The 71,089-nt window shown below is 49.6% G+C and overlaps 3 protein-coding genes and 3 long non-coding RNA genes across 7 annotated transcripts; 1 reads left to right on the top strand and 5 right to left on the bottom strand.

Annotated features, from left to right (window-relative positions):
• Positions 1–17,921: 17,921 nt before the first annotated feature.
• On the bottom strand, positions 17,922–18,318 carry LOC148217757 (uncharacterized). Its single transcript, XR_015800782.1, has 3 exons — positions 18,228–18,318; positions 18,108–18,149; positions 17,922–18,020 (listed from the first exon to the last, which is right to left on the bottom strand). It is a non-coding gene; the product is annotated as an uncharacterized LOC148217757 (long non-coding RNA).
• A 3,507-nt stretch (positions 18,319–21,825) lies between these two features.
• Positions 21,826–22,988, bottom strand: LOC148217756 (uncharacterized). The gene is made up of 2 exons (XR_015800781.1): positions 22,904–22,988; positions 21,826–22,243 (listed from the first exon to the last, which is right to left on the bottom strand). It is a non-coding gene; the product is annotated as an uncharacterized LOC148217756 (long non-coding RNA).
• A 3,535-nt stretch (positions 22,989–26,523) lies between these two features.
• LOC148217754 (islet amyloid polypeptide-like) lies at positions 26,524–33,270 on the bottom strand. Its single transcript, XM_088158501.1, has 6 exons — positions 32,869–33,270; positions 32,108–32,206; positions 29,715–29,924; positions 29,210–29,306; positions 28,937–29,071; positions 26,524–26,959 (listed from the first exon to the last, which is right to left on the bottom strand). The coding sequence occupies exons 4-6, from the start codon at positions 29,287–29,289 to the stop codon at positions 26,788–26,790; spliced, it is 387 nt and encodes a 128-aa protein (XP_088014627.1). The 5' UTR covers positions 29,290–29,306; positions 29,715–29,924; positions 32,108–32,206; positions 32,869–33,270; the 3' UTR covers positions 26,524–26,787.
• Positions 26,849–29,208, top strand: LOC148217755 (uncharacterized). Of its 2 annotated transcripts, none has more exons than XR_015800784.1 (3): positions 26,849–26,988; positions 28,562–28,625; positions 28,840–29,208. It is a non-coding gene; the product is annotated as an uncharacterized LOC148217755 (long non-coding RNA). The 2 variants fall into 2 exon arrangements; XR_015800783.1 differs by having other exon boundaries at positions 28,831–29,208.
• Positions 33,271–37,810: 4,540 nt separating the features above from the next.
• LOC148217753 (nucleolar pre-ribosomal-associated protein 1-like) lies at positions 37,811–40,893 on the bottom strand. The gene is made up of 4 exons (XM_088158500.1): positions 40,546–40,893; positions 39,769–39,907; positions 38,870–39,063; positions 37,811–38,641 (listed from the first exon to the last, which is right to left on the bottom strand). The coding sequence occupies exons 1-3, from the start codon at positions 40,759–40,761 to the stop codon at positions 38,930–38,932; spliced, it is 489 nt and encodes a 162-aa protein (XP_088014626.1). The 5' UTR covers positions 40,762–40,893; the 3' UTR covers positions 37,811–38,641; positions 38,870–38,929.
• A 24,726-nt stretch (positions 40,894–65,619) lies between these two features.
• Positions 65,620–69,236, bottom strand: LOC148217752 (membrane-bound acylglycerophosphatidylinositol O-acyltransferase MBOAT7-like; the record flags this gene model as incomplete). The annotated part of the gene is made up of 5 exons (XM_088158499.1): positions 65,620–66,643; positions 67,169–67,345; positions 67,538–67,892; positions 68,514–68,670; positions 69,069–69,236. Coding segments are annotated over 5 exons (1,530 nt in total), but the record flags the coding sequence as incomplete, so codon positions are not given.
• Between the last annotated feature and the right edge of the window lie 1,853 nt (positions 69,237–71,089).

The following is a 71,089-nucleotide window of genomic DNA, read 5'->3' as shown; positions in this document are numbered from 1 at the left end:
CCTAGGAAAACCATCCAGAATCCAAATATACTCTGCATTACAAATTTCAAGTCCCCAGCATTTATGCTTTTACCCCCACTCTCACACTGCGCAGCAGGGCAGAACGATCCCAGGCCAGACACGCAAACGCCTCTGACACAGGGGATGACAAACAAGGGGACGCAACAGCAAGAGAAAACTCATTCAGAAGAGCGACTGCAAGCACGGAGAGAACGAGGAAGGACACGGTCGAGATGAGAGCGACGCTGACCTGATGAGGCTCAGAGAAGCCGGCAGGAACAAGACGCTAACAGGACGATTCATTCCAAGAACCGCAAAGATGGATGCACGAGAACCCTACGCTCAGAATCCTCTACCTATCTTCACACTCCTGCAAGTCCTACTCCACTGAAAATCGATCTCTGCAGCGCAGAGAACAAGACCTTAAAAAAGACATCTCATCTCTCTTGAGACGCATCCAATCAGATAACGATGCCTGTCCAAGCTCCTGAATCAAAGGTTTGAGGGTACCGGTGCCAGGCTGAGGAAGGAAGCAATCAGAGATGGCAAGAATGACGCCAGAGTTTCCAGAAAGAACCTTGAAGGGCAAAGGGAAAAGACATGCCACACGAGACACACTAAAGATACACAGAGCACGATAGACAAGTGACACAACAAACACCAGGACCGCTCTGCCCTGTGCACCTCGGCATCCTCAAACCGACACCTGAAATGGTCCAAGGGGACACAGCCTGGACGTCCTCGGCTCCAAACATGACTCAAAAATCCCTCCCGCAGGGTCTTGACCCCATATCCAACTTCCATCCTCCCAGTGCGTGGAAGCCCTTCACTTATCTCTCGGACGTGTGGGGATGCGAACCCACAGCAGGTGCGAAGGTAGGCTGCCTCGTCCTCTGGCAATTCTGCGCTCTCAAAGCGCTGCTGTCATGGATGGCAGTTGCAATAAAGGAAATCAATGCATGATCTCAGCAGCACCATCGGCCTAAACACGACAATTTTGATGCTCACCATCTCCTGACAATGCCCGCACCCTCGGGCCACACGCTTCGGCCACACGCAGAGCCTGACGCCGTCATCACAGGGTATGCGTGGCTGAGGGGGGGACAAGGTGATGCGACATTGCTCAAACTTGAGTGCGCCCACACTACTCCACCCTACCTCCCCAACTCACCACAGCTCCTTACCTATTCCTGAAGGTTACCTGGATGGCATCTCCAAACAGGAAAAGGTCAAGGCTTCATCACAGGCTCCTGGAATACTTCCCGAGTTCTCAGGACAGTGCAAAACCACTTTTCTTAGCGAGGAGGGGTCTCACCTTAATAAAAGTGCAATGCCTAAAACACACCAACAGTAACGGACGCTTAGACTTGCACCAGAAATTGAGACCTTTACCACAAATAACTGCTTCTGTCACTGCTCACCTTGCCCACTTCCACCTGACAGCTGATATCCAGCATCACTTCCTAAAAATAAAGAGAAAGAACAGTGCTGTAACACAGCCACCACTTATGCTTCCCCGGCGAGGACAAACAGTCACCGACCTGCTTGGGTCAACCCCCTCACCCACAATGGGGCGCTCTGCTTCTGATTTAAACCATCTGCATCTGAAAGGAAGTTATGACAAAGGTTAAAGCCCTGCACAGCTCCAGAGGCCTTGTTTCTACCTAGGAAAACCATCCAGAATCCAAATATACTCTGCATTACAAATTTCAAGTCCCCAGCATTTATGCTTTTACCCCCACTCTCACACTGCGCAGCAGGGCAGAACGATCCCAGGCCAGACACGCAAACGCCTCTGACACAGGGGATGACAAACAAGGGGACGCAACAGCAAGAGAAAACTCATTCAGAAGAGCGACTGCAAGCACGGAGAGAACGAGGAAGGACACGGTCGAGATGAGAGCGACGCTGACCTGATGAGGCTCAGAGAAGCCGGCAGGAACAAGACGCTAACAGGACGATTCATTCCAAGAACGGCAAAGATGGATGCACGAGAACCCTACGCTCAGAATCCTCTACCTATCTTCACACTCCTGCTAGTCCTACTCCACTGAAAATCGATCTCTGCAGTGCACAGCTGTCAATGGCAGCTCAGAATAAGACAGTAAAACACTTCTGATTGGATGCTTCTAAAGAGAGATGAGATTCTGATGCCTGTCCTAGCTCCCGACTCAAAGGTTTGATGGCACCGGCGCAGGGACAGGAAAGGTGGGAATACAGATGCTAAGAATGATGCTAGAGGTCCCAATAAGCCCCTCGAAGGACAAAGGCAAAAGACATGCCACACAAGACACACTAAAGACACACACTGCACGATAGACAAATGACACGACAGACACCAGGGCCGCTCTGCCCTGCGCACGTCAGCATTACAGGACTTACCCTTTATATGGCCAAAGGGCACACATCTTGGACACCCCCATCTCCAAAGCTGGCTCAAAAATCCCTCCCGCAGAGTCCCGAATCCACATCCCGCTTTCATCCTCCCTGTGGGCGGAAGCCCTTGACTTATCTCTCCGACGCCGAAGAGGCGAACCCACGGCAGTTGTAAAGGGAGGCCACCTCATCCTCTGCAATTTCATGTTCTCACCAGGCTGCTGTCACTCATGTCAGCCGCTATAAATGAAATCAACCATCAGTGTATGATCTGAGCAGCACCATCGGCCAAAACATGACAATTCTGCCGCTCACCATCTCCTGACAACACTGGAGGGCCGCACGCTTCGGCCACACGCAGAGCCTGACGCCGTCATCACAGGGTATGCGTGGCTGAGGGGGGGACAAGGTGATGCGACATTGCTCAAACTTGAGTGCGCCCACACTACTCCACCCTACCTCCCCAACTCACCACAGCTCCTTACCTATTCCTGAAGGTTACCTGGATGGCATCTCCAAACAGGAAAAGGTCAAGGCTTCATCACAGGCTCCTGGAATACTTCCCGAGTTCTCAGGACAGTGCAAAACCACTTTTCTTAGCGAGGAGGGGTCTCACCTTAATAAAAGTGCAATGCCTAAAACACACCAACAGTAACGGACGCTTAGACTTGCACCAGAAATTGAGACCTTTACCACAAATAACTGCTTCTGTCACTGCTCACCTTGCCCACTTCCACCTGACACCTGATATCCAGCATCACTTCCTAAAAATAAAGAGAAAGAACAGTGCTGTAACACAGCCACCACTTATGCTTCCCCGGCGAGGACAAACAGTCACCGACCTGCTTGGGTCAACCCCCTCACCCACAATGGGGCGCTCTGCTTCCGATTTAAACCATCTGCATCTGAAAGGAAGTTATGACAAAGGTTAAAGCCCTGCACAGCTCCAGAGGCCTTGTTTCTACCTAGGAAAACCATCCAGAATCCAAATATACTCTGCATTACAAATTTCAAGTCCCCAGCATTTATGCTTTTACCCCCACTCTCACACTGCGCAGCAGGGCAGAACGATCCCAGGCCAGACACGCAAACGCCTCTGACACAGGGGATGACAAACAAGGGGACGCAACAGCAAGAGAAAACTCATTCAGAAGAGCGACTGCAAGCACGGAGAGAACGAGGAAGGACACGGTCGAGATGAGAGCGACGCTGACCTGATGAGGCTCAGAGAAGCCGGCAGGAACAAGACGCTAACAGGACGATTCATTCCAAGAACCGCAAAGATGGATGCACGAGAACCCTACGCTCAGAATCCACTACCTATCTTCACACTCCTGCAAGTCCGACTCCACTGAAAATCGATCTCTGCAGCGCAGAGAACAAGACCTTAAAAAAGACATCTCATCTCTCTTGAGACGCATCCAATCAGATAACGATGCCTGTCCAAGCTCCTGAATCAAAGGTTTGAGGGTACCGGTGCCAGGCTGAGGAAGGAAGCAATCAGAGATGGCAAGAATGACGCCAGAGTTTCCAGAAAGAACCTTGAAGGGCAAAGGGAAAAGACATGCCACACGAGACACACTAAAGATACACAGAGCACGATAGACAAGTGACACAACAAACACCAGGACCGCTCTGCCCTGTGCACCTCGGCATCCTCAAACCGACACCTGAAATGGTCCAAGGGGACACAGCCTGGACGTCCTCGGCTCCAAACATGACTCAAAAATCCCTCCCGCAGGGTCTTGACCCCATATCCAACTTCCATCCTCCCAGTGCGTGGAAGCCCTTCACTTATCTCTCGGACGTGTGGGGATGCGAACCCACAGCAGGTGCGAAGGTAGGCTGCCTCGTCCTCTGGCAATTCTGCGCTCTCAAAGCGCTGCTGTCATGGATGGCAGTTGCAATAAAGGAAATCAATGCATGATCTCAGCAGCACCATCGGCCTAAACACGACAATTTTGATGCTCACCATCTCCTGACAATGCCCGCACCCTCGGGCCACACGCTTCGGCCACACGCAGAGCCTGACGCCGTCATCACAGGGTATGCGTGGCTGAGGGGGGGACAAGGTGATGCGACATTGCTCAAACTTGAGTGCGCCCACACTACTCCACCCTACCTCCCCAACTCACCACAGCTCCTTACCTATTCCTGAAGGTTACCTGGATGGCATCTCCAAACAGGAAAAGGTCAAGGCTTCATCACAGGCTCCTGGAATACTTCCCGAGTTCTCAGGACAGTGCAAAACCACTTTTCTTAGCGAGGAGGGGTCTCACCTTAATAAAAGTGCAATGCCTAAAACACACCAACAGTAACGGACGCTTAGACTTGCACCAGAAATTGAGACCTTTACCACAAATAACTGCTTCTGTCACTGCTCACCTTGCCCACTTCCACCTGACACCTGATATCCAGCATCACTTCCTAAAAATAAAGAGAAAGAACAGTGCTGTAACACAGCCACCACTTATGCTTCCCCGGCGAGGACAAACAGTCACCGACCTGCTTGGGGCAACCCCCTCACCCACAATGGGGCGCTCTGCTTCCGATTTAAACCATCTGCATCTGAAAGGAAGTTATGACAAAGGTTAAAGCCCTGCACAGCTCCAGAGGCCTTGTTTCTACCTAGGAAAACCATCCAGAATCCAAATATACTCTGCATTACAAATTTCAAGTCCCCAGCATTTATGCTTTTACCCCCACTCTCACACTGCGCAGCAGGGCAGAACGATCCCAGGCCAGACACGCAAACGCCTCTGACACAGGGGATGACAAACAAGGGGACGCAACAGCAAGAGAAAACTCATTCAGAAGAGCGACTGCAAGCACGGAGAGAACGAGGAAGGACACGGTCGAGATGAGAGCGACGCTGACCTGATGAGGCTCAGAGAAGCCGGCAGGAACAAGACGCTAACAGGACGATTCATTCCAAGAACCGCAAAGATGGATGCACGAGAACCCTACGCTCAGAATCCTCTACCTATCTTCACACTCCTGCAAGTCCTACTCCACTGACAATCGATCTCTGCAGCGCAGAGAACAAGACCTTAAAAAAGACATCTCATCTCTCTTGAGACGCATCCAATCAGATAACGATGCCTGTCCAAGCTCCTGAATCAAAGGTTTGAGGGTACCGGTGCCAGGCTGAGGAAGGAAGCAATCAGAGATGGCAAGAATGACGCCAGAGTTTCCAGAAAGAACCTTGAAGGGCAAAGGGAAAAGACATGCCACACGAGACACACTAAAGATACACAGAGCACGATAGACAAGTGACACAACAAACACCAGGACCGCTCTGCCCTGTGCACCTCGGCATCCTCAAACCGACACCTGAAATGGTCCAAGGGGACACAGCCTGGACGTCCTCGGCTCCAAACATGACTCAAAAATCCCTCCCGCAGGGTCTTGACCCCATATCCAACTTCCATCCTCCCAGTGCGTGGAAGCCCTTCACTTATCTCTCGGACGTGTGGGGATGCGAACCCACAGCAGGTGCGAAGGTAGGCTGCCTCGTCCTCTGGCAATTCTGCGCTCTCAAAGCGCTGCTGTCATGGATGGCAGTTGCAATAAAGGAAATCAATGCATGATCTCAGCAGCACCATCGGCCTAAACACGACAATTTTGATGCTCACCATCTCCTGACAATGCCCGCACCCTCGGGCCACACGCTTCGGCCACACGCAGAGCCTGACGCCGTCATCACAGGGTATGCGTGGCTGAGGGGGGGACAAGGTGATGCGACATTGCTCAAACTTGAGTGCGCCCACACTACTCCACCCTACCTCCCCAACTCACCACAGCTCCTTACCTATTCCTGAAGGTTACCTGGATGGCATCTCCAAACAGGAAAAGGTCAAGGCTTCATCACAGGCTCCTGGAATACTTCCCGAGTTCTCAGGACAGTGCAAAACCACTTTTCTTAGCGAGGAGGGGTCTCACCTTAATAAAAGTGCAATGCCTAAAACACACCAACAGTAACGGACGCTTAGACTTGCACCAGAAATTGAGACCTTTACCACAAATAACTGCTTCTGTCACTGCTCACCTTGCCCACTTCCACCTGACACCTGATATCCAGCATCACTTCCTAAAAATAAAGAGAAAGAACAGTGCTGTAACACAGCCACCACTTATGCTTCCCCGGCGAGGACAAACAGTCACCGACCTGCTTGGGGCAACCCCCTCACCCACAATGGGGCGCTCTGCTTCCGATTTAAACCATCTGCATCTGAAAGGAAGTTATGACAAAGGTTAAAGCCCTGCACAGCTCCAGAGGCCTTGTTTCTACCTAGGAAAACCATCCAGAATCCAAATATACTCTGCATTACAAATTTCAAGTCCCCAGCATTTATGCTTTTACCCCCACTCTCACACTGCGCAGCAGGGCAGAACGATCCCAGGCCAGACACGCAAACGCCTCTGACACAGGGGATGACAAACAAGGGGACGCAACAGCAAGAGAAAACTCATTCAGAAGAGCGACTGCAAGCACGGAGAGAACGAGGAAGGACACGGTCGAGATGAGAGCGACGCTGACCTGATGAGGCTCAGAGAAGCCGGCAGGAACAAGACGCTAACAGGACGATTCATTCCAAGAACCGCAAAGATGGATGCACGAGAACCCTACGCTCAGAATCCACTACCTATCTTCACACTCCTGCAAGTCCTACTCCACTAAAAATGGATCTCAGCAGTGCACAGCTGTCAATGGCAGCTCAGAATAAGACAGTAAAACACTTCTGATTGGATGCTTCTAAAGAGAGATGAGATTCTGATGCCTGTCCTAGCTCCCGACTCAAAGGTTTGATGGCACCGGCGCAGGGACAGGAAAGGTGGGAATACAGATGCTAAGAATGATGCTAGAGGTCCCAATAAGCCCCTCGAAGGACAAAGGCAAAAGACATGCCACACAAGACACACTAAAGACACACACTGCACGATAGACAAATGACACGACAGACACCAGGGCCGCTCTGCCCTGCGCACGTCAGCATTACAGGACTTACCCTTTATATGGCCAAAGGGCACACATCTTGGACACCCCCATCTCCAAAGCTGGCTCAAAAATCCCTCCCGCAGAGTCCCGAATCCACATCCCGCTTTCATCCTCCCTGTGGGCGGAAGCCCTTGACTTATCTCTCCGACGCCGAAGAGGCGAACCCACGGCAGTTGTAAAGGGAGGCCACCTCATCCTCTGCAATTTCATGTTCTCACCAGGCTGCTGTCACTCATGTCAGCCGCTATAAATGAAATCAACCATCAGTGTATGATCTGAGCAGCACCATCGGCCAAAACATGACAATTCTGCCGCTCACCATCTCCTGACAACACTGGAGGGCCGCACGCTTCGGCCACACGCAGAGCCTGACGCCGTCATCACAGGGTATGCGTGGCTGAGGGGGGGACAAGGTGATGCGACATTGCTCAAACTTGAGTGCGCCCACACTACTCCACCCTACCTCCCCAACTCACCACAGCTCCTTACCTATTCCTGAAGGTTACCTGGATGGCATCTCCAAACAGGAAAAGGTCAAGGCTTCATCACAGGCTCCTGGAATACTTCCCGAGTTCTCAGGACAGTGCAAAACCACTTTTCTTAGCGAGGAGGGGTCTCACCTTAATAAAAGTGCAATGCCTAAAACACACCAACAGTAACGGACGCTTAGACTTGCACCAGAAATTGAGACCTTTACCACAAATAACTGCTTCTGTCACTGCTCACCTTGCCCACTTCCACCTGACACCTGATATCCAGCATCACTTCCTAAAAATAAAGAGAAAGAACAGTGCTGTAACACAGCCACCACTTATGCTTCCCCGGCGAGGACAAACAGTCACCGACCTGCTTGGGGCAACCCCCTCACCCACAATGGGGCGCTCTGCTTCCGATTTAAACCATCTGCATCTGAAAGGAAGTTATGACAAAGGTTAAAGCCCTGCACAGCTCCAGAGGCCTTGTTTCTACCTAGGAAAACCATCCAGAATCCAAATATACTCTGCATTACAAATTTCAAGTCCCCAGCATTTATGCTTTTACCCCCACTCTCACACTGCGCAGCAGGGCAGAACGATCCCAGGCCAGACACGCAAACGCCTCTGACACAGGGGATGACAAACAAGGGGACGCAACAGCAAGAGAAAACTCATTCAGAAGAGCGACTGCAAGCACGGAGAGAACGAGGAAGGACACGGTCGAGATGAGAGCGACGCTGACCTGATGAGGCTCAGAGAAGCCGGCAGGAACAAGACGCTAACAGGACGATTCATTCCAAGAACCGCAAAGATGGATGCACGAGAACCCTACGCTCAGAATCCTCTACCTATCTTCACACTCCTGCAAGTCCTACTCCACTGACAATCGATCTCTGCAGCGCAGAGAACAAGACCTTAAAAAAGACATCTCATCTCTCTTGAGACGCATCCAATCAGATAACGATGCCTGTCCAAGCTCCTGAATCAAAGGTTTGAGGGTACCGGTGCCAGGCTGAGGAAGGAAGCAATCAGAGATGGCAAGAATGACGCCAGAGTTTCCAGAAAGAACCTTGAAGGGCAAAGGGAAAAGACATGCCACACGAGACACACTAAAGATACACAGAGCACGATAGACAAGTGACACAACAAACACCAGGACCGCTCTGCCCTGTGCACCTCGGCATCCTCAAACCGACACCTGAAATGGTCCAAGGGGACACAGCCTGGACGTCCTCGGCTCCAAACATGACTCAAAAATCCCTCCCGCAGGGTCTTGACCCCATATCCAACTTCCATCCTCCCAGTGCGTGGAAGCCCTTCACTTATCTCTCGGACGTGTGGGGATGCGAACCCACAGCAGGTGCGAAGGTAGGCTGCCTCGTCCTCTGGCAATTCTGCGCTCTCAAAGCGCTGCTGTCATGGATGGCAGTTGCAATAAAGGAAATCAATGCATGATCTCAGCAGCACCATCGGCCTAAACACGACAATTTTGATGCTCACCATCTCCTGACAATGCCCGCACCCTCGGGCCACACGCTTCGGCCACACGCAGAGCCTGACGCCGTCATCACAGGGTATGCGTGGCTGAGGGGGGGACAAGGTGATGCGACATTGCTCAAACTTGAGTGCGCCCACACTACTCCACCCTACCTCCCCAACTCACCACAGCTCCTTACCTATTCCTGAAGGTTACCTGGATGGCATCTCCAAACAGGAAAAGGTCAAGGCTTCATCACAGGCTCCTGGAATACTTCCCGAGTTCTCAGGACAGTGCAAAACCACTTTTCTTAGCGAGGAGGGGTCTCACCTTAATAAAAGTGCAATGCCTAAAACACACCAACAGTAACGGACGCTTAGACTTGCACCAGAAATTGAGACCTTTACCACAAATAACTGCTTCTGTCACTGCTCACCTTGCCCACTTCCACCTGACACCTGATATCCAGCATCACTTCCTAAAAATAAAGAGAAAGAACAGTGCTGTAACACAGCCACCACTTATGCTTCCCCGGCGAGGACAAACAGTCACCGACCTGCTTGGGGCAACCCCCTCACCCACAATGGGGCGCTCTGCTTCCGATTTAAACCATCTGCATCTGAAAGGAAGTTATGACAAAGGTTAAAGCCCTGCACAGCTCCAGAGGCCTTGTTTCTACCTAGGAAAACCATCCAGAATCCAAATATACTCTGCATTACAAATTTCAAGTCCCCAGCATTTATGCTTTTACCCCCACTCTCACACTGCGCAGCAGGGCAGAACGATCCCAGGCCAGACACGCAAACGCCTCTGACACAGGGGATGACAAACAAGGGGACGCAACAGCAAGAGAAAACTCATTCAGAAGAGCGACTGCAAGCACGGAGAGAACGAGGAAGGACACGGTCGAGATGAGAGCGACGCTGACCTGATGAGGCTCAGAGAAGCCGGCAGGAACAAGACGCTAACAGGACGATTCATTCCAAGAACCGCAAAGATGGATGCACGAGAACCCTACGCTCAGAATCCACTACCTATCTTCACACTCCTGCAAGTCCGACTCCACTGAAAATCGATCTCTGCAGCGCAGAGAACAAGACCTTAAAAAAGACATCTCATCTCTCTTGAGACGCATCCAATCAGATAACGATGCCTGTCCAAGCTCCTGAATCAAAGGTTTGAGGGTACCGGTGCCAGGCTGAGGAAGGAAGCAATCAGAGATGGCAAGAATGACGCCAGAGTTTCCAGAAAGAACCTTGAAGGGCAAAGGGAAAAGACATGCCACACGAGACACACTAAAGATACACAGAGCACGATAGACAAGTGACACAACAAACACCAGGACCGCTCTGCCCTGTGCACCTCGGCATCCTCAAACCGACACCTGAAATGGTCCAAGGGGACACAGCCTGGACGTCCTCGGCTCCAAACATGACTCAAAAATCCCTCCCGCAGGGTCTTGACCCCATATCCAACTTCCATCCTCCCAGTGCGTGGAAGCCCTTCACTTATCTCTCGGACGTGTGGGGATGCGAACCCACAGCAGGTGCGAAGGTAGGCTGCCTCGTCCTCTGGCAATTCTGCGCTCTCAAAGCGCTGCTGTCATGGATGGCAGTTGCAATAAAGGAAATCAATGCATGATCTCAGCAGCACCATCGGCCTAAACACGACAATTTTGATGCTCACCATCTCCTGACAATGCCCGCACCCTCGGGCCACACGCTTCGGCCACACGCAGAGCCTGACGCCGTCATCACAGGGTATGCGTGGCTGAGGGGGGGACAAGGTGATGCGACATTGCTCAAACTTGAGTGCGCCCACACTACTCCACCCTACCTCCCCAACTCACCACAGCTCCTTACCTATTCCTGAAGGTTACCTGGATGGCATCTCCAAACAGGAAAAGGTCAAGGCTTCATCACAGGCTCCTGGAATACTTCCCGAGTTCTCAGGACAGTGCAAAACCACTTTTCTTAGCGAGGAGGGGTCTCACCTTAATAAAAGTGCAATGCCTAAAACACACCAACAGTAACGGACGCTTAGACTTGCACCAGAAATTGAGACCTTTACCACAAATAACTGCTTCTGTCACTGCTCACCTTGCCCACTTCCACCTGACACCTGATATCCAGCATCACTTCCTAAAAATAAAGAGAAAGAACAGTGCTGTAACACAGCCACCACTTATGCTTCCCCGGCGAGGACAAACAGTCACCGACCTGCTTGGGGCAACCCCCTCACCCACAATGGGGCGCTCTGCTTCCGATTTAAACCATCTGCATCTGAAAGGAAGTTATGACAAAGGTTAAAGCCCTGCACAGCTCCAGAGGCCTTGTTTCTACCTAGGAAAACCATCCAGAATCCAAATATACTCTGCATTACAAATTTCAAGTCCCCAGCATTTATGCTTTTACCCCCACTCTCACACTGCGCAGCAGGGCAGAACGATCCCAGGCCAGACACGCAAACGCCTCTGACACAGGGGATGACAAACAAGGGGACGCAACAGCAAGAGAAAACTCATTCAGAAGAGCGACTGCAAGCACGGAGAGAACGAGGAAGGACACGGTCGAGATGAGAGCGACGCTGACCTGATGAGGCTCAGAGAAGCCGGCAGGAACAAGACGCTAACAGGACGATTCATTCCAAGAACCGCAAAGATGGATGCACGAGAACCCTACGCTCAGAATCCACTACCTATCTTCACACTCCTGCAAGTCCTACTCCACTAAAAATGGATCTCAGCAGTGCACAGCTGTCAATGGCAGCTCAGAATAAGACAGTAAAACACTTCTGATTGGATGCTTCTAAAGAGAGATGAGATTCTGATGCCTGTCCTAGCTCCCGACTCAAAGGTTTGATGGCACCGGCGCAGGGACAGGAAAGGTGGGAATACAGATGCTAAGAATGATGCTAGAGGTCCCAATAAGCCCCTCGAAGGACAAAGGCAAAAGACATGCCACACAAGACACACTAAAGACACACACTGCACGATAGACAAATGACACGACAGACACCAGGGCCGCTCTGCCCTGCGCACGTCAGCATTACAGGACTTACCCTTTATATGGCCAAAGGGCACACATCTTGGACACCCCCATCTCCAAAGCTGGCTCAAAAATCCCTCCCGCAGAGTCCCGAATCCACATCCCGCTTTCATCCTCCCTGTGGGCGGAAGCCCTTGACTTATCTCTCCGACGCCGAAGAGGCGAACCCACGGCAGTTGTAAAGGGAGGCCACCTCATCCTCTGCAATTTCATGTTCTCACCAGGCTGCTGTCACTCATGTCAGCCGCTATAAATGAAATCAACCATCAGTGTATGATCTGAGCAGCACCATCGGCCAAAACATGACAATTCTGCCGCTCACCATCTCCTGACAACACTGGAGGGCCGCACGCTTCGGCCACACGCAGAGCCTGACGCCGTCATCACAGGGTATGCGTGGCTGAGGGGGGGACAAGGTGATGCGACATTGCTCAAACTTGAGTGCGCCCACACTACTCCACCCTACCTCCCCAACTCACCACAGCTCCTTACCTATTCCTGAAGGTTACCTGGATGGCATCTCCAAACAGGAAAAGGTCAAGGCTTCATCACAGGCTCCTGGAATACTTCCCGAGTTCTCAGGACAGTGCAAAACCACTTTTCTTAGCGAGGAGGGGTCTCACCTTAATAAAAGTGCAATGCCTAAAACACACCAACAGTAACGGACGCTTAGACTTGCACCAGAAATTGAGACCTTTACCACAAATAACTGCTTCTGTCACTGCTCACCTTGCCCACTTCCACCTGACAGCTGATATCCAGCATCACTTCCTAAAAATAAAGAGAAAGAACAGTGCTGTAACACAGCCACCACTTATGCTTCCCCGGCGAGGACAAACAGTCACCGACCTGCTTGGGTCAACCCCCTCACCCACAATGGGGCGCTCTGCTTCTGATTTAAACCATCTGCATCTGAAAGGAAGTTATGACAAAGGTTAAAGCCCTGCACAGCTCCAGAGGCCTTGTTTCTACCTAGGAAAACCATCCAGAATCCAAATATACTCTGCATTACAAATTTCAAGTCCCCAGCATTTATGCTTTTACCCCCACTCTCACACTGCGCAGCAGGGCAGAACGATCCCAGGCCAGACACGCAAACGCCTCTGACACAGGGGATGACAAACAAGGGGACGCAACAGCAAGAGAAAACTCATTCAGAAGAGCGACTGCAAGCACGGAGAGAACGAGGAAGGACACGGTCGAGATGAGAGCGACGCTGACCTGATGAGGCTCAGAGAAGCCGGCAGGAACAAGACGCTAACAGGACGATTCATTCCAAGAACCGCAAAGATGGATGCACGAGAACCCTACGCTCAGAATCCTCTACCTATCTTCACACTCCTGCAAGTCCTACTCCACTGACAATCGATCTCTGCAGCGCAGAGAACAAGACCTTAAAAAAGACATCTCATCTCTCTTGAGACGCATCCAATCAGATAACGATGCCTGTCCAAGCTCCTGAATCAAAGGTTTGAGGGTACCGGTGCCAGGCTGAGGAAGGAAGCAATCAGAGATGGCAAGAATGACGCCAGAGTTTCCAGAAAGAACCTTGAAGGGCAAAGGGAAAAGACATGCCACACGAGACACACTAAAGATACACAGAGCACGATAGACAAGTGACACAACAAACACCAGGACCGCTCTGCCCTGTGCACCTCGGCATCCTCAAACCGACACCTGAAATGGTCCAAGGGGACACAGCCTGGACGTCCTCGGCTCCAAACATGACTCAAAAATCCCTCCCGCAGGGTCTTGACCCCATATCCAACTTCCATCCTCCCAGTGCGTGGAAGCCCTTCACTTATCTCTCGGACGTGTGGGGATGCGAACCCACAGCAGGTGCGAAGGTAGGCTGCCTCGTCCTCTGGCAATTCTGCGCTCTCAAAGCGCTGCTGTCATGGATGGCAGTTGCAATAAAGGAAATCAATGCATGATCTCAGCAGCACCATCGGCCTAAACACGACAATTTTGATGCTCACCATCTCCTGACAATGCCCGCACCCTCGGGCCACACGCTTCGGCCACACGCAGAGCCTGACGCCGTCATCACAGGGTATGCGTGGCTGAGGGGGGGACAAGGTGATGCGACATTGCTCAAACTTGAGTGCGCCCACACTACTCCACCCTACCTCCCCAACTCACCACAGCTCCTTACCTATTCCTGAAGGTTACCTGGATGGCATCTCCAAACAGGAAAGGGTCAAGGCTTCATCACAGGCTCCTGGAATACTTCCCGAGTTCTCAGGACAGTGCAAAACCACTTTTCTTAGCGAGGAGGGGTCTCACCTTAATAAAAGTGCAATGCCTAAAACACACCAACAGTAACGGACGCTTAGACTTGCACCAGAAATTGAGACCTTTACCACAAATAACTGCTTCTGTCACTGCTCACCTTGCCCACTTCCACCTGACAGCTGATATCCAGCATCACTTCCTAAAAATAAAGAGAAAGAACAGTGCTGTAACACAGCCACCACTTATGCTTCCCCGGCGAGGACAAACAGTCACCGACCTGCTTGGGGCAACCCCCTCACCCACAATGGGGCGCTCTGCTTCTGATTTAAACCATCTGCATCTGAAAGGAAGTTATGACAAAGGTTAAAGCCCTGCACAGCTCCAGAGGCCTTGTTTCTACCTAGGAAAACCATCCAGAATCCAAATATACTCTGCATTACAAATTTCAAGTCTCCAGCATTTATGCTTTTACCCCCACTCTCACACTGCGCAGCAGGGCAGAACGATCCCAGGCCAGACACGCAAACGCCTCTGACACAGGGGATGACAAACAAGGGGACGCAACAGCAAGAGAAAACTCATTCAGAAGAGCGACTGCAAGCACGGAGAGAACGAGGAAGGACACGGTCGAGATGAGAGCGACGCTGACCTGATGAGGCTCAGAGAAGCCGGCAGGAACAAGACGCTAACAGGACGATTCATTCCAAGAACGGCAAAGATGGATGCATGAGAACCCTACGCTCAGAATCCTCTACCTATCTTCACACTCCTGCTAGTCCTACTCCACTGAAAATCGATCTCTGCAGTGCACAGCTGTCAATGGCAGCTCAGAATAAGACAGTAAAACACTTCTGATTGGATGCTTCTAAAGAGAGATGAGATTCTGATGCCTGTCCTAGCTCCCGACTCAAAGGTTTGATGGCACCGGCGCAGGGACAGGAAAGGTGGGAATACAGATGCTAAGAATGATGCTAGAGGTCCCAATAAGCCCCTCGAAGGACAAAGGCAAAGTACATGCCACACAAGACACACTAAAGACACACACTGCACGATAGACAAATGACACGACAGACACCAGGGCCGCTCTGCCCTGCGCACGTCAGCATTACAGGACTTACCCTTTATATGGCCAAAGGGCACACATCTTGGACACCCCCATCTCCAAAGCTGGCTCAAAAATCCCTCCCGCAGAGTCCCGAATCCACATCCCGCTTTCATCCTCCCTGTGGGCGGAAGCCCTTGACTTATCTCTCCGACGCCGAAGAGGCGAACCCACGGCAGTTGTAAAGGGAGGCCACCTCATCCTCTGCAATTTCATGTTCTCACCAGGCTGCTGTCACTCATGTCAGCCGCTATAAATGAAATCAACCATCAGTGTATGATCTGAGCAGCACCATCGGCCAAAACATGACAATTCTGCCGCTCACCATCTCCTGACAACACTGGAGGGCCGCACGCTTTGGCCACACGCAGAGCCTGACGCCGTCATCACAGGGTATGCGTGGCTGAGGGGGGGACAAGGTGATGCGACATTGCTCAAACTTGAGTGCGCCCACACTACTCCACCCTACCTCCCCAACTCACCACAGCTCCTTACCTATTCCTGAAGGTTACCTGGATGGCATCTCCAAACAGGAAAAGGTCAAGGCTTCATCACAGGCTCCTGGAATACTTCCCGAGTTCTCAGGACAGTGCAAAACCACTTTTCTTAGCGAGGAGGGGTCTCACCTTAATAAAAGTGCAATGCCTAAAACACACCAACAGTAACGGACGCTTAGACTTGCACCAGAAATTGAGACCTTTACCACAAATAACTGCTTCTGTCACTGCTCACCTTGCCCACTTCCACCTGACACCTGATATCCAGCATCACTTCCTAAAAATAAAGAGAAAGAACAGTGCTGTAACACAGCCACCACTTATGCTTCCCCGGCGAGGACAAACAGTCACCGACCTGCTTGGGTCAACCCCCTCACCCACAATGGGGCGCTCTGCTTCTGATTTAAACCATCTGCATCTGAAAGGAAGTTACGACAAAGGTTAAAGCCCTGCACAGCTCCAGAGGCCTTGTTTCTACCTAGGAAAACCATCCAGAATCCAAATATACTCTGCATTACAAATTTCAAGTCCCCAGCATTTATGCTTTTACCCCCACTCTCACACTGCGCAGCAGGGCAGAACGATCCCAGGCCAGACACGCAAACGCCTCTGACACAGGGGATGACAAACAAGGGGACGCAACAGCAAGAGAAAACTCATTCAGAAGAGCGACTGCAAGCACGGAGAGAACGAGGAAGGACACGGTCGAGATGAGAGCGACGCTGACCTGATGAGGCTCAGAGAAGCCGGCAGGAACAAGACGCTAACAGGACGATTCATTCCAAGAACCGCAAAGATGGATGCACGAGAACCCTACGCTCAGAATCCACTACCTATCTTCACACTCCTGCAAGTCCGACTCCACTGAAAATCGATCTCTGCAGCGCAGAGAACAAGACCTTAAAAAAGACATCTCATCTCTCTTGAGACGCATCCAATCAGATAACGATGCCTGTCCAAGCTCCTGAATCAAAGGTTTGAGGGTACCGGTGCCAGGCTGAGGAAGGAAGCAATCAGAGATGGCAAGAATGACGCCAGAGTTTCCAGAAAGAACCTTGAAGGGCAAAGGGAAAAGACATGCCACACGAGACACACTAAAGATACACAGAGCACGATAGACAAGTGACACAACAAACACCAGGACCGCTCTGCCCTGTGCACCTCGGCATCCTCAAACCGACACCTGAAATGGTCCAAGGGGACACAGCCTGGACGTCCTCGGCTCCAAACATGACTCAAAAATCCCTCCCGCAGGGTCTTGACCCCATATCCAACTTCCATCCTCCCAGTGCGTGGAAGCCCTTCACTTATCTCTCGGACGTGTGGGGATGCGAACCCACAGCAGGTGCGAAGGTAGGCTGCCTCGTCCTCTGGCAATTCTGCGCTCTCAAAGCGCTGCTGTCATGGATGGCAGTTGCAATAAAGGAAATCAATGCATGATCTCAGCAGCACCATCGGCCTAAACACGACAATTTTGATGCTCACCATCTCCTGACAATGCCCGCACCCTCGGGCCACACGCTTCGGCCACACGCAGAGCCTGACGCCGTCATCACAGGGTATGCGTGGCTGAGGGGGGGACAAGGTGATGCGACATTGCTCAAACTTGAGTGCGCCCACACTACTCCACCCTACCTCCCCAACTCACCACAGCTCCTTACCTATTCCTGAAGGTTACCTGGATGGCATCTCCAAACAGGAAAAGGTCAAGGCTTCATCACAGGCTCCTGGAATACTTCCCGAGTTCTCAGGACAGTGCAAAACCACTTTTCTTAGCGAGGAGGGGTCTCACCTTAATAAAAGTGCAATGCCTAAAACACACCAACAGTAACGGACGCTTAGACTTGCACCAGAAATTGAGACCTTTACCACAAATAACTGCTTCTGTCACTGCTCACCTTGCCCACTTCCACCTGACAGCTGATATCCAGCATCACTTCCTAAAAATAAAGAGAAAGAACAGTGCTGTAACACAGCCACCACTTATGCTTCCCCGGCGAGGACAAACAGTCACCGACCTGCTTGGGGCAACCCCCTCACCCACAATGGGGCGCTCTGCTTCTGATTTAAACCATCTGCATCTGAAAGGAAGTTATGACAAAGGTTAAAGCCCTGCACAGCTCCAGAGGCCTTGTTTCTACCTAGGAAAACCATCCAGAATCCAAATATACTCTGCATTACAAATTTCAAGTCCCCAGCATTTATGCTTTTACCCCCACTCTCACACTGCGCAGCAGGGCAGAACGATCCCAGGCCAGACACGCAAACGCCTCTGACACAGGGGATGACAAACAAGGGGACGCAACAGCAAGAGAAAACTCATTCAGAAGAGCGACTGCAAGCACGGAGAGAACGAGGAAGGACACGGTCGAGATGAGAGCGACGCTGACCTGATGAGGCTCAGAGAAGCCGGCAGGAACAAGACGCTAACAGGACGATTCATTCCAAGAACCGCAAAGATGGATGCACGAGAACCCTACGCTCAGAATCCTCTACCTATCTTCACACTCCTGCAAGTCCTATTCCAGTACAAGGCATCTCTCCAGTGCACAGAACAAGACCTTTAAAAAAGACATCTCATCTCTCTTGAGAAGCATCCAGTCAGATTCTAATACCTGTCCAATCCCTTGGGTCAAAGGTTTGATTGTAGCAGTGCCAGGCAGAGGAAAGCAGCAATGAGAGATGCTAAGAATGATGTCAGAGTTTCCAAAAAGAACCTTGAAGGGCAAAGGGAAAAGACATGCCACACGAGACACACACTGCACGATAGACAAATGACACAACAAACACCAGGGCCGCTCTGCCCTGTGCACCTCAGCATCTTCAGATCTACACTACATATGTCCATAGGGGACTCAGCTTAGACATCCTCATCTCCAAACCTGACTCAAAAACCCCGTCCAAAGAGTCCTGACCCCACATCCCACTTCCATCCCCCCTGTGGGTGGAAGCCCTCCACTTATCTCACGGACATCAGGGGATGTGAGCCCATGGCAGGTGTGAAGGAAGGCCATCTCATCCTCTGACAATTCCGTGCTCTCAAAGCGCTGCTGTCACTGATGTCAACTGCAATTAATGAAATCAAATATTAGTGCATTATCTCAGGAGCACCATCACCCAAAACCTGACAATTTTGATGCTCACCATCTCCTGACAATGCCTGCGCCCTCGGGCCACAGGATTCGGCCACACGCAGAGCCTGACACCGTCATCACAGGCTATGCGTGGCTGAGGGGGGGACAAGGTGATGTGGCATTGCTCAACCATGAGTGGACCCACACCAATCCACCTTACCTCCTCAAATCACCATAGCTACTCACCTCTTCCTGAATGGCATGTCCAAACAGGAAAAGATCAAGGCTTCATCACAGACTCCTGGAATACTTCCTAAGTTCTCAGGACTGCAGGAAACCATCTCTCTTGGCCCATTGGTGAGGGGGGAGTCTCACCTTTATACAAGTCCAAGCCTAAAACAAACCAACAGTAATGGATGCTCAGTGTTGCACCAGAAACTCAGACCTTAAACACAGATAACTGCTTTTGTCACTGCTCACAGGGCCTGTGGGGGCCCTGCCTCCGCTGAGCAGGAGACCAAAGCTTCACGCCTGCCCCAGGGGGGCTGCAGGGAGGCCATAAAGGCCTAAAAATGCTGAGGGGCTTCAGGGGTGGCCAAGGCACAAAGCCAAGGGCCGTGGGCAAAAGGCCCTGCCCTGCTTACATGGTGGCCTGGGGGAGCTCCATTTCCCCCCTGGCCTGCACACACTGGGGCTCTCACTGTCCTTTTATAGGATCGCCCCGCTCTCCAGCCAGCCAAAGCAGCAACAGTGGCAAAAGGCCAAGGGCAGCAAAGCAAAGACCCAGCCCTGCTTACAGGGAGGTCACCCAGCACACACGCAGTCAGGCACCTCCCTCTCGCTCAGCCACACTCGCTCAGACACTTGGCCCCTCCGTGTTCCTCAAGACACCCGAACCTCACTCGCGGCACCTGCATCTCCCTCGGTGTCCCCATGGCCCTCAGCACAATTCACAGCTCCTGCTTCTCCCTCAGTGAAACACAGGATACCTCATCTTGAAGCCCACAAAATCCACTGCACAGTAACTCAGCTCTCCCCTGCGACAACTTCATTCTGTCCCTCAGAAATCACCTCAGATTCCGCCCTAAAACGTCCTTTCTGAATACTATAGATTAGCTCTGGTTTATCCCGAAAATATACTTTACGAAATAATTCAGCTTTTCCCTGAGAGCAGTTCATTCTGTTCCATAGAATTTGCTGGAGATACTACCTTAAACCTCTCACTAGGACAGGCCCAACTGATGAAAACCACAGCTTCAGGAAAGTATCCTACAGCACTGGATTGTCTGATGTATCAGAGCTTCCACTTTCCAAAGACTGCCACAGGCAATTATTTTATGACAAGTGGAAAAGGATTATTAAATAAAAGGAGATTATTAGCAATAAGTCAAGATGAATTTTGCGATGTCCAGTCCCTCCAGACCAATTGGCAGAGATCCTCCACCAGGTCACCAAGAAGACTTACTTGCAATTTTCAGAATACAAAGCAGCATAGATCAGTTTCACATAGGAATTAATCAACTTTTTGACAATGTTCATTCCCACAACAGAAAAATGTGAGAGGTCGCTGGCTGTCCTCAGTAAAATGGCTTCCAGAGCTTGAAAGATTAACAGCATCTGCAGGACAGAAAAGTAAGTTAATATCTGACTTGAAATTATTACCTGAGCAAACAGTAACAACCGCCATTAAGAAAAAGAATAACCCCCCTCCAAGAGGAAAGCTTCCACATATGAAAGTGACATTAACTTCTAGATTCTCTCCCAAATTAATGCTTCCTCTTGGAAAAGATCACTTCTGAGAGCATGTAGTTTCAAGAAACCAATGCTTCAAGTGATGGTTGCTCCCAAGTGGAGGAAAAAAATGAAATATGCTGGAAGAAAACATTGGGGCTGTTCCAGTCTCATAATTAATTCCTTCCAGAAGAATCCAGAAACCGTACAGCACCGGGGCTGTGCCCATTACAAACATCAGCCCCTGTCAGCAATAGGATATTGAGCAAAGGCTGTCACTGAACATGACACAGACAGAAACAATACTGAAAGGCAAAGAACAGCAAGTGATGGTTAAAAAGACATGCAATGCCATACTACATTGCAAGCAGTTAGCAATGCTGCACCAGCATTCACAGTGAAAAGCTGTTGAACTCTTTGTTCATTCATCATATTCTGATGAGGACTAATCGTGCCCAGCTGAAATGAGAAAAATGAGGTCAACTTTACCAATGGCATCTGAGGAATACTGATGTATAAGAGAGGTATCTAAAAACATTTACTTTCACTAGCTTACTTTAGTTTTGCTTTTTTAACTGCTTCTATTGATCTCCTTATTTCCTAAAAGGTATTTTGATAACACTTCAAGAACCCTAACAGCCTGATTTACACAGGACTATTGGTTGTGTGTGTCACTAAAGCCAGTAACACCCACAAACAGAAAAGAGCATCTGGCACTTGGTAGGTGCTTCTGCCACTGCTACTTCCAGGAAAAAAAAACAACAACAAAAAAAAAAACCACAAACCCAAAACCATATTAGATTATTAAGAGTTATTTACACCACAAAGCATTTATTCACAGAACCGCTGAATTTTCTGAGCTGGAAAGGACCCACAAAGATCATCCAGTCCAACAATCGGCCCTGCACAGACACCCCAACAATCCCACCCTGGGCACCCCTGAGGGTATTGTCCAAACGCTCCTGGAGCTCTGGCAGCCTTGGGGGCTGTGCCCATTCCTTGGCGACCTTTTCTTGGTTCTTCTCCAGCGTGAGATTGTTGGGATTGCAGCTGCTAGTCCCTGAATTACAACCCCCATATGCAACTTATTTCACTTTCAGGCTTCCTTTCTGCATTGAGAAGTTTGAATATCTCAGCACATTCCACAGAAATTTTCACGTGTCCTTCCACGACATCGTACACGTGGGGCAACGGCAGCGTCTTGGCGACGGACACCAAGTTCTCCAGCCCTGCAAAGCCACAGTGTCACCCGGGGGCCGGCTCCGGGTAGGACACTGAGGGGCCGGGCCATGCCCCCGCCTTGCCCGGCCCAGGACCGTCCCCCGCCCCCGCCTTGCCCAGCCTGGGACCGTCCCCCCCCAGCATGCCCGGCCCGGGACCGTCCCCCCGCCGCCCATTCGTGTAGCCAAGCCTGGGGACCCCCATCCCGGCTTGCCCAGCCCCGAGGCCTGCCCCCCGTCTTGCCCAGCCCCAGGGACCGCCCCATCGGCTTGCCCGAACCCGGGCTACCTCCCCCCCCCACCCGGCATGCCCGGCCTGGGGCTCTCCCCCCCGCCTTGCCCCCCCCGGGGCCCCCCGCCCCGGCTTCCCCGGCCCGGGGCAACCCCTTAGGAATGCCCGGACCGGGCCCCCCGCCCTGCTTGCCTGGCAAGTCCTGCCCGGAGCCCCCCCCCCCCCGGCTTGCCCGGACAGGGCCCCCCCCCGGCTTGCCTGGACGGGGGCCCCCCCACCCTTCGGCTTGCCTTGCATGACCAGCCCGGACCGTCCCCTCGGATTGCCTGGCTTGCCCAGCGCCGAGGCCCGCCCCCCCGTCTTGCCCAGCCCCGGGGCCCGCCCCCCCCAGCTGGCCCGGCGCGGGGCCCCACTACTTCGGCGCCCCCTCGGCTTACCAGGCTTGCCCGGCCCGGGGCTCCCCCTCGGCTTGCCCGGCATGACCAACCCGGAGCTCCCCCCCTTCGGCTTGCCCGGCATGACCAACCCGGAGCGTCCCCTCGGATTGCCTGGCTTGCCCAGCGCCGAGGCCCGCCCCCCCGTCTTATTCAGCCCCAGGGACCGCCCCTTCGGCTTGCCCAGCCCCGTGGCCCGCCCCCCCCCAGCTGGCCCGGCGCGGGCCCCCCCCACTTCGGGGCGCCCCCTCGGCTTACCAGGCTTGCCCGGCCCGGGGCTCCCCCCGGCTTGCCTGGCATGACCAGCCCGGAGCCCCCGCGGGGCTTGCCCAGCCCGGAGCCCCCCCGCTTCGGCTTGCCCGGCATGACCAACCCGGAGCGTCCCCTCGGATTGCCTGGCTTGCCCAGCGCCGAGGCCCGACCCCCCGTCTTGTTCAGCCCCAGGGACCGCCCCTTCGGCTTGCCCAGCCCCGTGGCCCGCCCCCCCCCAGCTGGCCCGGCGCGGGCCCCCCCCACTTCGGGGCGCCCCCTCGGCTTACCAGGCTTGCCCGGCCCGGGGCTCCCCCCGGCTTGCCTGGCATGACCAGCCCGGAGCCCCCGCGGGGCTTGCCCAGCCCGGAGCCCCCCCGCTTCGGCTTGCCCGGCATGACCAACCCGGAGCGTCCCCTCGGATTGCCTGGCTTGCCCAGCGCCGAGGCCCGCCCCCCCGTCTTGCCCAGCCCCGGGGCCCGCCCCCCCCCAGCTGGCCCGGCGCGGGGCCCCACTACTTCGGCGCCCCCTCGGCTTACCAGGCTTGCCCGGCCCGGGGCTCCCCCTCGGCTTGCCTGGCATGACCAGCCCGGAGCTCCCCCCCTTCGGCTTGCCCGGCATGACCAGCCCGGAGCGTCCCCTCGGATTGCCTGGCTTGCCCAGCGCCGAGGCCCGCCCCCCCGTCTTGTTCAGCCCCAGGGACCGCCCCTTCGGCTTGCCCAGCCCCGTGGCCCGCCCCCCCCCAGCTGGCCCGGCGCGGGGCCCCCCCACTTCGGGGCGCCCCCTCGGCTTACCAGGCTTGCCCGGCCCGGGGCTCCCCCCGGCTTGCCTGGCATGACCAGCCCGGAGCCCCCGCGGGGCTTGCCCAACCCGGAGCCCCCCCGCTTCGGCTTGCCCGGCATGACCAACCCGGAGCGTCCCCTCGGATTGCCTGGCTTACCCAGCGCCGAGGCCCGCCCCCCCGTCTGGCCCAGCCCCGGGGCCCGCCCCCCCCAGCTGGCCCGGCGCGGGGCCCCCCCACTTCGGGGCGCCCCCTCGGCTTACCAGGCTTGCCCGGCCCGGGGCTCCCCCTCGGCTTGCCTGGCATGACCAGAGCAGATGAAGTAATGCTTAAATGCTTATTAGTAATTAATTCATTATTAAATAAATGTATTTATTTTCTTTTTTCCATTACAGTCCATTCTTTTCCTGGCTCATTTAGCCCTGGACTGTGCTTGTATCCAGCCTTACTATGGCTAGATGCTTCGTCTCTGAGAGGCCAAGTGCAGCAACAGCAGGAGGGAGGGAGCAGAGCTGTCTTCTCAAGGGAGTACGGGCGGGAACAAATCTCACTGAAGGAAGTTTCTCAAGATGCTCTGGCTGATGAATTAACTAACGTAGCTCAGAATGAAAGTTGAATTGGAGTCTGAGGTGCTGGTGGTGTGGGGTTTTTTTTTACCAAATCTTTTTCTCTTTGATTTTAGTTTGAACGGTTCATACCAAATGCAGATGAGATTCCTGTCAACTAACTCTAGTTATCTTAAATCTAAGTGCTCATTTTCAGCTAATTGTCTAGACACTCTCTATCATCAGCGAAGAAATAGAGGCACTTCAGGCGTGATTAATCCCATCCTAAAATAGGTGTCTAAGCTGGGATGAATTGGAAGTAGTCTTCCTCCACCAAATAGCAGGAGAGCGCTGACAACTGGTTAGACAAAGAGGAGCTAAAGACAGGTGAGATGGTCCCCCTCTTTTCTCTCTTGGTGGTTTCACTGACTTAGGAACCGAGTTAGATTTTTCAGTATTTGTGGAATAGTTTGATTGTGTGAAATAGATGCTGGTATCCAATCCACCAGATTCGAGAGTGTGTGAGGCAGAAAATAATGTACCCAGTTTCACTGGTCCTGTGCATGGACAGCCTGTGCTTTGTTAGTGTTTGTCAAATGGTAGCTGAAAAAACAAAATCTGGTGCATAAAGCGTGGCTCATATTCCGGGCTGGGATCAGCCTAGAGATCAGCAGCTACCCACAGGGAAGGCTCCACTTCGTTACTGCTCTGTACAAACAATCTCGCAGTGACACTTCAAAGCTGTCCTCTCTCTCATTTGTTTTCTGAAATATAAATATTCTAAATGAAAAACAAATTAAGCGCAGTGTGTGCAGCGTAACTCAAAAGTAACTGGAATGGAAGGCATTTCAAGCCGGCAGAAGTATTAGTTCAATGGCATATAAACGGTTTTCTCAATAAAATTCAGAATTAATATCCATTAGAACTTTAATGAAGGTTGAAACTTCCCTCAATAAAGAGAGTAATTAATAACACTTTTTACAGGAGGAATCCTGTACTTTTTATTCCCATGCATTTTTTTGTGTGTGAAATGAAGTGAATATGCCATTTAACATTAAATTAGCAAAAATGTTTCTATTTCGAGGTATACTTTGTAACGGAAACAAACCAACTGAAGGCAGTTATTGAACTTTCATTTGCCTCTCCAGAACTAAGGTTCTGCTGAATGTTTTTCATAATTGGACAATAATGTTTTTCGGACAACAGTGAACCCTTCACTGAGGAAGTGTGGACAAAACAGCCATTTCTGTGAAATGAAACAGCTCACCTCTATGAAAATTTGCTTAAAATTTAAAGGAACTTAAAGGTTTTTAAGCCTGCCCTGATTCTGGGCTGAGATAGGAGAAAATAATGCCGTCAGATTCTCATTAAGGTCTGCCCATCTCTGAAATATTTCCCCTGGATTTTGGTAGCAATTTAAGTATGCCAGTGGAAAAAATTACTGAGTTTCTATGATGTGTTTTGGTTCTTGAGCTACTCATTGTTTTTTCTCTTCCCTTTGTTACTGTAGTTAAGGAAAGGAATACCCAAGGACGAGAGTTTCTCCTAGATTGTATCAGAGCTATCTCTTATTCATATTTATTATACTTACATATATTATTATACTTATTATGCTTACATTTTACTGATATCATCTTAACATAAGAACTGCAAATCCTTAAAATCCCCTGCTCAGTAGGCACAGAAGTCTGTGCTGCAAGACCACGTTTCCTTGCTTGCTGTATGTTATAGTGGAAACAGGCCAATCAGTTAACTGCATAATTGTCTGATTATGGTGCACAATGCAGCATCTTTTCTCATCTAGTTGTTCCTTCAACTGTACCAGACAAGATGCTGTAGATGTTTAAAAAACAGAAGATTCTTCTGTTTTACTTTCATTAGGACATAACTTTTGCTAGCATTCTGATATTTATTGTTCTTTAATTAAGGCGGTTTCTTTCTCTTACCAGACTGTGACTATAAAGACATACACATCATGGGTTATCTTTTTCATCCTTATAATAATAATAATAATAATAATAATAATAATAATAATAATAATAACATTGTTGCCATTACTTTTCCATTTATTATTGTGACAGATTTTTACAAAGGATTTTAACAAGCAGATTTCTGGAGTTCTTAATGGGGTTGAAAGAATAGCCTATGCATGTCATTGTACATGCATGGTGGAATGATGAACATAAATCACATACCCCCCCACACACACAGAGAAAACAAGGCACTGGTAAGACTCTACAAGTAATAAATGACCGAGAGGTTGTTGATACAATAAAAACTGAGCTTCTAGTGTCAGCAGCCATCTCCAGAGCCTAAAGCTGTGCGTGGCTCTGGGGCTCTCTGTCCCTCTTTCCGTAGGTGTTGGAGCCCACGTTGGTGGGCGGGTAAAGGGCCCCGGCGCTGCCGCTGGAGCGCACCAGGAAATCGGCCAAGCGCTGCGTCACACACGTGGCCGTGTTGCATCTCCTCTTCTCCAGCTGGTGACTGCCAAGGTGAAACAAAGACAGCCAGCAGTCAGTCAAACAATGAGCCATCGAGTGTGCCACTTCTCATAGTCATTTGAGCTCTGCTAATGTGGGAGTTCTTTTAATATGTGCACAAATACAGGAACATTAGAATCTTCCCACCACCTACTTTGTTCCTGAAAAAAATCCTTGTGCTGGGTGCTATTATCAGTTTTAATGATGGAGGTTATTCAAATGCAGAGACATGAACTGTCATATATCGTTTTTATTGATATCCTGCACAGCAGTTTATGACATTTAGAAGACCTGTAATGATAGTATAGGTGAGACACAAAGTGAAAGCAATGATTAAATGTTTAACTTTCAGCTGAACTTCTAAATCTATTTAGAGCTCTTGCTGATATCATGAGGATTACTAACATAATGATGATCACTAACATTTATTCAGTTCTCATGTTTTCACAGAATTACATCCTGCTCTCACTGAAGTGAGTGGTAATATTCCAGTCCACAGCAAGTGGATTAAACCCAAAGACTCTTTCTCCCATCTGCACCACATATCATGAGAAGTAGCAGGCATTGCCAGCTTCTGCCAACTGCAGAATCACTTAGGATGGTCTTTTGCTCTGTCTCTCTTCCCACTTAGCTCTGACTAAACAGAGGTTTCATCTAAAAGAAAAACCTGCCACATCTCTTTTGAAACACCAGCAAATTGAAAGTTCTGTTGTGGTGAGAGAAAATCCTTTGCTGAATGATACTTTAAAGAGTGTCCGAGGAAGGATCCGTATCTAGAAATAACATTTTATGATCTGAACCGACAGATCATTTACAGAACTCCACGTAAAACCTATGTAGCACGAGGGGTTTTTTTAAATTGCAATGTAATGGTTAGCTTGGGTTTTCAGACTTGTTTCTTAGATTACTGTGTTCTTCCTTCAAACAGAAATACTTGCTCGCAGAGATTGCCTACTGAGTTGTTGCATATTTTCTTGGACTTCTTCATGCTGATATGGCATGAATTAGATATCACTTTGTGGCTAAAATTTACTGTGAAGAGCAGCTATATCCCAGTTTCAAACTCTGAGCAGTTACCAATGTGTTCCTTTGCTTACTGATTATTAAATCTATCATCTAAAATGTCATATAACCTTTTGAAGTTATTTGTATTGATCTAATAATACAAGAGGAAAGGCAGCTATGAAAGGAATGTCTGTCTTATACAGGTTCTTGATTAGTAGATAGGCAGCAGTTCTTAAGCAATTAATATTTTAAATGTGTAATTGCATTACAAGAAAATTGTTGCATAGGGCTTTATATAACCTCCCATTGACTTTCATGGATATTTCTTTTGGTTTTATTCAAGTCCTTACCACACAAGGTTCAAATAGCAACTGGTTCTCACAGAGGTCCTGAAATTGAATTTATAAATAACAATATATTTCAGACAAGTGAAATTCTCTCAGAATCAATTTCTTCTTTTCCTTCTTCTTATGATTAATATTTAATTATGTGATTTTAAAATTGCTTAATTACTGAAAGCATTTTTACCATAAAATAATTCCATTCCAGTAGAGCTGCAGTATTATTAAGAAGGGTATGTTTTCTTTTCTTTCCCCCCCAGGCTTGGAAATCTGATGAACTTTTTAAAAAGGAAGGCGCTTGCAAAATGCACCTTTCTTCACAAGGTAATGTAGAGTTTGCAGCCTCTTTAATTTAAGAAAGTTTATAATCGTAAAATGATCAAATGATTTGAAACAAAGTCCCTGGATTTCACTTTCGACCCTAAATGCTTTGATCTTTTTGTTACAGAAAAGCTGATCTTTATGCTTATAGGAAAGCTCTGTTTAGTAGAAGGATATTTTAATATCTTTTTTTTTTTTTTTTCCTGAGGAAAAAAAGCAGAAGCAAAGTCTCTCAAATAGCAGGATATCACTGGAACAAAGTTTGCTTCATGATTCAATCTGATATGGCTGGAAGAAACAAGGAAAATCAATACCTTTTTGTCTTTGCTGCTGGTTGTTCTGGCATTTCCTCACTGAGTCCTGAGAGTGTATTGTGTGACATTACAGGCAACATCCATCCTTGTCTCTTGGAAGTACCATCAGATAGATCATCAGCCAGAGACAGTAATCTCTGAACAACAATAAAACAGTGAGCTTGAATAACTCTATTTTTATATTATTTAAGACATGAAAGCAAAAGCAACTCATGCAATAATCTGAACACCTTTTTCCCTAAAAAGAAATAAACATGATTATTTGTCACTCACCCCTCAATAGGTGTAGCTTCCAAACAGCTCAGAGTGACAGAAAGTGCAATGAAGAAAACTGACAACTTCAGGTTGTGCATCTTCCCTTCCAAACTTTCTGAAAAGAACAGTGATTCAAAACTGAAAGCTAACCCAAATACTCTTCAGCACATCCTATCACCGATGCCCATTCTGTCCTAAATCAAGAGCAATTAGTCTTTTTCACAAGCTAGAGTGAGAAAAATGATCCCTTCAAGTTTAGTGACACAATTCAGTTTCAGAAATATGGCTCTCAGCAGTAAATGCTCATTTTCCATCCAGTAGTTTCAATCCTATCCCTTATCTCTGATTTGCGTTTCCTGACATATCCCAGTCTCAAATTCTGGTCCCCAGTGTAGTTTACTTTAAAGCTGTCTTAGTCTTTTCCTGAAAAAATGCTCTTGATTAATAATAGGGGATATAGAGCTTTTCTAAAGGCGCATCTTTTGCACTGCAGGGAAAGTAAGAAAAAAGGCAAAGTATTTACCTTTTTGTGGTCACAGATCTAACTGGAGAAGCCAGCAAGCCCTCTTGGTTAGCAGGAAGTGTGCATGCAACAATTCCACGCTTGCATCTGGCTCTGGAGTATCCTTCTCCCTCTTCCTTTCTGGCAAGTCTCACGACTCTTATATATCCTCGACACCTTTCTCAGCTCTGACATCAGGCAGCACAGAGAGACTGTCGTTAATTCCAATCCCTACAGACAGAAAGTGCCCCAGAGAGGAGCAGAGGCAGGTGGGTCATTATTGCACTAGTACATCAGTAAATATTCTCCTGCTGTATGCAGAATGCCCTCGTGAAGGTACTGCAAGAGCATATTGCACATCAGAAATGTAGCCTCAATTTTACAGCTCTGATAAGCTGCTGTGGTTATATTCCCTGTGGGTGTTTTCGTGGGCTAAATAAGGTAACAAAAGTCACAAAGAAAGCCAGAGCAAATGAAACGCCAGGCCACTGGTAATTGAATACAAGAAAACATGTCTCAGAAAAGATGGAAAAGTTAAAGTTGTGGAGGTTTGCTGTACAATATAGATAGAAAGCAAAGGTATCTGAAGGGATAAAAGCTGTATGATGAATAAGAAAAGAGTGAAAGTTATTTAAATTGACAGATAGAGTTCTCATTCAGGGTAACACGGTAGAAATCATGCACATTTTTCAGTCAAGTTTAAATGTCAATGAAAATTCTGTCGCTATGAATGTAAAATCTCATATTTTAAAAACCAGGTGGATTTGTCATGAGTGAAAATTGAGTCAATTAATGCTTTTCAGAAGGCAAAGACTAGGATTAAAAAGCCAGGAAATGTCAGAAAAGCCAGAAAACGTGCAAATTTATTTCTCTAGTATGCATAAAGTATGGTTGAGGGAAAAATGTACAGCTTTTAATAGACTAAATCCAGTGTTGACGAAATATCTAATTGCAGATTTCCAAGGATACAGATTAGAACCATTAACCTCTGATTTCAGTGGAAATTAGGCAAATCACTTCCCCCTCCCTCTCCCCCCCCCAGAAGTGTGAGAGCTGGAATCCTTCTGCAGTCGACTTAATTTTCTTTTCCTCCTCTCTTTCAGGACAGGAAGAATCACGACTCTCCTGGCATCTTTGCCAAGAGCTGTGGTGTTTGATCAGCCAAAGCCCAGAGGCTTCAGCACCAGAGGTCTGAGCCTGGAGGGCTCCTGGTGCTGCCCGTGCTGTGGGCTATGTCAGAGGATGCAGGGTTCCTCTTTGCCTCCCTGCTGGGATTAACTGCCATGGGAATGTGGGATCTGGGTGAAACTCCAGCTCTCCTGGTGTTCAGGGGAGCAAGGTCTGAGGGACTCCTCTCTGGGGATGTGCGGTGAAGGACTGAATAGTGTGGAAGGAGAGTATTTATAAACTGTATCACTGTTTCTCCCAAAATTGGGGTGGAGCACTGATGGGGGCGGTTGGGTTTGGTCTGGGCCGGCTATTCTTTGTGCAATTTTTAAATTCTCTTGTATGATTTACTGTCCGGTATCTTTCTAACAAAAGCTGACATAAATTTAGATTAAGGATTAGAACTTGGGTCCATTCATTGCAAACATTTGACAAGGCTGGAGGACTGGGGTGGTGACTGCTCTCAGGAAAGGTTACTTATTAATACTGTGTCAGATTTCCCGCAGTGACTGTCAGGCCTGCATGGCTGTGAGTTCGTGCTCTTCTCACTGGGGAAATAAGTTCAGCAAAATTAGAAATTTTAGAAAAATCCAGCCAAAAATTCCACCTCTGTACCCCCTAAGTTTTCCCAGTTTTTCCCAGCTAGGAGCTGCACAGAAGTCAGGCAGGGAAGTGACAACAGGGAACAGCTGAAAAATTCAAAGGCACAAAGAGGAAAGGGGAAAGGTTTCAGAAAACAATTCTATGGTCTAAGAATAATTTCTGATTCCCTACTGAGAAAAACACGAACTCACAGCCATTCAGGCCTGACAGTCCCCTGCAGTGAGAGCTCAGCACACATCCACAGAGGCAAGTCCAGCATCTTAAATGAAAAAATAAAAATAAAAACCAGAAGAAAAAGGTGATTTCTTTTGCTTCAGAGTTATTTCAAGTTCTTAAAGCCCAAGCAACATTTGCTCTCGATTTTGGTTGGGTGAATCATGAGCAGTGGGCACGGGTCATGCCATTCATTGAGCAGAAAACCCGGGGTCATTTAGAGGGGACACAAGAACTGTTTGTGTAGCGACCTCCGGCTGCAGAGGGGCAGGAGAAAGGCCAAGAGAGCTCCCTGGGGCCACCAGGGCCTGTGGGGAACAGAATGGACGCTTGGATGACCAGTGGAGGTGAGGAGTGGATCTGAGTTCATCTACAGGGAAATAAGGAGGGGATACTCTGGAGTGAAAAGCTGAGGTGATGAGTTCACCCACCTGGGCACGAGTTGTGTTTGCACAAAGTGGGAACAGAGGTGAAGGTCAATCCAAAGTCGATCCTGCTTGACCTCTGAATTCCAGGATAAGTTTTACAAGCTGCCAAATGAGGGAGTAAAAATACACAAAAATGAAACCGAGAGCATTCATGAGGTTCCTGGGAGTCCATTACAGTGTTGTCATAGAATTCTTAATGAGTTTTGAGCTTTTAATGACAACAATTCAGTACTTTCTTTGGATTAATCACTGTGTAGGATTTGGGGTTTATCTGGATTTTAAAGGCGTCGTGGTGGCCCTGACACTGCTCAGGAGCTGGTAGGAAAAGCAGGGTCAGAGCTCCTGGCAGGCACAGGGTGTTTTTCCCAGAGTGGACTGTGGAGGAATTGTTTGGGACTTGGATTGTCCCTCTGGGTGATGCCAGTTGCTGTGATTTGTGTAATTCCATACATTTAACTCCCAATACTTCCCAGCCCAGGGGCTTGAGCTGACAGGGCAGCACACAGATTGTTCTCTGTGCTGTGCCCCGATTTGGGGTTGGCTGTCAGCTTTGCTAGCTCCCGTGAATTATGCCCATAGGCCCCAATTCCCTGCTCAATTCCCACTGCCATAACCTCACAGCGCCTCATGGAGTGGGGATATACTGTGGCAGGAAGCTCAGCAGCATCGGCACGGGGACAGGTGTATATTCCAAAGAATTTGCTGTTTCAAACCCTCATCCCCCAGCCCCGCCGATGTCCCTGGGGGGCACTTGACAGAGTTACCTGGATTTCAGCTGATTTCACCCCCCCGAGCTCGGGCTCCAGGTGATCTTTTCAAGCAGGAGAAGGCAGGGGCCGGAGGCGCTCCTGGCCCGTGCCGAGGCAGTCCCTGGGGCCACGAGAGGACATGTCTCCCTGCAGAATTTCAGTTCTTTCCAGAGCCTCAGCAGTGACAGAGGAAAAAGAGGAAGATGAGGAGGAGGAAGAAGGGGGAGAGGGTTTGAGAGGAGGGGAAGCCCAAATCCGTGCTGTGTGCGGAGCTCCGACAGCACGCTGCAGCCCGCAGCTCAGTGTGAGCACGGGGCAGAGGAGGCGATTTCTGGGCATTCAATCACCCTGAGGCGGGCCCGGCACCGCCCCTGCAGCACCGTCCCCAGCACAGCTCGGTACCGCTCCGGGATCACCCGGCCCCGCCCCCGGTGCCGCCTGGGACCACTGGGGACCGCCCCTAAAGCACCGCCCCGGCCCCGCCCGGTCCCGTCCCCGGGACCTCCGTGCCCCGCCTCGCCAAGCCCCGGCTCCGCCCCGAGCCTGCCCGGGCTGCGCCGGCACCATCGCTGGCGGCCCCGCCCCTCTTCCCCGGGCCGAAGCGGGCTGAAGGAGATGTCCGCACGATTGGAAACGCCGCCGAAAATCGCACCCGTGGGATCGGTGTCGGCGTCGTGCGCAGGCATCCCACTAGAGCGAGCGGGCTCCTTGCTGTGCCACCCTCCTTTTGCAGCCAGAGTTAGAAGGACGGGGGAGCGACACCCGAGCCGCCATCTTGGGAGAGGCAGGCGCGCAGTACCGCGCTCTGCCCACAGGGTGGCGCTTGGGAGACAGGCAAGGGATGGAATCAAGGAGTGTCCCAATCCTTGAGGAAATCCCCCGGAATGAACGCCCTAAAAAACCCCGACCAGAACTGAGAAACCTTTTCCCGCCATTTTTCATTGATTTTTTTCCCCATTTCTCTCAGATTTTTTCCCCAATTTTTCAAGCATTTTTTCCCGCAATTTTCGTGGATTTTTTCCTGATTTTTCCCCATTTCTCACTGATTTTTTCCCCCATTTTCCCCCCATTTCTCACTGATTTTTACCCCCATTTCTCACTATTTTTTACTCCCCATTTCTGACTGATTTTTCCCCATTTCTCACTGGGTTTTTCCCCATTTCTCACTGATTTTCCCCCCATTTTTCATGGATTTTTCCCCCTATTTTTCGTGGATTTTTTCCCCATTTTTCCCCATCTCTCACAGATTTTTCCCCCCATTTCTCATGGATGTTTCCCCCAATTTTCATGGATATTTCCCGATTTATTAATCGGGATATATCCCGATATATAAATCCCGATATATAAATCATCTATTTTTTAATATTTAATTTATATTCATAATCTATACATATTTCATATATTCAGTTTAATTGCTATTCTATTTATCATACATACAATATTATTTTATTATTCATTATATACATAGATTTATATTACTAATGTTATTTCTATTTTATGTATATCCATATATATTTGTAGGTTCATAGTTTTTAATATTATTTATTTAAAAGCTCTGCCTCTAACCAAATAGAAACAAAAAACTCGATTATTTTAAATTATATTTGAATATATTTTTCTATTTAGTTTTCATATTTATATCTGTAGATTTATATGTCTATATTGTGTATTCTATATTTATATACTATTTAATGTATTTTTTACTAGTATATTAATATACTATATGCTATTTACATTCTATTATAAATACTATTTAATATAACATATTAAAATCGATAAATTATTTATATTACATACTACATACATGTGTGATAAATGTGATTCGTGCTAATTAAGTTGTAACTATATTTACAAAATTGTATTTAGATCAATAGAAGACAATTGTTACAGAGTGAGAAGGGGGAGATGGGTGAGACAGGATAAAAGACATCTTACAGAGGTTGGGAGACAAAGAAGGAGGTTAGAAGAAAGTCAGATAAGAATAGTCAAAGGACGAAGGTCTGATAAGCGGCATCTAGAAATACAGCTTCAACCTTGAAGCTGTCAAAAATGGAATGATCCCAAGCATGGGACTTAATTAAAGTCATGTTATGGAAAACATCTGCTCAGTCACACAGGGCGCCTGTGCTACCTGCAGGTCACACCTCGGTCACTGATGAAGATGATGAGCCTTCACCGGAAATAAGACCCTTAAAAAGATAAGAGACCCCCTAACCCATTAGTAGAGCATGCGCCGTGCAGTATAGTTACGTAGATCTTAGGAATAGAAACTAGGAGGAGCTTTCTAGAAACTTTTGTAGCCTATAGTATATAAGTGGGATTGTTAGCCCGAATGCTTTGATACGTGAGGAATGGCGAGCCACTCCCCGTATCCCCGGTCGGAGGGGGGCCCCTCCCCGGTCGGTTTTGCTTATGCTTTATATGAACCTCAATTATACTAAATTACTTACTGCCAAAATTTGTATATTCTTAAATATATACACTTTGATTGTTTCATCTCCAATACTTTAATTGTCATCTCCAATACTTTGATTGTATTCATTTTGTTACTATTAAAAACTTACTATTAAATTTAATCTTGTTGCTTGATAAATTGGGAAAAATAGAACATCATTCATAACACATGTATTTTATATTTATATTTATTTCTATATATTTATACTTACATATATATATGCATATATAGTTATAATAATTTTATGTCAGTATCGATTTTTGCATATTTGTATATTTTTGCCTATATTATTTATATTATTTATTAAAAACCCTCCTCTAACCAAATAAAAAACAATAAAACATTCCTTTTAAAGTCTAAATATTTATATATTTCTATTTTCATAACAGAATATAATGTAATGTAATATATTTATATATTGGTTTCTTATATTTGCTTCTATATTTTTATTCTTTATCTTTTCTATTTACAGTATCTATAAAAAAACCCTACCTCTATCCAAACACAAACCAATAAAACATTCCTTTTAGACTATATTTAGCTGTTTTTTAAGGTTCTGTTTTTCATGCATTCTACACCCACCCCTCCCTCTCAATGTTCTGGCACCCACCATGACCCCCCCCCCATGCCCGACTCACCTGCTCCTCCAGCGCAGCCCGGCTCCCTTCCCCAGGGACCTTGGGGTGCCCCAAACCACGTCGGAGCCCCCCTCAGCCTTTTTTCCTCACCCCAAAGAAGGCACAGAACGACTCCAACTGCCCTGGACAGCAGCAGGGCACTTGACTGCAACCCCTCCCATGTGTCCATCCCACAGAAAGTGACTGCTGACACCAGAAAAGGGAGGGCAACCCCCACAAGGGCTGAAGTTCCTCCCCAGCCCTGCAGACACAGGGGACAAGGGGCAGAAAGGAGGAGGGGCAGCAGAGAAGACAAGGGAAGAAAATCAACATCAAGGTGCACGATGAAATGGAACCCCCCCTAAAAAAAAAAAAGAAGAAGAAAAATGAAAACGAAAAATAACCAAAAAACGAAAAGAAACCCCTGGCATGCTGGATGGGCAGCACAAGAGGGAGGGATTAAAAATGAACAGGGACAGTGTCCTGGTTTTGGGCAAATTTGGGGGAAAACCTCCAGAAGGAGCCCCCAGACAGCAAACCCCACGACTCCTCCCCCCCACCCCACCGGGTTCGGGAAGACTTTCCTCGGAGAAGAGTGGGAGAAAAAAACCTCTTTATTTAACAAGCAAGACACTCCCCAGCACAGGGAAAAAAGACAACACCAGCTGACAAAAAACTCTTTCACCGTTCTGAAGAGATGACGAGTTCAGTCTCTCTGGCGAGTGGTCGCCCAGTTATCAGTCTCTGGCGCTTGGGAATGGCTGCTGCAGGTGACAGAGTGTAGACTCCCGGTGTTTCTTGGGGTTTCCCAGGTCCCCGTCCGGAACAGGTTCAGATGGTATCCAGGAGAGGGAGGGGACGGGGTGGAAGAGAAAACAGTCCAGGGAAAAAGTTGGACTGCCTAGCTGAACTAACTAATAAGAAAAAAGCAAGGGCAAAGCGAAGGAAAGAAAAAGAGGCAGAAGCGAGCAAGCAGGCAAGCAAGCAAGCAGGCAAGCAAGCAAACCGAGCTAAAACCTCTCCTAAACATAGACCATGGGGGAGGTGAGCCGGCTGATAACAAGACAAAACAAAGCTTCACTCTCAGAGTCAGTCCTGGAAGCACAGGACATAATACCAAACATAATCAGGACACATGATTGGAGATAGAAACACCATAACATCACCCTAGGACAGACAGTGACCGGGACACAAGGATCCCACGGGAAACAACGGCACAGGGAGCACCACAGAGGCACAGAGAAGGACGGAGAAAAGACAGAGAGTGCCAAACACACAGCAAGGACTGAGGGGTACCATGACAAAGAGGGAACCCAGGAGCCAGAGAGGAAGCGAGCACAGCCCGTGCGGGGCGGGCAAAGACGGGCAAGGAGCAGCACAGGCACGGAGACAGAGAGGCACGGCCAGCAGGACAGAGGCTCACCAGGAGAGGGGCACAGCAAGGGAGGAGCACCGGGCAGCGCTCCTTTAGGACAAGAATATTCACACACACAAGCAATTCCCTCATTTGCACCTCATTCTTATTTCACACCCCCCCCCCCCCCCCAATAAAAAATTCAGCTCATAGCACAGGCAGCTCTGGCTTTTCCCTGCACAGTATTTCTACCAGGGACCTGGGCACAGCACGCGGTCGCGAGTCACCTGAATCAATCCTGATTTAACATTTCAAAGCTTCTCCTTCTGGCACTGCACCTTCTCAGACCCGGGCTGCCATGTTCCACTCCCCTCATGGCCACATTCAAGAACAACTGTTGCCATTCTGCAGAGAATTCCCAATATGACTCACATGTTATCAGTGGGCAGAAAACTCTTTGGGCTTCAGTTCCACCTCTCACCTGTTCCACGTGGAGGGAGGACAGGCATTTGTCACACATCACAGCAGCAGTGATGGATCAAGGCTTTTTTTTTTTTTTTTTTTGATTGAATAAAAGGGTAAGAAAAAACAAACCAGGTCTCATACAAATGTCTTGAAACACCATTAAAGCTTTTTAAACCCAAGGAGACCATCGTGATTCCTGACTTCAGTCTTCTATCCATACTGGTTTTGGCATCATGAAATCAATCAGAGTCTTTTAAGAAATACTAAATCATCATGACTAAACCCCGGGCTCCTGGTCATTTGCACTTACAGCCCCTTGTAGGAAGCTCTCCAGCCTTTTTTTCCCATCCTACGTTGGACAGAGGATGGCTGTGAACCGCACGCCTCCACACAAACAGTCCTGCCGGTTCCTCAAAAAGTTTAAAATGCCTGTGATAAAAATGATAGAAAGTAATACTGCCTCTCAGACTGTGCAAGAAATGGGAAGTTGGACTTTCAATGTCCCACTGAGAGATGCCGAATAAAAGCTTCCCCATGAGCTCGCACAGAGTAGTAACATTTCTTGGACGAAACTAAACTAAGATTTTTTTTTGACCAAACAAGATAGGTCTGTATGAGAACAGCTCAGGAGGCTTTCAGGGCTCGCAGTGATGCTGGCAGAGCACAGAACGTTAAAGATGAAGTCTTAACTCCCTGAATTAATGCCCTGTGGTAGCCAAAACTTTTTGCAAAGACACATAAGACTTGCTTCTCCTTGTTTCCGAGTTCCCAAGCCGTCCTGTAATTCCTCACCTGCACTAGTGCAGACCAATCTGCCGTGGGCAAGGAACAGATCCGGCTCCTGAGCTCCAAGCCACGTGTCCCCGATGGAAACCCAAGTCAGGAATACAAAAACACCTGTGGAAGAAAGACGAGAGAAAAATCAGAAGACACAGATATTCTTCTATTTCCACACAGAAATACCGAGCCAAGCTGTTTACCTCTGGGACTCTGTTTTAAAACAGCTCCCCAGCTCTGTTCCTAGATGGAAAACGTGGAGTGGCTTTGCCCGTGCAAAGCCAATGAGCCTCCTCACAAGAAGGAACAAACCAGTTTCCTGCTAAATCAGACACCTGGAAATCTCACCTGTCACATGCTGTCATGGACCAGCAAGAGGGATCAGCATCCAGGCCCACGTGGACTTGTTCATTCCTGGCTTCTAATGCAGCAGGGACAACAGCACTGAAGGGAAATGATCACGTCTTCATTTAAAGAGAACCCAACTTCTTCATCAAAGCCATCACTGTCCTCAATCAGGACATCCACCATATCCAGGACATCTAATAAGTGAAGAAAAACATCAAAGCAAGAATCCAGACTAACAGGAAAAACAACAGAGGTAGAATGCAACACTCCAGGAATACAAGGCATCTTTTTAATTCTTTTTAATAAAAAAAAAAAAAAAAAAAAAAAGTATGAAAGCCACATTTGTCACACAATACAACGTTAAGTGCAACCCCTAAATTACAGCTGAACCTTCACTCTGCCTTTCAATGCTGCTGTCCAGCACGGAGCAGCTGTGGCTGCTCCTGGATCCCTGGATGTGTCCAAAGCCAGGCTGGACACTGGGGCTTGGAGCAGCCCGGGCTACTGAAAGGTGTCCCTGTTCATGGCAGGGCTGGAACTGGATGAGATTTAAGGAGCCTTGCCGGCCAAACCACTCTGGGATTCCATGACTCTGTCAACAGTCCCAGGCAGAAGGGCTAGATTTCCATTTGAGTTCAAAAACGCTGCTGCAAGAGCATGAAGAGAGATTTCAAATACCGTTCAAGTGGCACAGCCACGGCAGAAATTACTTTCAGAGGTAAAGCGGCAACTTGGCAATTCCACTTCGACTTCTGATACCAAGAACACGTGGAGAGCTGAATCCTGGAGGGCCCTTACTTAACAGGATTGCCAGAGTTATCCATCCCCAGTTTGCTGATTAGGGCTAGAAAGTGTATCCCCAAGTCATGGAGTTGGGATGTTGACAGGTTACCACATACCATCAATGTGAGAGACGGGGATGCTGATGTTATCAGAGTCCTGTTTAAACAGAGCCACCTGGAGCGTGCTGGCTGCCTGAACCAGGTCTGCTGCCTTGTCAGTGTAGGGACAGGGGTTGGCCACCAGCTTCAGCAGGATCTGTCAGCAAAGGTGGGGAGAAAGGTAAGTGCACCTGCTGGCTGGCAAGTGCAGGGGAACCACACGGTACTGAGAACGACCACGTGCTGAAAGCTGGGCAGCTTTTATGAGGACAACTTCCATAGCACTTCTGCAGGATTCTGTCTACAGTTCCTGCTCTACAGGCCACACTGATGGAAAAACAAAAACCCACCACAACTTGGCACCTAGATTGCGACCACACACCGAGTACCTGGGCAGACCACAGTGGAGGCAAAGCACTGGGCATTCAACATCCTGAAGAGTAAACAGCAAGTGTCACCTTTCCTTGTCAAGGACCACCATCTACTGAGCTCTGATAATGTCGGCACCTAAAGAGGAGATCAAAGCTACCCACACCTACACCACTCTACCCTTACACCGACAATGCTGTAATAACAGCTGATCTTTTTGGATTTCATTTTCCTACAAATCATTTGGCTGCCCTCCCACTGAACACAAGAAGGATGCCACCTCCGTATAAAGAATCCCAAACAAGGCTTTTCTCAGAATTCATTCGCTGGTCTTTGACAGGTTTCTCAACAATAGCAACAAGACCTCCAGTTTCCACTAACACTATTCTTTGCATTTTTTTATCCAGCTGATTTGAACACCGTTACCTTTTCCAAAAACTGAATCACTGCTTCCTTCTGGTCTTCTTTTGTATTATCCAAGTGCTCCAGCCAAATTGAAAGCTCCTTCCACGTGTCCTCAAACGCTCCACTGTCACGTAAAACCTGTCCAGGAAACAAAGGAGGAGGTGTGTAAATAAACCTCAAAACACCTAAAATACAAAACCCCGAGGGATGCAGATCTTTTTCTATAGTTACCTTCATGCTTCCTTCTTTTAGGAACGAAAAGAAGAGCAGGTTGATGAGGAGTCGTATCTGCCGCTCTCCTCACCCTCAGTTCAAGAGGCTCACTAGGGGGACTTCAGCTGCATAGTGGACAATAAAAATCCTACTTCTGTAATTTTTGGAAAGCAGGTTATACTGCTTTCAGAGGGCCGTACAGCTTTCTATCATCACAGGCAGTTAAAAAAAAAAGAAAAAAGCACCTTCAAAATAGCCTGTAGGGGAGTTTTAGAAAACTACCGATGAAACAGAGGAAAATCATTGCTAAATTAAACCTGAATCAGGCTACTTGTACTTAAAGCAATCAGGCAGAGGGATGAACAGTCACATAAATGAGCAGTGGGCTGTGACCACAGCAAGGTCCAGAGAGAAGTGCAAGTTGCTGGGGGTGGTGAGGAAGACCAACAAGTCCCACACCCTAGAGACAGGCTTTGACGTGCCTAGAAACTTCCCCCCGCTTTCCTGCTCTCCAAATTCAGGCCCTGACTGCGAGCACCCAAACTCGGTGACCCCGAGCTCCAGCTCTACAAGCAAGAAAGGAGGAGGGAGAAGAGGAAGGAATCCGAGTGACACCAGGGTTCAACTCCCTCCCCCTAAGGCCCAGCAAGAGAGGAAACCTTGCCCAGCTTGCCAACCCTGGCACCTACGTTGGACGACTGCAATTACACAGGATGAATCTGTGCCTTTGCTCCTCTCCACACATCAAATACAAGGAAGCCATCACAACTCATTTGTTCTACAGTTACTCCGTGTACAACACCAGCAGATCTAAAAACAACTGCTGCTCACATCAGTCTGACAGGGGAATTCATTTAAAGCAAGAAAACACGAAGGAAAAAGGATTCATTATAATATAAGCTACTATTTTTGGCAGGGTCTGGAAACAGAAATGCACCTGCAGCTCTCACAAAACCGGGCAGGAACAGAATGTGAAATCCAAAAACGAGCCTTCAGTTACATGGCACTGTGCAGAAAAGTAAGTCCTTACCATCTATTCTTAGCAGCCTTTCTGCTGACGGAACTGCCCCAACTTCCCTGTTCCTGCTTTCCCTTCAGAGAAAATGCAAAGGACTGAAGTGGAAAGTGGACACAGGAACAAGTCAAGCAGTCCATGTTCCCACCTGGCAAAAGAATCCAAAACCATCAGAAAAACGGCACATTTTGAGCAGCTTTCGGTTGAGACATTCATTGTTGGGAGACCAAGTGAACCTGCCTTTAATCCCTTGCAAGGATCAAGGGCCACTAAACCCTAATTCAGTCACTGTAACTGGATTTTTTTCTTGGCAGGACAGTCTGGTTGCATTTATTCCTTATTCCTAAGGGTAAATCTCTACCCCTCCTTAGGTAACTAAAGGATGTCCTCTTTGAATAAGGTGCTAAAAACAGCAGCCTCTGGTGTCTGGTGGACTTCGAGCTGACCAGCTTTTTCTCAAAAGTCAAATAACTAATTTAAATATGCAGAGGGGGATGCTAATTTTCAAGACAAAAAGTACTCCTTGCATCAAAGCTGGGATCAGACAATAACAGAGAGGACTACTCTGCAGGGCCAGAGGAAACCGGAGAAGACTTATGAAAGGCTAGAGTGCTGAAGTACAGATTAAAGAAACGCTGATAAAAAGTAAAAATCCAAAGCAATATCTTCTTGATCAATGTCAAGACCTTTGCAGGCACCAACTGCACTGATTTATTACAGTATCAGAATTCATTCAGCCTCGGGGGGGTGCGTAAACACGACAGACATTTTCTTTGCTCTTTCATCAACTGCTGCAGTGAAGTCCGTTCACAGCATTGATTTCTGTCAAATATTTCGTTACTAGCCGGTTATCTGACAGCAAATTTCAACAAGAGTCACAGGAAAGGAGACTGGTGACCACACAATCCTGCAGCAAAGGTAACTGCTTCAAGAAAAAATCGTACAATCCTGAAATTTCAGGCCAGTGGGATAGAGTGAATATCCTGATATTTCAATTCCAAAGCTTACCTTAATGGTCTCGGGCTCCGGGGCTTGGAGGGGGGGTCGGTTCGGAAGGGCCGCCTCCGGAGGAGGGGATCCCGGGGGGAGTCAGGGGCCCGGGGAGGGGGGCGAGGCGGAGGGAGAGGAAAAAGAGGAAGATGAGGAGGAGGAAGAAGGGGGAGAGGGTTTGAGAGGAGGGGAAGCCCAAATCCGTGCTGTGTGCGGAGCTCCGACAGCACGCTGCAGCCCGCAGCTCAGTGTGAGCACGGGGCAGAGGAGGCGATTTCTGGGCATTCAATCACCCTGAGGCGGGCCCGGCACCGCCCCTGCAGCACCGTCCCCAGCACAGCTCGGTACCGCTCCGGGATCACCCGGCCCCGCCCCCGGTGCCGCCTGGGACCACTGGGGACCGCCCCTAAAGCACCGCCCCGGCCCCGCCCGGTCCCGTCCCCGGGACCTCCGTGCCCCGCCTCGCCAAGCCCCGGCTCCGCCCCGAGCCTGCCCGGGCTGCGCCGGGACCATCGCTGGCGGCCCCGCCCCTCTTCCCCGGGCCGAAGCGGGCTGAAGGAGATGTCCGCACGATTGGAAACGCCGCCGAAAATCGCACCCGTGGGATCGGTGTCGGCGTCGTGCGCAGGCATCCCACTAGAGCGAGCGGGCTCCTTGCTGTGCCACCCTCCTTTTGCAGCCAGAGTTAGAAGGTCGGGGAGCGACACCCGAGCCGCCATCTTGGGAGAGGCAGGCGCGCAGTACCGCGCTCTGCCCACAGGGTGGCGCTTGGGAGACAGGCAAGGGATGGAATCAAGGAGTGTCCCAATCCTTGAGGAAATCCCCCTGAATGAACGCCCCAAAAAACCCCGACCAGAACTGAGAAACCTCCTGCATCTGTACGAGTGCAAAGGGTGTGCAAGGAGTGTGCAAATAGTGTGCATTAGCAATCGATCGGCAGGCATTGGCAATCGACCGCCGATCTAATCGATCGGCAGGCATTAGCAATCGATCGCCGATCTAATCGATCGGCAGGCATTAGCAATCGATCGCCGATCTAATCGATCGCCGATCGAATCGATCGGCAGGCATGAGCAATCGATCGCCGATCTAATCGATCGGCAGGCGCGATCAATCGATCGCCGATCGAATCGATCGGCAGGCATTAGCAATCGATCGCCGATCGAATCGATCGGCAGGCGCGATCAATCGATCGCCGATCGAATCGATCGGCAGGCATTAGCAATCGATCGCCGATCGAATCGATCGGCAGGCGCGATCAATCGATCGCCGATCTAATCGATCGGCAGGCATTAGCAATCGATCGCCGATCGAATCGATCGGCAGGCGCGATCAATCGATCGCCGATCTAATCGATCGGCAGGCATTAGCAATCGATCGCCGATCTAATCGATCGGCAGGCGCGATCAATCGATCGCCGATCTAATCGATCGGCAGGCATTAGCAATCGATCGCCGATCTAATCGATCGGCAGGCGCGATCAATCGATCGCCGATCTAATCGATCGGCAGGCATTAGCAATCGATCGCCGATATAATCGATCGGCAGGCACGATCAATCGATCGCCGATCTAATCCATAGGCACGCATTAGCTATCGATCGCCGATCTGATTTTTCCCGCCATTTTTCATGGATTTTTTCCCCCATTTCTTACTGATTTTTCCCCAATTTTTCATGCATTTTTCCCCGCAATTTTCGTGGATTTTTTCCCATATTTTCCCCATTTCTCACTGATTTTTTTCCCACATTTCTCAATGATTTGTTTCCCCAATTTATCAAAGATTTTTTTCCCCATTTCACCATGATGTTTCCCCCATTTCTCACTGATTTTTTCCCCCATTTCTCACTGATTTTTTCCCCCCATTTTTCCATGGATATTTCCCGATTTTCCCCCCCATTGCTCACTGATTTTTGCCCCCATTTCTCTCTGAATTTTCCCCCCATTTTCCATGCATTTTTCCCCCCATTAATCACTGATTTTTTTCCCCATTTATCACTGATATTTGCCCCCATTTCTCTCTGAATTTTTCCTTCCATTTTTCATGCATTTTTCCGCCCATTAATCACTGATTTTCTCCCCATATATCACTGATTTTTTTCCCCATTTCTCAATTATTTTTTCCCCCACTTTTCCCCGTTTCTCACTGATTTATTCCCCCATTTTTCATGGATTTTTTTCCCCCATTTCTCACTGATTTTTTTCCCCATTTTTCAAAGATTCCCCCCCCATTTTTCACTGATTTTTCTCCATTTCTCACTGATTTTCCCACCATTTTTCATGTGGTTTTTTTCCATTTCTCACTGATGTTTTACCCCATTCTTATTACCATTCTCATAGCTCTATTTTATATTTATACATATTCTTATATTTGCATTATTTCTGTTATACACTAGATTTTTCATAGATATTTGCTACTTATATTTCATTATATTTTACACGTATACCAATCTATTTCTATTCTTTATATTCTATTTTTATATTACCTATAAAAACCGTGCCTCTACCCAAATAAAAAGCATTTAAACATTCCTTTTAGACTATATTTAGCTATTTTTTATGGTTCTGTTTTTCATGCATTCTACACCCACCCCTCCCTCTCAATGTTCTGGCACCCAGCATGACCCCCCCCCCCCCCCCCCATGCCCGACTCACCTGCTCCTCCAGCGCAGCCCGGCTCCCTTTCCCAGGGACCTTGGGGTGCCCCAAACCACGTCGGAGCCCCCAGTCTCCACACCCTCCCCCTCCGTAGGGAACGGGAATGGGATGGGGAGCACACAGGACAAGAAAGGAACACAAAAGACACACTGGACAGAGAGAAGAAAAGGGCTGGAAGCTGGATATGAGGATGAAAGTGGAGCAGCAACAAACCTCAGGACTCTTGACTAGAGAGTGTGGCTGCTGAACGTCTCAAAAAAAACCCCCAGCTCCAACACAACAGGCTGTGCTCACGGCTCGGCCTGGGACTCATCAGTGAACATCTCTCTCTTGCCAGGGCCATAAAGCCCCCGAGAAAACACGAGGTGAGGTTGATGTGCTCCGGCTTTGCTCCTGCTCAGCCCTAACCCCAGCCCCTGCTGCCAGTGAGCACCCTGATCTCTGAACCTCTTCTAAGCTTGTTTGTACGCTTCCAAATTCCTTCCTCTTTCTTCAAGCTTCATCTGTTTCCTGGCATTGGGAGAATGACAAGTGTTTAGCACAGCGCAATGAATACAACAGTCTCATTTTCAGAAGACACAACTGAACGAGAACCGACAGCAGCACTGCTTTGAGACAATCTGGGCACACGTTTCCCTTCCAGCAATCTGAGTGTTCTTTTGTGTCACGCCTGAAATTCTGAAAATGGTTTTCTGAGAAAAATTATCCATAACTAGAAAACAATCAAACCAAATAAATAGAACCCCTAGGATATAATAACAGCCCATATACTACAACACTCCAATTCTAATATTAATAAGAAAACAGAAATTAGCTACACAGCATTACCTCAAACAAACACTACATACTGGCAAGAATCAAAGCCACCACAAAATAATTCAAAAACTACCCTATGCCTTATGCTACAGGCTAGAACGCCATCGGCAAACCTTATCAAGGTATCCTTTAAAAACAACGCCCCACCAAAAACAAAAACAACACAAAACGCCATTCAAGAACTCCCTTATCAACACCTGAATGAAAAAACATGGCATTAGATAAATAGACCATAGCCCTTAGCATACACCATCTACAAACAAAATAAAGCTATACCATACATCCTCGAAAACCACCTTCAAAGCACGACATTAGAAAAAAAAACTTTCCAGAATTAAAAGCTGTATCTAACAAAAGCCGTCTGATAAAATTAACAACCAAGCCCCCACCATCAGAGCTGCCCCTACTAAACTCCCCATCGTACATATGAAAAATCAGTTTTAAAAACCTACTTCAATTCATTCTGCCTCAAATACAAAGCCATCCAGAAAGTTACCTTCACTCAAAAACAAAAGCGCACGTAGTAAATAACATTAAAAAATAAATCAGCACACTACACACCACAAGCATAAAATATTGAATTAAAACCAAAAATACCCCTAGTCATTAAAGAGCCCAGCCGCAAGCTATATTTAACTATAACTTCGTGCAAACGTACACATATCATTAAAATAGATTTCTTTCAGAATACAACTGATGATCTAAAATAGTAAAATGTCCGAGAACGATATTATAATAGGATATCCTCGATCATCCTCCCGCAAATTCTCTCCACTGTATTGTCCGACACACACCAGAAAAAAAATCCAGTTTTTACTTTTTTCAGCTAACTTCTCATTTATTAGCTGAGAGGAATGTTGAATTTGTCTTTACAAATGAGCTGTGGATCAGCCTGTAGATAAGGCTAGCACTGAGAGATAAAAGAAACAATGGGATGGATTCCACTGATTGATGAATGGAAAGAGATATTTGCCTTTACAAACAAACTGCAGGGCTGCTGATAAATGAAATTGGATATCGAAAGATGAAAGAAGCAACGGGGGGAAACTATGAATTCTATAAGAATTAAAAATTAAAAGGGAGGGTTATACATTAGAGGGGAATTTCAGGTATCAGGCGTTCCGGGAAGTCTGTGCCTCTCAAGTACCTCAGCCAATGGGAAAAGAGAGAGGGAAATGCGGCCGGGAAAATAGGATAAAAAGGAGGCTGCGTCCTCCAAAAATTTGAGAGATCCCAGGGGAATGTCCCATGGCCTCTCCCTTTGTTCGAATAAAGCAAAAAGGACTCCTCTGTTTCCTTTTTGGACATAAACCGCTGGTGTTTGTGGATTAATTTTCCTGACATTTAGCAACATATTGTTAAAAAAAAAAAAAAAAAAAAAAAAAAAGTGATCCAGAAGAGGGCAACATTGACAGCCATTCCAAGACAGGATGAACAAATGCTTTCACGTTGACAGAGGATGCTGCGATGTTCTGAGAACAGAAGATAGAATAAAATAAAGGAAGGTGATGTTACAAGACAGAAAAGGGTAAAATAAAAGGAGTACCTGAGACTGGGGGGCGGGGGGGAAGAAAATGGGGAAATATTAATTGCTACACACTAGGTACAAATGCTTTTGACAAGTAATTTATGAGAAGCAAGCTAAAAGCGTCTTACTGCTGCTAGTGATATCATGCTCCAAGCTCTGCTAATAATTCCTATTTCTAGCAATAGTTAAATTGAACTCACTACATTCCAACTATTTTTCTGCTTGTTTAGATGGCAGATCCGTTTGGAACACACCTTAGTATAGCAAATTCTATGCCCAGGTAGGGACCTCTCAGTTCTTCCATAAAACATTTTCTTCTGCATTATGGCAAGCCTTTGTTTTAGCTTGACAGCTTTCTTGAAACTTAAATTTACGCATGTATCCAAAGACATTTGCAATTCCAGAAATTGGTAGGCACATCATATGGAAAGTAAATAACATTCTCGAGAGGGAGTTGCTTTGTTACTGAGGGGATGAAAAGCAAGGCTAGAGCTAGTAGAACTACCCAAGAAATTGGACTTAACGCAGCTTTTACAAGGCTCAAAGTAGCCATACCGAGATGTTTGAGCTAAAAGCCCCAGTTACCAGACTTACAGGCCTAATAGTTATCACCACACCACATTCCCTGGTTGCAGTATTTTTAACAGCAGTGCAGAACGCTACTGAAAATTATTTTTAGGTTGAATTGTTCTCTCCCCTCACTGCCTGTGTAGCTGTTAGAGGCTTCCAGGAGGCTGGGGAAGCAGACTGCTGGTTTCACTTCCAGACACGTCACTTCCATGGTCTGCTGGAGGGCACTTTGAAGCCCGTGGCCTTTTCTTGCTCTATTGTATCTGACAACTTTCCTCCCCCACGTCTGTTTTTTAGCGGGCAGCATTTTTGGAGGGCCAGTCAAAGACCTCAGGCTCCGAGAGAATTCGTCTGCTTTGCTCTGTTTATGTGTGCAACAGATGGGAGCAGCAACTAAGTCAAGTAGTAACTTCTGAGCTGCCCAGTTATCAGTAAACCAAAATATTCTTTTGTGACTCTCGCCAGACGAACATATCATCCTATCCGAGTCACACACTGCCCCTCTGGCATTTTCCAGTCAGACAAAGAATTCCTGGCCCCTTGCATGAACCTCAGCTCTCCACCTTGTTCCAGAAAGAGTTCTAGATCCAAGGCCCAGTGAGCCAGCTACCCTTTGCTGCCCTGAGCAGTATGGAAACAGCCAAGCCCCAGCCCTGCAGCCCTGCCTAACTCGCCTTTGCCTCCCAAACCTGAACCTTTTCCTTGGCTGTGGCATCCTCACTCATGCAATCCTGAAGACAAAAATCTGATTTGGCAGGTGAGGCCGTTTCTAACGCAAAAGCTTCACCAAGGTTTCTCTTCCAACTTCAGCCTTAAACAGTCCTGTCCTCCTCAGACAGCCCCCACCTCCAGCCTTTAGCTGTAAATACTTACTGGTTTATAGCTAATGCTTGCCACCCCTCAAAATTAAGTCTTTTGATATGCATTTACATCCCTCCCTAACCATGTCCTCATCACCCTTCCCAAACTCAGCCTCATCTCCAGGCCTAGAACCTCTCCCTAGGTGAGGGACTGTCCTCGGGTAGGAGTGCTGACAGACCTGTGCACGAGCCCAGCTGCATAGCCCGTGCTAATCCCAGCCCAGCTCTAGCCTTTAAACCCACTGGGGCTTTGGTACTGGAGGCCCAGTTACAGTAACCCCTGTGGCCGTTCCGCTTCCAGGCCATCTGTGAGTTGTGATCCCCCACCCTACACCACTTTGGTGAGAAATGCATTCCTTTCTTACAATAAAGTTTTCATTTTATGTCTAAATTCAAGCATTCCGAGAAAACGTGTAGCAATTATATCAAGACAGACATGACAGGCACCAACATTAGTCTTTCATTACACACTTTTCATGCCTTCTCTCCACAGATTTCTTTGAGGCAACTCTGACTCCTTTTCTCACAGGCAGCTCCACACAGCCCCGACTCCTCCTCTCCTCTGTACGACTGGCTAAACCCCAGCCTGTCCCTTCCCCAGCCACCTGAGCCTGTCTGTCCCACACACAGCATCCTCTCACCTTGTCCATCCCTTGCACGGCCACGTGTCCCTTCCTCCTCGCAGCACAGCCAGCAGGCTCCAGCCCACACTGCAGCAGGCTCTGCACCTCCAGCTGGAGCTGTGCTTAGTGAAACTGGCAGCCAGCTGACCCACGCTTTTATAACAACCAGCCTCACTGGGCAGGCAAGGCTGTTTCCACTCCTTGCTAATCAGTACAGCTGTAACTCGTTGGCAACTAGTGCCTTCTGCACTATCCTTACAAACTATTCTCCTACAGAAATGGACCGGAATTCCGCGGGGATTTTCCGGGGATTCCGGGGGGATTTTCTCGGGGATTCCGGGGGGATTTTCTGGGGGATTCCGGGGGGATTTTATCGGGGATTCCTGGGGGATATTCCCGGGGATTCCGGGGGGATTTTATCGGGGATTCTGGGCATATTTTCTCAGGGATTCCGGGGAGATTTTATCGGGGATTCCGGGGGGATTTTTCCCGGGAAATCCGGGGGGATTTCCCCCGCGATTCCAGGGGGATTTTCCAGGGGATTCCGGGCATATTTTCTCGGGGATTCCTGGGGGATTTTCCAAGGGATTCCATGGGGATTATCCAGGGGATTCCAGGGGGATTTTATCGGGGATACCTGGGGGATTTTCCAGGGGATTCCTGGGGGATTTTCCCGGGGATTCCGGGGGGATTTTCACGGGGATTCCGGGGCGATTTTCTCAGGGAATTCCGGGGGATTTTCTCGGGAATTCCGGGAGGATTTTCAGGAGTATTCCGGGGGGATTTTTTCGGGGAGTCCGGGGGGATTTTCCCGGGGATTCCGAGGGGATATTCCCGGGGAATTCCGGGGGGATTTTCTCCGGGATTCCGGGGGGATTTTCCAAGGGATTCCATGGGGATTATCCAGGGGATTCCAGGGGGATTTTATCGGGGATACCTGGGGGATTTTCCAGGGGATTCCCGGGGGATTTTCCCGGGGATTCCGGGGGGATTTTCCCGGGGATTCCGGGGGGATTTTCACTGGGATTCCGGGGCGATTTTCTCAGGGAATTCCGGGGGATTTTCTCGGGAATTCCGGGAGGATTTTCAGGAGTATTCCGGGGGGATTTTCCCGAGTATTCCGGGGGGATTTTTTCGGGGAGTCCGGGGGGATTTTCCCGGGGATTCCGAGGGGATATTCCCGGGGAATTCCGGGGGGATTTTCTCCGGGATTCCGGGGGGATTTTCCAGGGGTTTCAGCGAGGAATTTCCCGGGGAATTCCCGGTGGATTTTCCAGGGGATTCCGGGTGGATTTTCTCGGGGATTCCGGGGGGATTTTCCCGAGTATTCCGGGGGGAATTTTTCGGGGAGTCCGGAGGGATTTTCCCGGGGTATCCGGGGTGATTTGACGAGGAATTCCGGGGGGATTTTCCCGAGTGTTCCGGGGGGATTTCCTCGGGGATTACGGGATGATTTTCTCGGGCAATTCCGGGGGATGTTCTCGGGTATTCCGGGGCCATTATCTCGGTGATTCCGGGGAGATTTTCTCGGGGATTCCGAGATTATTTTCCCGGGGAATTCATGGGGATTTTCCCGGGGATTCCGGGGGGATATTCTCGGGGATTCCGGGGGGATTTTCCCGAGTATTTCGGGGGGGTTTTCTCGGGGATTCCGTGGGGATTTCCCCGGGGATTCCGGGGGGATTTTCCCGAGTATTCCGGGAGGATTTTGTCGGGGATTCCAGGGGATTTTCTCGTGGATTCCGGGACGATTTTCCCGAGGAATTCCGGGGGGATTTTCTCGGGGATTCCCGGGGGATTTTCCCGGGGAATTCCGGGGGGATTTTCTCGGGGATTCCGGGGGGATTTTCTCGGGGATTCCGGGGGGATTTTCCCGGGGATTCCGGGGGGATTTTCCGGGGATTCCGGGGGAATTTTCCAGGGGATTCGGGGCCGATTTTCGCGGGGATTCTGGGGGGATTTTCCCTGGGATTGCGGGGGGATTTTCCCTGGTAATTCCAGGGGATTTTCCCGGGGATCTCGGGGTGAGTATCCCGGGGATTCGGGGGGCATTTTCCGGGGATTCCGGGGGGATTTTGTCGGGGATTCCGGGGGGATTTTCCAGGGGATTCCGGGGGGATTTTCCAGGGGATTCCGGGCATATTTTCCCGAGTATTACGGGCGAATTTTCTCGGGGATTCCGGGGAGATTTTCTGGGGGATTCCGGGGGGGCTTTCACGGGGATTTCTGGGGGATTTTCGCCTGGATTCCGGGGGGATTTTCTCGCGGATTCCGGGGGGATTTTCCCGGGGATTCCGGGAGGAATTTCTCGGGGAGTCCGGGGGGATTTTCCAGGGGAACTCCGGGGGATTTTCTCGGGGATTTCTGGAGGATTTTCCCGGGGATTCCGGGCGGATATTCTCGTGGATTCCGGGAGGATTTTCTCGGGGAATTCCGAGGGATTTTCAGGGGATTCCGGGGGGATTTTCTCGGGGATTCAGGGGGGATTTTCCAGGGGATTCCGGGGAGATTTTCTCGCGTATTCCCGGGGCATTTTCCTGGGGATTCCGGGGGGATTATCCAGGGGATTCCGGGGGGTTTTTCCAGGGGATTCCGGGCATATTTTCCCGAGTATTACGGGCGAATTTTCTCGGGGATTCCGGGGAGATTTTCTTGGGGATTCCGGGGGGGCTTTCACAGGGATTTCTGGGGGATTTTCGCGTGGATTCCGGGGGGATTTTCCCGGGGATTCCGGCGGAAATTTCTCGGGCAGTCCGGGGGGATTTTCTAGGGGAATTCCGGGGGATTTTCGCGTGGATTCTGGGGGGATTTTCCATCGGACTCCGGGTTGATTTTCCCGGGGACTCCGGGGGATTTTCTCGGGGATTTCTGGAGGATTTTCCCGGGGATTCCGGGCGGATTTTCTCGTGGATTCCGGGACGATTTTCCCGAGGAATTCCGGGGGGATTTTCTCGGGGATTCCTAGGGGATTTTCCAGGGGATTCCGGGGTGATTATCCCGGGGATTTTCCTGGGGGATTTTCCCGGGGATTCCGGGGGATTTTCTCGGGGATTCCGGGGGGATTTTCCCGGCGAATTCCGGGGGGATTTTCTCGGGGATTCCGGGGGGATTTTCCAGGGGATTCCGGGGTGATTATCCCGGGGATTTTCCTGGGGGATTTTCCCGGGGATTCCGGGGGATTTTCTCGGGGATTCCGGGGGGATATTGCAGAGTATTCCGGGGGGATTTTCCGGGGAATCTGGGGGGATTTTCTCGGGGATTCCGGGGGGATTTTCCCGGCGAATTCCGGGGGGATTTTCTCGGGGATTCCTAGGGGATTTTCCAGGGGATTCCGGGGTGATTATCCCGGGGATTTTCCTGGGGGATTTTCCCGGGGATTCCGGGGGATTTTCTCGGGGATTCCGGGGGGATTTTCCCGGGGAATTCCGAGGGATTTTCTCGGGGATTCCGGGGAGATGATCCCGGGGATTTCGGGGAGATTTTCTGGGGGATTCCTGGGGGATTTTCTCGGGGATTCCGGGGGGATTTTCCCGGGGATTCCCGGGGATTTTCTCTCGGATTTTTTTCCCCAATTTTTCAAGCATTTTTTCCCGCAATTTTCGTGGATTTTTCCCAAATTTTCCCCATTTCTCACTGATTTTTTTTCCCCATTTCTCAATTATTTTTGCCCCAATTTATCAAAGATTTTTTCCCCATTTCTCACTGATGTTTTTCCCCATTTCCCCCCCATTTCTCACTGATTTTTATCCCCCATTTTTCAATGATTTTTCCCCATTTCTCTCTGATTTTTTCCCCATTTCACCATGATGTTTTCCCCATTTCTCACTGATTTTTCCGTTGATTTTTCATGGATTTTTCCACCCATTTTTCGTGGATTTTTTCCCCATTTTTCCCCATTTCTCACTGATTTTTTCCCCCATTTATCACTCCTTTTTCCCCATTTTTCCCCATTTCTCACTGATTTTTTCCCCCATTTTTCATGGATGTTTCCCCCAATTTTCATGGATATTTCCTGATTTTCCCCCCCATTTCTCACTGATATTTGCCCCCATTTCTCTCTGAATTATTCCCCCCATTTTTCATGCATTTTCCCGCCCGTTAATCACTGATTTTTTCCCCATTTCTCACCGACTTTTCCCCCCATTTCTCACTGATTTTTCCATCATTTTTCATGGCTTTTCCTCCCCATTTCTCACTGAATTTACCCCATTTCTCACTGATTTTATTAATGTTTGTATTTCTATTTCTAATTATGTTTATATTTATATTTATTATTATTGTTTTGCATGTTTATGTCTATGTTTATATTTATGCATATTTATTTTTATGCCGGCGAACGCGGGCAGGCGTTTTATGTAGATGCCTATCCGCCGGGGTCCTAGAGAGGCCGCCATCTTGAGCGTGTCGGGACTCTCAAAATGGCGCCTCGGGCGGCACCCCGGCTGACCTGCCAAAAATGGCGGCAGAAAGGGCGGGAAAAAATCAGGACCCCGGTGTGTAGGCATAAGATGCCTGATTACATCGCCGACGCCGATCCGCTCGCCGACAATTTTCCCGGATGTGTCAGAGCGTGCCGACAGCGGTCGCGCGGTCCCCGGTGCCGCGGGCGTGAGGGCGCCGGCGGGCGCGGGCAGGCGTTTTATGTAAACGCCTATCCGCCGGGGGTCCTAGAGAGGCCGCCATCTTGAGTGTGTCCGCACTCTCAAAATGGCGGCTCGGGAGGCACCCCGCCTGACCTTCCCAAAATGGCGGCAGAAAGGGCGGGAAAAAATCAGGACCCCGGTGTGTAGGCATAAGATGCCTGATTACATCGCCGACGCCGATCCGCTCGCCGACAATTTTCCCGGATGTTTCAGAGCGTGCCGACAGCGGCCGCGCGGTCCCCGGTGCCGCGGGCGTGAGGGCGCCGGCGGGCGCGGGCAGGCGTTTTATGTAAACGCCTATCCGCCGGGGTCCTAGAGAGGCCGCCATCTTGAGCGTGTCGGGACTCTCAATATGGCGGCTCGGGCGGCACCCCGCCTGACCTGCCAAAAATGGCGGCAGAAAGGGCGGGAAAAAATCAGGACCCCGGTGTGTAGGCATAAGATGCCTGATTACATCGCCGACGTCGATCCGCTCGCCGACAATTTTCCCGGATGTGTCAGAGCGTGCCGACAGCGGCCGCGCGGTCCCCGGTGCCGCGGGCGTGAGGGCGCCGGCGAACGCGGGCAGGCGTTTTATGTAAACGCCTATCCGCCGGGGGTCCTAGAGAGGCCGCCATCTTGAGTGTGTCGGGACTCTCAAAATGGCGGCTCGGGAGGCACCCCGCCTGACCTTCCCAAAATGGCGGCAGAAAGGGCGGGAAAAAATCAGGACCCCGGTGTGTAGGCATAAGATGCCTGATTACATCGCCGACGCCGATCCGCTCGCCGACAATTTTCCCGGATGTTTCAGAGCGTGCCGACAGCGGTCGCGCGGTCCCCGGTGCCGCGGGCGTGAGGGCGCCGGCGGGCGCGGGCAGGCGTTTTATGTAGACGCCTATCCGCCGGGGTCCTAGAGAGGCCGCCATCTTGAGCGTGTCGGGACTCTCAAAATGGCGCCTCGGGCGGCACCCCGCCTGACCTGCCAAAAATGGCGGCAGAAAGGGCGGGAAAAAATCAGGACCCCGGTGTGTAGGCATAAGATGCCTGATTACATCGCCGACGCCGATCCGCTCGCCGACAATTTTCCCGGACGTGTCAGAGTGTGCCGACAGTGGCCGCGCGGTCCCCGGTGCCGCGGGCGTGAGGGCGCCGGCAGGCGTTTTATGTAAACGCCTATCCGCCGGGGTCCTAGAGAGGCCGCCATCTTGAGCGCTGCCGCACGGCTGGGTCCCGGCCCGCGGGCCCTTCCGCCATCCTGAGAGGGGCACGGTGCAGTACCCGCCCGTGTCCACACGGCGGCAGCACTGCCGCCCAACTCAGGGACAGCCAGAGAAGGGAGAGAGTTCCAAGCACCAGAGTCCCCACCCGTCATAAAATCCTCTCAATGAACGCCCCAAAAAAACCCCGACCCAAACTAAAAATGCCCTGCCTCTGACCAAATGAAAAAAAAAACCCTTTTATATATAGAAATCATCTATTTTTTAATATTTAATTTATAGTCATAATCTAGACATATTTCATATATTCAATTTAATTGCTATTCTATTTATCATATATACAATATTATTTTATTATTCATTATATACATAGATTTATATTACTAATGGTATTTCTATTTTATGTATATCCATCTATATTTGTAGGTTCATAGTTTTTAATATTATTTCTTTAAAAGCTCTGCCTCTAACCAAATAGAAACAAAAAACTCGATTATTTTAAATTATATTTGAATATATTTTTTAATTTAGTTTTCATATTTACATCTGTAGATTTATATGTCTATATTGTGTATTCTATATTTATATACTATTTAACGTATTTTTTACTAGTATATTAATATACTAGATGCTATTTACATTCTATTATAACATACTATTTAATATAACATATTAAAATCGATAAATTATTTATATTACATACTACATACATGTATTTTATATTTATTTCTATATATTTATACTTACATATATATATGCATATATAGTTATAATAATTTTATGTCAGTATCTATTTTTGCATATTTGTATATTTTTGCCTATATTATTTATATTATTTATTAAAAACCCTCCTCTAACCAAATAAAAAACAATAAAAAATTCCTTTTAAAGTCTAAATATTTATATATTTCTATTTTCATAACAAAATATAATGTAATGTAATATATTTATATATTGGTTTCTTATATTTGCTTCTATATTTTTATTCTTTATCTTTTCTATTTACAGTATCTATAAAAAAACCCTACCTCTATCCAAACACAAACCAATAAAACATTCCTTTTAGACTATATTTAGCTGTTTTTTAAGGTTCTGTTTTTCATGCATTCTACACCCACCCCTCCCTCTCAATGTTCTGGCACCCACCATGACCCCCCCCCCATGCCCGACTCACCTGCTCCTCCAGCGCAGCCCGGCTCCCTCTCCCAGGGACCTTGGGGTGCCCCAAACCACGTCGGAGCCCCCCTCAGCCTTTTTTCCTCACCCCAAAGAAGGCACAGAACGACTCCAACTGCCCTGGACAGCAGCAGGGCACTTGACTGCAACCCCTCCCATGTGTCCATCCCACAGAAAGTGACTCTGCTGACACCAGAAAAGGGAGGGCAACCCCCACAAGGGCTGAAGTTCCTCCCCAGCCCTGCAGACACAGGGGACAAGGGGCAGAAAGGAGGAGGGGCAGCAGAGAAGACAAGGGAAGAAAATCAACATCAAGGTGCACGATGAAATGGAACCCCCACCAAAAAAAAAGAAGAAGAAAAATGAAAACGAAAAATAACCAAAAAACGAAAAGAAACCCCTGGCATGCTGGATGGGCAGCACAAGAGGGAGGGATTAAAAATGAACAGGGACAGTGTCCTGGTTTTGGGCAAATTTGGGGGAAAACCTCCAGAAGGAGCCCCCAGACAGCAAACCCCACGACTCCTCCCCCCCACCCCACCGGGTTCGGGAAGAATTTCCTCGGAGAAGAGTGGGAGAAAAAAACCTCTTTATTTAACAAGCAAGACACTCCCCAGCACAGGGAAAAAAGACAACACCAGCTGACAAAAAACTCTTTCAGCGTTCTGAAGGGATGACGAGTTCAATCTCTCTGGCGAGTGGTCGCCCAGTTATCAGTCTCTGGCGCTTGGGAATGGCTGCTGCAGGTGACAGAGTGTAGACTCCCGGTGTTTCTTGGGGTTTCCCAGGTCCCCGTCCGGAACAGGTTCAGATGGTATCCAGGAGAGGGAGGGGACGGGGTGGAAGAGAAAACAGTCCAGGGAAAAAGTTGGACTGCCTAGCTGAACTAACTAATAAGAAAAAAGCAAGGGCAAAGCGAAGGAAAGAAAAAGAGGCAGAAGCGAGCAAGCAGGCAAGCAAGCAAGCAAGCAGGCAAGCAAGCAAACCGAGCTAAAACCTCTCCTAAACATAGACCATGGGGGAGGTGAGCCGGCTGATAACAAGACAAAACAAAGCTTCACTCTCAGAGTCAGTCCTGGAAGCACAGGACATAATACCAAACATAATCAGGACACATGATTGGAGATAGAAACACCATAACATCACCCTAGGACAGACAGTGACCGGGACACAAGGATCCCACGGGAAACAACGGCACAGGGAGCACCACAGAGGCACAGAGAAGGACGGAGAAAAGACAGAGAGTGCCAAACACACAGCAAGGACTGAGGGGTACCATGACAAAGAGGGAACCCAGGAGCCAGAGAGGAAGCGAGCACAGCCCGTGCGGGGCGGGCAAAGACGGGCAAGGAGCAGCACAGGCACGGAGACAGAGAGGCACGGCCAGCAGGACAGAGGCTCACCAGGAGAGGGGCACAGCAAGGGAGGAGCACCGGGCAGCGCTCCTTTAGGACAAGAATATTCACACACACAAGCAATTCCCTCATTTGCACCTCATTCTTATTTCACCCCCCTCCCCCCCCCCCCCCCCCGCCCAATAAAAAATTCAGCTCATAGCACAGGCAGCTCTGGCTTTTCCCTGCACAGTATTTCTACCAAGGCCCTGGGCACAGCACGCGGTCGCGAGTCACCTGAATCAATCCTGATTTAACATTTCAAAGCTTCTCCTTCTGGCACTGCACCTTCTCAGACCCGGGCTGCCATGTTCCACTCCCCTCATGGCCACATTCAAGAACAACTGTTGCCATTCTGCAGAGAATTCCCAATATGACTCACATATTATCAGTGGGCAGAAAACTCTTTGGGCTTCAGTTCCACCTCTCACCTGTTCCACGTGGAGGGAGGACAGGCATTTGTCACACATCACAGCAGCAGTGATGGATCAAGGCTTTTTTTTTTTTTTTTTTTTTTTTTTTATTGAATAAAAGGGTAAGAAAAAACAAACCAGGTCTCATACAAATGTCTTGAAACACCATTAAAGCTTTTTAAACCCAAGGAGACCATCGTGATTCCTGACTTCAGTCTTCTATCCATACTGGTTTTGGCATCATGAAATCAATCAGAGTCTTTTAAGAAATACTAAATCATCATGACTAAACCCCGGGCTCCTGGTCATTTGCACTTACAGCCCCTTGTAGGAAGCTCTCCAGCCTTTTTTTCCCATCCTACGTTGGACAGAGGATGGCTGTGAACCGCACGCCTCCACACAAACAGTCCTGCCGGTTCCTCAAAAAGTTTAAAATGCCTGTGATAAAAATGATAGAAAGTAACACTGCCTCTCAGACTGTGCAAGAAATGGGAAGTTGGACTTTCAATGTCCCACTGAGAGATGCCGAATAAAAGCTTCCCCATGAGCTCGCACAGAGTAGTAACATTTCTTGGACGAAACTAAACTAAGATTTTTTTTTTGACCAAACAAGATAGGTCTGTATGAGAACAGCTCAGGAGGCTTTCAGGGCTCGCAGTGATGCTGGCAGAGCACAGAACGTTAAAGATGAAGTCTTAACTCCCTGAATTAATGCCCTGTGGTAGCCAAAACTTTTTGCAAAGACACATAAGACTTGCTTCTCCTTGTTTCCGAGTTCCCAAGCCGTCCTGTAATTCCTCACCTGCACTAGTGCAGACCAATCTGCCGTGGGCAAGGAACAGATCCGGCTCCTGAGCTCCAAGCCACGTGTCCCCGATGGAAACCCAAGTCAGGAATACAAAAACACCTGTGGAAGAAAGACGAGAGAAAAATCAGAAGACACAGATATTCTTCTATTTCCACACAGAAATACCGAGCCAAGCTGTTTACCTCTGGGACTCTGTTTTAAAACAGCTCCCCAACTCTGTTCCTAGATGGAAAACGTGGAGTGGCTTTGCCCATGCAAAGCCAATGAGCCTCCTCACAAGAAGGAACAAACCAGTTTCCTGCTAAATCAGACACCTGGAAATCTCACCTGTCACATGCTGTCATGGACCAGCAAGAGGGATCAGCATCCAGGCCCACGTGTTCATTCCTGGCTTCTAATGCAGCAGGGACAACAGCACTGAAGGGAAATGATCACGTCTTCATTTAAAGAGAACCCAACTTCTTCATCAAAGCCATCACTGTCCTCGATCAGGACATCCACCATATCCAGGACATCTAATAAGTGAAGAAAAACATCAAAGCAAGAATCCAGACTAACAGGAAAAACAACAGACGTAGAATGCAACACTCCAGGAATACAAGCCATCTTTTTAATTCTTTTTAATAAAAAAAAAAAAAAAAAAAAAAAAAAGTATGAAAGCCACATTTGTCACACAATACAACGTTAAGTGCAACCCCTAAATTACAGCTGAACCTTCACTCTGCCTTTCAATGCTGCTGTCCAGCACGGAGCAGCTGTGGCTGCTCCTGGATCCCTGGATGTGTCCAGAGCCAGGCTGGACACTGGGGCTTGGAGCAGCCCGGGCTACTGAAAGGTGTCCCTGTTCATGGCAGGGCTGGAACTGGATGAGATTTAAGGAGCCTTGCCGGCCAAACCACTCTGGGATTCCATGACTCTGTCAACAGTCCCAGGCAGAAGGGCTAGATTTCCATTTGAGTTCAAAAACGCTGCTGCAAGAGCATGAAGAGAGATTTCAAATACCGTTCAAGTGGCACAGCCACGGCAGAAATTACTTTCAGAGGTAAAGCGGCAACTTGGCAATTCCACTTCGACTTCTGATACCAAGAACACGTGGAGAGCTGAATCCTGGAGGGCCCTTACTTAACAGGATTGCCAGAGTTATCCATCCCCAGTTTGCTGATTAGGGCTAGAAAGTGTATCCCCAAGTCATGGAGTTGGGATGTTGACAGGTTACCACATACCATCAATGTGAGAGACGGGGATGCTGATGTTATCAGAGTCCTGTTTAAACAGAGCCACCTGGAGCGTGCTGGCTGCCTGAACCAGGTCTGCTGCCTTGTCAGTGTAGGGACAGGGGTTGGCCACCAGCTTCAGCAGGATCTGTCAGCAAAGGTGGGGAGAAAGGTAAGTGCACCTGCTGGCTGGCAAGTGCAGGGGAACCACACGGTACTGAGAACGACCACGTGCTGAAAGCTGGGCAGCTTTTATGAGGACAACTTCCATAGCACTTCTGCAGGATTCTGTCTACAGTTCCTGCTCTACAGGCCACACTGATGGAAAAACAAAAACCCACCACAACTTGGCACCTAGATTGCGACCACACACCGAGTACCTGGGCAGACCACAGTGGAGGCAAAGCACTGGGCATTCAACATCCTGAAGAGTAAACAGCAAGTGTCACCTTTCCTTGTCAAGGACCACCATCTACTGAGCTCTGATAATGTCGGCACCTAAAGAGGAGATCAAAGCTACCCACACCTACACCACTCTACCCTTACACCGACAATGCTGTAATAACAGCTGATCTTTTTGGATTTCATTTTCCTACAAATCATTTGGCTGCCCTCCCACTGAACACAAGAAGGATGCCACCTCCGTATAAAGAATCCCAAACAAGGCTTTTCTCAGAATTCATTCGCTGGTCTTTGACAGGTTTCTCAACAATAGCAACAAGACCTCCAGTTTCCACTAACACTATTCTTTGCATTTTTTTATCCAGCTGATTTGAACACCGTTACCTTTTCCAAAAACTGAATCACTGCTTCCTTCTGGTCTTCTTTTGTATTATCCAAGTGCTCCAGCCAAATTGAAAGCTCCTTCCACGTGTCCTCAAACGCTCCACTGTCACGTAAAACCTGTCCAGGAAACAAAGGAGGAGGTGTGTAAATAAACCTCAAAACACCTAAAATACAAAACCCCGAGGGATGCAGATCTTTTTCTATAGTTACCTTCATGCTTCCTTCTTTTAGGAACGAAAAGAAGAGCAGGTTGATGAGGAGTCGTATCTGCCGCTCTCCTCACCCTCAGTTCAAGAGGCTCACTAGGGGGACTTCAGCTGCATAGTGGACAATAAAAATCCTACTTCTGTAATTTTTGGAAAGCAGGTTATACTGCTTTCAGAGGGCCGTACAGCTTTCTATCATCACAGGCAGTTAAAAAAAAAAGAAAAAAGCACCTTCAAAATAGCCTGTAGGGGAGTTTTAGAAAACTACCGATGAAACAGAGGAAAATCATTGCTAAATTAAACCTGAATCAGGCTACTTGTACTTAAAGCAATCAGGCAGAGGGATGAACAGTCACATAAATGAGCAGTGGGCTGTGACCACAGCAAGGTCCAGAGAGAAGTGCAAGTTGCTGGGGGTGGTGAGGAAGACCAACAAGTCCCACACCCTAGAGACAGGCTTTGACGTGCCTAGAAACTTCCCCCCGCTTTCCTGCTCTCCAAATTCAGGCCCTGACTGCGAGCACCCAAACTCGGTGACCCCGAGCTCCAGCTCTACAAGCAAGAAAGGAGGAGGGAGAAGAGGAAGGAATCCGAGTGACACCAGGGTTCAACTCCCTCCCCCTAAGGCCCAGCAAGAGAGGAAACCTTGCCCAGCTTGCCAACCCTGGCACCTACGTTGGACGACTGCAATTACACAGGATGAATCTGTGCCTTTGCTCCTCTCCACACATCAAATACAAGGAAGCCATCACAACTCATTTGTTCTACAGTTACTCCGTGTACAACACCAGCAGATCTAAAAACAACTGCTGCTCACATCAGTCTGACAGGGGAATTCATTTAAAGCAAGAAAACACGAAGGAAAAAGGATTCATTATAATATAAGCTACTATTTTTGGCAGGGTCTGGAAACAGAAATGCACCTGCAGCTCTCACAAAACCGGGCAGGAACAGAATGTGAAATCCAAAAACGAGCCTTCAGTTACATGGCACTGTGCAGAAAAGTAAGTCCTTACCATCTATTCTTAGCAGCCTTTCTGCTGACGGAACTGCCCCAACTTCCCTGTTCCTGCTTTCCCTTCAGAGAAAATGCAAAGGACTGAAGTGGAAAGTGGACACAGGAACAAGTCAAGCAGTCCATGTTCCCACCTGGCAAAAGAATCCAAAACCATCAGAAAAACGGCACATTTTGAGCAGCTTTCGGTTGAGACATTCATTGCTGGGAGACCAAGTGAACCTGCCTTTAATCCCTTGCAAGGATCAAGGGCCACTAAACCCTAATTCAGTCACTGTAACTGGATTTTTTTCTTGGCAGGACAGTCTGGTTGCATTTATTCCTTATTCCTAAGGGTAAATCTCTACCCCTCCTTAGGTAACTAAAGGATGTCCTCTTTGAATAAGGTGCTAAAAACAGCAGCCTCTGGTGTCTGGTGGACTTCGAGCTGACCAGCTTTTTCTCAAAAGTCAAATAACTAATTTAAATATGCAGAGGGGGATGCTAATTTTCAAGACAAAAAGTACTCCTTGCATCAAAGCTGGGATCAGACAATAACAGAGAGGACTACTCTGCAGGGCCAGAGGAAACCGGAGAAGACTTATGAAAGGCTAGAGTGCTGAAGTACAGATTAAAGAAACGCTGATAAAAAGTAAAAATCCAAAGCAATATCTTCTTGATCAATGTCAAGACCTTTGCAGGCACCAACTGCACTGATTTATTACAGTATCAGAATTCATTCAGCCTCGGGGGGGTGCGTAAACACGACAGACATTTTCTTTGCTCTTTCATCAACTGCTGCAGTGAAGTCCGTTCACAGCATTGATTTCTGTCAAATATTTCGTTACTAGCCGGTTATCTGACAGCAAATTTCAACAAGAGTCACAGGAAAGGAGACTGGTGACCACACAATCCTGCAGCAAAGGTAACTGCTTCAAGAAAAAATCGTACAATCCTGAAATTTCAGGCCAGTGGGATAGAGTGAATATCCTGATATTTCAATTCCAAAGCTTACCTTAATGGTCTCGGGCTCCGGGGCTTGGAGGGGGGGTCGGTTCGGAAGGGCCGCCTCCGGAGGAGGGGATCCCGGGGGGAGTCAGGGGCCCGGGGAGGGGGGCGAGGCGGAGGGAGAGGAAAAAGAGGAAGATGAGGAGGAGGAAGAAGGGGGAGAGGGTTTGAGAGGAGGGGAAGCCCAAATCCGTGCTGTGTGCGGAGCTCCGACAGCACGCTGCAGCCCGCAGCTCAGTGTGAGCACGGGGCAGAGGAGGCGATTTCTGGGCATTCAATCACCCTGAGGCGGGCCCGGCACCGCCCCTGCAGCACCGTCCCCAGCACAGCTCGGTACCGCTCCGGGATCACCCGGCCCCGCCCCCGGTGCCGCCTGGGACCACTGGGGACCGCCCCTAAAGCACCGCCCCGGCCCCGCCCGGTCCCGTCCCCGGGACCTCCGTGCCCCGCCTCGCCAAGCCCCGGCTCCGCCCCGAGCCTGCCCGGGCTGCGCCGGGACCATCGCTGGCGGCCCCGCCCCTCTTCCCCGGGCCGAAGCGGGCTGAAGGAGATGTCCGCACGATTGGAAACGCCGCCGAAAATCGCACCCGTGGGATCGGTGTCGGCGTCGTGCGCAGGCATCCCACTAGAGCGAGCGGGCTCCTTGCTGTGCCACCCTCCTTTTGCAGCCAGAGTTAGAAGGACGGGGGAGCGACACCCGAGCCGCCATCTTGGGAGAGGCAGGCGCGCAGTACCGCGCTCTGCCCACAGGGTGGCGCTTGGGAGACAGGCAAGGGATGGAATCAAGGAGTGTCCCAATCCTTGAGGAAATCCCCCTGAATGAACGCCCCAAAAAACCCCGACCAGAACTGAGAAACCTCCTGCATCTGTACGAGTGCAAAGGGTGTGCAAGGAGTGTGCAAATAGTGTGCATTAGCAATCGATCGGCAGGCATTGGCAATCGACCGCCGATCTAATCGATCGGCAGGCATTGGCAATCGACCGCCGATCTAATCGATCGGCAGGCATTGGCAATCGACCGCCGATCTAATCGATCGGCAGGCATGAGCAATCGATCGCCGATCTAATCGATCGGCAGGCGCGATCAATCGATCGCCGATCGAATCGATCGGCAGGCATTAGCAATCGAACGCCGATCTAATCGATCGGCAGGCGCGATCAATCGATCGCCGATATAATCGATCGGCAGGCATGAGCAATCGATCGCCGATATAATCGATCAGCAGGCGCGATCAATCGATCGCCGATATAATCGATCGGCAGGCATCAGCAATCGATCGCCGAGCTAATCGATCGGCAGGCATTAGCAATCGATCGCCGATATAATCGATCGGCAGGCATCAGCAATCGATCGCCGAGCTAATCGATCGGCAGGCGCGATCAATCGATCGCCGAGCTAATCGATCGGCAGTCGCGATCAATCGATCGCCGAGCTAATCGATCAGCAGGCAAGAGCAATCGATCGCCGATATAATCGATCGGCAGGCGTTAGCAGGGGGCGCACGGGTACGGATACTGGCATGGGGCCCGGCGCTGCTCTCCTGCTCCGCCGCCAGGCGGCGCTGCGCTGGGTCTCACCCACCTCCCTTAGTGGCGAGGCGCCGGAAGTGAAGGTTTCCCGCCTTCTCGCACTGTGGGAGCGCCGCCATATTGAACCGAGGGGAGGCGGAGGCCTCCCTGAAAACCCCCCACAAAAAAACCCCCAACCCCCTCGGGAGTCCTAAAATAACAATAAAACCCCCTTTGGGAACCCTCAAAATCTTCTTAGGAACTCCCGGCCCGAGTTCTTTCCAGATTTTAAAAGATTTGCGTTAAGATTTGCTTCATTTCCCTCAAAGATTCACCTCGGGTCCTGCAGGATCGGGTCGGTTCAGGGGAATTTGGATCAACTTTTGGTATTCGGCTCCATTTTAGATGTATTTGAGTCAGTTTTAGGGGTTTAAGGGTCAGTTTTGGGGTCTCCACACACACGAAACACACTGGAGATGTCACTCAAAGCTTTAATTGTTCTCAATTTTGGGGGGCCCTTTCCAAAAACAGAGCTCCCCACTCCCACCCCCCTAAAAAAGCTCTCGCGGGGGGTGCCTGCAGCCCCCCAGCATCCCCAAATCCCTCCCCAGGCCTCCCCTCCTGGGTATTGGGGTTCAGGGGGGTGACAGGTCTCCCCTAAATTGTTTTTTGGGGTCCCTCCTCTTCCTCATGTGGGGGTCCCCCTGATTTGGGACTACCAGAGCCCCTCCCTCCTGGATTTTGGGGTTGAGGGTGCTTCCCTCTATTTTCCATTGGGGTCCCTCCCCCTGACCTGAGTTTTGGGGTATTTCCTCCTCCTCCTCCTCCTCACTCCAAAGTTTGGGGTGTCCCCAAGTTCTGGCTCTTGGGGTCCATCCTCTTCCTCAGCTCCTGGGATCTGGGGGCCGGGGCTTCCTCCCTGGCCTCTGTTTTGGGGTTCAGGGGGTCCCATCCCTCCTGAGTTTGGGGATTTCGGGGGTCTCCACTCTCCTGAATTTTGGGGTTCGGGGGATCCCCACCCTCCTGAATTTCAGGACTCCCATCCTTGCCCTCACAGGGGTCCCCCCTCCTCCTCCTCACCTGCGCATCCCCCCCTCCCCCCTCTCCCTCACGCCCCTTTTCCCGCCCTTTTCCCTGCCCCTTTTCCCGCCCTTTGGCCGCCATTTTCCCCGCCCCGGCCGCTGCCAGCAGGATGAGGAGAGGCACAAGATGGAGGCAGAAATGCACCGAGGCCCAGAAGCGCAGCGTGGCCGCCGCCCCGTGCAGCACGAACCCCATGCTCAGGTACTCGAACGCCCTCATCTTGAGGAACCATTGCCCTCCCCTCAGCAAGGAGCCTTTCCATCCTCCCAGCTGCTCCAGGGGAACCCCGAAATGTCTCCCCAGAGCCGCCTCGGCTGCCGCCTCGGCCGCCAGCCAGAGCGGCACGGTGAGGAACGCCAGGTGCTGCCCCCCGTGCAGCCCGTGCCAATAGGCTGAGGCCAGCATGGTCCAGGCGTTCCTGGGTTTGGGTAGGAAAAACAATGAGGAAATACGGTCAGGGTGGAAAGATGGGAGAGGAAAGGCAGCCAGGTTTCATTTGGAGATGTCAAAATGGGCGTTATGGGCACCAAAATGGAGCTTAGGAGCACTAAAATGTCATTTATGCACCCCCGAAGTTCAATGTACACACACAAAATTCAGTTTGTGCCCCACAAAGTCCAGCTCAAGTACCCAAGATTCAGTTTGTGCTCTCCACAAAGTTGAGCCTAAGCAGGCAAAAATTCAGTTTACACCCCTAAATTTAATCTATGACCACTAAAACTCAGCCCCCAGTGCCCCAATCTCCCTCTTAATCCCTCTCCCAGTGCTTTCCAGTCCCTCCCAGTGACCCCAGTGCCCTTCCCAGTGCCTTCAATCACCCTCCCAGTGCCCTGAATCACCCTCCCAGTGCCCCTAATCACCGTCTCAGTGCTCCTAGTGCCTCTCCCGGTGCTCCCAGTCATCCTCCCAGTGCTCCCAATCACCCTCCCAGTGCTCCCAGTACCTGAGCAGGGGGTACTGGCGGGGTCCCCTGCGGTGCACATACGCCGCCAGCCACCACTGCACCGTCATGTTCCAGCGCCGCAGCCCCCCCCGGAAACGGCGCCCGACCTCCGTGCCCCAGGGATCTACCGTGCGGATGGACTCGAAATCCCACTGCTCTGGGGGCAGGTCAGCACACCTGGCACAGGTGAGACATAGGGACACGCAGGTGACACCTTCAGGTGACACCCAGGTGATGCGGGAACCCCCCACTCTGTGCCCCATGGGGTGGGCGGACTCGAAATCCCACTGGTCTAAGGAGCGATCAGCACACCTGGCACAGGTGAGACACAGGTGGCATACAGTCCCCGGCGTCCCTGTGCTCACTCACCTCTTGGGGCGCTCCCAGGCCACCGTGGGCCCCTGTCCCGGTTTGGCCCGGGCCGTTTTGGGGTACGCCCCCAGCCCCGCGGCCACGCAGCCGCCCTCGGCGCAGAGCCAGCCCACGTAGAGGCGCAGGCGCAGGGCCAGGAACACGGGCACCATGTGTGCCAGCCGGGCCAGCCACGGCCGGGCCAGGAACTCGGGCTGCAGCACGGCCTGCGGCGGCCACTCCTGGCCCACCAGTACTCCCAGTACGCCCAGTATGGGAGCCCAGCGCACGTGGGACAGCACCCGGGACAGGGCGGGGGGCGCGGGGGGGCCCCACACCCAGTCCAGGTAGGTGCCCAGGCGGTAGAAGGGACCTGGGGAGAGACGGGGGGGGAGAGGTGAAACATGGGGGGGGATAGACGTGGAGGGGGCACAGGTGAGTTATGGGGGGAACACAGGTGAGATATGCACACGTGTGAGACATGGGGGCACAGGTGAGACATGGGGGCACAGGTTAGACATGACCACAGGTAAAACACAGGCGGCCCCAAACTAATGAAAAAAGGACCTAAATTTGCATGTAAAGCTCTAAAAATTTGCTCTGGGATGGCTTAAAATTCCCTCAGGGATTCCCCAGGGAATTCTCAAAATCCTCCCCGAAATCCTGCTCAAAACTGCACAGAATTCTCACCAGGTCCTCTCAAGGATCCCCCCAATAATTCCCCCCCAAAATCCCCTCAGGGACCTCCCACAGAATTCCCCCAAAATCCCTTCTAGGACTCTCCAAAAGCCCCCACAAAATTCCCTCAGGGAAGCCCCAGAATTTCCCAAAATTCACATATGGGATGTCCCAAAATCCCCCCCCAAATCCTATCTTGGACCCCCAAATTCTTCCAAAATCGCCCCAGACCCCCCCAAATCCCCTCAGACCCCCCCAAAATCCATAAAATCCCATGTGCCCCTTTAGGCCCCGCCCCTTCAGGCTCCGCCCCCACCTGTCAGCAGCCCCAGGTAGCAGTAGCTGTAGCACAGGATGTCAATCAAACTCGGCACGTGCCGCAGGGAGCCAATCATCAGCCGCGTCTCCTCTGACGTCACCTGTTTTAGCCCCGCCTCCCGCAGCTCCTGCGTGTCACTGGCCATGCTGACCATCTGGGGGGGGGGGCGGGGTTATGTCAGGCCACGCCCCCTTTTCCATATATGGGTGCGGAACAGCTGAAGCCACGCCTCTTGCTGGCCCGCCAGTGTCCCGCCAATTGCCCTTAACGAGCCCCAAAAAATCTCCCCAAAATCACCCTGAACACCCCAAAATCACCCCTGAGCCCCCCTGAGACACCTTACAACAACTCAAACCCCTCAAATCCCCCCAGGACCCCCCAAAATCACCCCAAGACTCCCCGAAATCACCCCAAAATCACCCCTGGAACTTCCCTCCCCAAAATTCACTCCCAGATCTCTCCAGATTTCCCCAAAATCCCCCCCCAGATCTCCTCAAATCCCCCCCAGGACCCCCCCAAAACCCTCCAGGACCCCCCCAGGACCCCCCCTACCTTGAGGGTGATGAGGAGCTGCAGGGCATTGGCGTAGGGGGGGGGCTCGGGCAGCCCCCAGACCCAGGGGGTGCGGAAGAACAGCAGGTACCCAAAGGCCCAGGCCAGGCTGGCACCCCCAGAGTACCTGGAGAGGGGTCCCCAATAAATTTGGGACACCCCAAAAACCTCCCCTGACCTTTAAACCCATCCCCGCCCACCCGAAATCCCGTTACTGAGAATTTGGGGTGTCCCCAAATGTCCTGGACTCCCCCAAATTCCCCTCCCCCCGCATTTTTGGGGTGTCCCACTGAGAATTTGGCCCCTCCCATCCCAAAACCCTTTCTCTTAATTAAGCAATAACGAGCTCCGGTGTTGCTATGAGGCCCAAAACTCAGATGGGGGGAGGCGAAAAAAGCTTGGGACGCCCCCAAAATAGAACTGGGATCCTTCAGATGGAGCTGGGGACACCCAAAATGGGACAGAGATCCTAACACTAACCCTAGCCCAAATAACCCTAACCCTAACCCTAACCCTGACCCTAAACCTAACCCTAAACCAAATAACCCTAACCCTAACCCTAACCATAACCCTAACCCAACTAACCACAACCCTAAACATAACCCTAACCCTAACCCAAACCTAACCCTAAACCAAATAACCCTAACCCTAACCCTAAACCAACTAGCCCTAACACTAACCATAAGCCTAACCTTTACCAAAATAACCCTAACCATTACCCAAACCCAACTAAACATAACCCGAACCCTAACCCTAACCCTAACCCTAACCCTAGCCCAAATAACCCTAACCCTAACCCTAACCCTGACCCTAAACCTAACCCTAAACCAAATAACCCTAACCCTAACCCTAAACCAACTAGCCCTAACACTAACCATAAGCCTAACCTTTACCAAAATAACCCTAACCATAACCCTAACCCAACTAACCATAACCCTAACCCTAACCCTAACCCTAACCCTAACCCTAACCCTAACCCTAACCCTAACCCTAAACCAAATAACCCTAACCCTAACCCTAACCCTGACCGTAAACTTAAACCTAAACCAAATAACCCTAACCCTAACCCTAAACCAACTAGCCCTAACACTAACCATAAGCCTAACCTTTACCAAAATAACCCTAACCATAACCCAAACCCAACTAACCATAACCCTAACACTAAACCTAACCCTAACCCTAACCCTAGCCCTAACCCTAACCCTAACCCTGACCCTAAACCTAACCCTAAACCAAATAACCCTAACCCTAACCCTGAACCAACTAGCCCTAACATAAACCATAAGCCTAACCTTTACCAAAATAACCCTAACCATAACGCAAACCCAACTAACCCTAACCCTAACCCTAACCCTAACCCTAGCCCAAATAACCCTAACCCTAACCCTAACCCTGACCCTAAACCTAACCCTAAACCAAATAACCCTAACCCTAAACCAACTAGCCCTAACACTAACCATAAGCCTAACCTTTACCAAAATAACCCTAACCATAACCCTAACCCAACTAACCATAACCCTAACCCTAACCCTAACCCTAACCCTAACCCTAGCCCAAATAACCCTAACCCTAACCTTAACCCTGACCCTAAACCTAACCCTAAACCAAATAACCCTAACCCTAACCCTAAACCAACTAGCCCTAACACTAACCATAAGCCTAACCTTTACCAAAATAACCCTAACCATAACCCTAACCCAACTAACCCTAACCCTAACCCTAACCCTAAACCTAACCCTAACCCTAACCCTAACCCTAGCCCAAATAACCCTAACCCTAACCCTAACCCTGACCCTAAACCTAACCCTAAAACAAATAACCCTAACCCTAACCCTAAACCAACTAGCCCTAACACTAACCATAAGCCTAACCTTTACCAAAATAACCCTAACCATAACACAAACCCAACTAACCATAACCCTAACCCTAACCCTAACCCTAACCCTAACCCTAACCCTAGCCCAAATAACCCTAACCCTAACCCTAACCCTGACCCTAAACCTAACCATAAACCAAATAAC

The sequence above is a fragment of the Sturnus vulgaris genome, unplaced genomic scaffold, assembly GCF_052056855.1.
Source record: "Sturnus vulgaris isolate bStuVul1 unplaced genomic scaffold, bStuVul1.hap1 Scaffold_304, whole genome shotgun sequence".
Taxonomy (NCBI): domain Eukaryota; kingdom Metazoa; phylum Chordata; class Aves; order Passeriformes; family Sturnidae; genus Sturnus; species Sturnus vulgaris.
This window is presented reverse-complemented; position numbering and strand designations above follow the sequence as displayed.

Coding starts and splice junctions, on each gene's coding strand:
- LOC148217754 (XM_088158501.1), bottom strand. CDS start 29,289: ATGCACAACCTGAAGTTGTCAGTTTTCTTCATTGCACTTTCTGTCACT. Junction 29,072..29,209: donor GAAGCTACACCTATTGAGGG/GTGAGTGACAAA, acceptor TGTTGTTCAGAG/ATTACTGTCTCTGGCTGATG. Junction 26,960..28,936: donor CCAGCAGCAAAGACAAAAAG/GTATTGATTTTC, acceptor TCACCTTGGCAG/TCACCAGCTGGAGAAGAGGA.
- LOC148217753 (XM_088158500.1), bottom strand. CDS start 40,761: ATGAAGGTAACTATAGAAAAAGATCTGCATCCCTCGGGGTTTTGTATT. Junction 39,908..40,545: donor TGATTCAGTTTTTGGAAAAG/GTAACGGTGTTC, acceptor CTTTGCTGACAG/ATCCTGCTGAAGCTGGTGGC. Junction 39,064..39,768: donor CCCCGTCTCTCACATTGATG/GTATGTGGTAAC, acceptor TTCACTTATTAG/ATGTCCTGGATATGGTGGAT.